The sequence below is a fragment of the Solanum stenotomum genome, chromosome 1 (genome assembly GCF_019186545.1).
Source record: "Solanum stenotomum isolate F172 chromosome 1, ASM1918654v1, whole genome shotgun sequence".
NCBI classification, from domain to species: Eukaryota; Viridiplantae; Streptophyta; class Magnoliopsida; order Solanales; family Solanaceae; genus Solanum; species Solanum stenotomum.
In genome coordinates, this window is record NC_064282.1 from 10433794 (window position 1) to 10503475 (window position 69682).

General features: G+C 30.8%; 5 protein-coding genes across 5 annotated transcripts; 3 read left to right on the plus strand and 2 right to left on the minus strand.

Moving 5' to 3' along the window:
* Nucleotides 1–17496: 17496 nt before the first annotated feature.
* Nucleotides 17497–20780, plus strand: LOC125875861 (probable protein phosphatase 2C 34). The gene is made up of 6 exons (XM_049556908.1): nt 17497–17747; nt 18465–18753; nt 19053–19349; nt 19848–19965; nt 20075–20298; nt 20540–20780. The coding sequence occupies exons 2-6, from the start codon at nt 18502–18504 to the stop codon at nt 20750–20752; spliced, it is 1104 nt and encodes a 367-aa protein (XP_049412865.1). The 5' UTR covers nt 17497–17747; nt 18465–18501; the 3' UTR covers nt 20753–20780.
* Nucleotides 20781–23837: 3057 nt separating this feature from the next.
* Nucleotides 23838–25097, minus strand: LOC125874086 (deoxyuridine 5'-triphosphate nucleotidohydrolase). The gene is made up of 3 exons (XM_049554898.1): nt 24746–25097; nt 24561–24652; nt 23838–24310 (listed from the first exon to the last, which is right to left on the minus strand). The coding sequence occupies exons 1-3, from the start codon at nt 24925–24927 to the stop codon at nt 24066–24068; spliced, it is 519 nt and encodes a 172-aa protein (XP_049410855.1). The 5' UTR covers nt 24928–25097; the 3' UTR covers nt 23838–24065.
* A 765-nt stretch (nt 25098–25862) lies between these two features.
* LOC125874076 (phospholipase D zeta 1-like) lies at nt 25863–43191 on the minus strand. Its single transcript, XM_049554887.1, is given in 21 exon segments — nt 25863–26312; nt 26453–26514; nt 26866–26931; nt 27058–27189; nt 27867–27968; nt 28338–28535; nt 28616–28762; nt 29163–29273; nt 29769–29918; nt 29921–30235; nt 30307–30463; nt 31427–31576; nt 31722–31861; nt 32997–33113; nt 33192–33434; nt 34298–34471; nt 40166–40336; nt 40848–40989; nt 41095–41207; nt 41337–41438; nt 42794–43191. Coding segments are annotated over 21 exon segments (3228 nt in total). The 5' UTR covers nt 42989–43191; the 3' UTR covers nt 25863–26071.
* An 18896-nt stretch (nt 43192–62087) lies between these two features.
* On the plus strand, nt 62088–63623 carry LOC125876595 (F-box protein PP2-B15-like). The gene is made up of 3 exons (XM_049557818.1): nt 62088–62447; nt 62891–63009; nt 63136–63623. The coding sequence occupies exons 1-3, from the start codon at nt 62178–62180 to the stop codon at nt 63593–63595; spliced, it is 849 nt and encodes a 282-aa protein (XP_049413775.1). The 5' UTR covers nt 62088–62177; the 3' UTR covers nt 63596–63623.
* A 1802-nt stretch (nt 63624–65425) lies between these two features.
* Nucleotides 65426–67014, plus strand: LOC125877346 (F-box protein PP2-B15-like). Its single transcript, XM_049558672.1, has 4 exons — nt 65426–65770; nt 65854–65972; nt 66115–66411; nt 66828–67014. Exons 1-4 carry the CDS (start codon nt 65513–65515, stop codon nt 66955–66957), a joined length of 804 nt encoding a protein of 267 aa, XP_049414629.1. The 5' UTR covers nt 65426–65512; the 3' UTR covers nt 66958–67014.
* Nucleotides 67015–69682: the final 2668 nt, after the last annotated feature.

Here is a 69682-nt window from a genome sequence, read left to right on the forward strand (position 1 = left end):
GAGATAATAGATTCGAAATTAAATAATTGAGTGATTGATGTAACATATATGAGAGTGATTTTAGGTGTGAAAATAGGAACAAAATCGTTGGATTGAAAGGGATATGAATAATGTATCCGGAAAAGGAAAGAAAAAGAGGAAAATAGGGATTTTTGAAAGGGAAAATTGTACATAATGGCAAACTATTAATTCAAATTAAATGGTATAACCACACTTTGATTTAATTTTGCCCTGTAGCAAACTGTTTGCCAGTCGCCTCTCTCCCTCAAACTCTCGCTCGCCACTCTCCCTCTGTCGCTCGCCTCTCTCGCTTTATACAAACAGAAATGTATAAATTGTGTTTATGTTTGTATAAAACGAGAGAAAATTATATATACACATGCAAATACATATATATTCGTCCTATACACTTATAATTATACAATACAAATATTCCATGTCCAGTTCTCTTTTGTCTTTCTCTCTTTCTCGCTTTATACAAACACTTGTATAATCTGTGTTTGTATAAAGCGAGAGAGAGAACGATATTTGATATACAGACATTTTATTTCGATTCAATATTATACAAATTCAAATTTAATACAGATATACAAACACATAAAATTAAATTGAGAGACTCTCAACGATTTATACAAACGAGAGGCTGACAACAATTTATACAAATGGCTTGTCTGCGAAATTATACAAATCTGAAGAGGAGCCATCGAATTATACAATTGCTTCTTTTGTATATATGTATAACGAAATAGCCTAGTCATAGCATGTTTGCTATGGAGCGCAATTATGCAAACTTTGCTATAGCATACAACGTAATAGCCTAGTCATAGCAAGTTTGCTATGAAGCGCAATTATGCAAACTTTGCTATAGCATACAAATATGAATTTCGTATTTGCTATATGTAAAAGTTGCTCTTTTGTGTAGTTAGGTAATTTATCCTAATTTTTCCACTATTATATCAGAAGCCTATTCAATAAGGTACACACAATTCTTGGCCCAACAAAGCCCAAAAGCGACACATTAGTTTACTTATTAAGTTCTGCCCTTAAGATACCGCTTCATGGCCCATGCGCAACAGAGGGCCCAAACGCAACATCAGAGATTCATTCATTATGATTATGCATTGATTTGTGAGCCCTCAATGGAAATTGAGAGCTTCCAAAAATTGGCGGGCAAGCCCACCAAAGTAGGGCGGGCCTACTCGCCTAGAAAAGTGTGTTCGTTTCGTGGGTGTTGGCACGATCCGCCGGTCTCTATACGATCATAAGCGAATCGCCTTAGCACCCCCGACAAGACGAGTTAAACATTTTATTTGCATACGCTTCCACTTAAATAGCAGAAGTTCACACTGCCAATTTGGCTTCTTCCCGATGTGGGACATAAAAGGAACTATATATCCAAATATTCATCACTCTTTTGTCGTATAGTAACAAAAAATTAACGGGAGGACCTTAATTACTACTACTATTAATTCAAGAAGAGAAGTTAAGTAGAGCATATCAGAATTTATCAACCAATAATTCTTAGTTGTTGACATGTCTTTAGCTTAACCTAAAAGAGTATTGTTTTTGCATTTTCTCTTCAACAGTTTGTTGTACTTTATTCCAAAAGTATAACTTGACCAAAACAAACCAATTTCACATTTCTTCTTCGACTATTGCTTTTTATCTTTAAGAGTTATTTACTGTATTTCCATACATACTATTGTGCTCCATGCATCTTCCAGTTAGTAACTTAGACGAAATGAAATCATTCCGTGACAAACTATTATTTGCCTGTCAATGGTGTTCGTTTACTATCGAAGGGGAAAGGCTGTGGTGGGATGGATGGGATTTATGGTTTTCCATCATAATATATATCTTGATCAGGGTTGAGCCATAAGAATGAAAATATTATTGCTAGAGAGTACTTATTTTCTCAGTAAGACTTATTCGACATGAATTTAAATCAATCATATTAGTATAATTCAATAATCAAATAATTAGAAAAAAGATAATAATGTATTTTACGGTCTCTCTTTCTTTCCCCTATTAGCAGCCTATACAGTGGCGTACCTACACATAGCTAACACCCTAATGAAATTTTGACTTATACACAAAATTAAATTAAATTAGTTTTTGTTTTTATTTAAACTTCTTTCATGTGTGTATATATAAGTATCGTTATCCTTTACCAACTTTGAATGTCATCTAATATATATACCAGATTAAATAACATCTAGTATTGAATATTTTAGAACACATGAGACTAATATATATCGCTATCCTTTTCTTTGAATATAAACAATATTATATCATCTTAAATAACATCTATTATTTAGATATTTATATAATAATACATGAGACTAATACAAATAAATTAAATTGGTTGTTTTTCTTTTGACTTTCCTTAATGTGTTGTGACTTGTGTACATGTATATGTACCGTTATCATTTTCTTTGAATGTCTTCAATATATCAGATAATATAACATCAATATTATTGAGATGTTTTTTTTATATAATATTATATGAGACTAATACAAATAAATTAAATTTGTACTTTTTGTTTATATTTAACCATCCTTAACATTAATTTATATATCCATGTTTATCCTTGTTTATATTTGACCTTCCTTAATAATTTGGGAGGGCAATCACTTAGCCATACAAGGATGAATTATTATACTTTCATGAGAGTGGACCTGGTCTTGGAATCTCTCGACATATAGCTCCATATTATTTTAAATTTCCAGAATATTTTATGGTAACAAAGTTTGATATGAATATTAATTCGAGTCAACCTCCACATGGTTATTCTTTTTTTAGCATGGTTTTATTTATGCATGTACAAAATATATAATTTCTTTTATTTTTTTTAGCATACCATAAAATGAATTTTGGTCCTTTTCATATCAACTATTTGAAATTTTATATATAATAAGTTGGCCACAAGGTAATTGTTGCAATTAATATTACTTCTAGGCTCTAGCTACTCTCTAGCACAGTGTAGAAAAACGTTAATGAAGAGAAATAATTATTTAATGAGAAAATTACGAAATTACATGAATTAAGATAACATGATTTCTAAAAATTCATATCATTTACATAATTAATTACAAAAATCTCATTTTCCTTCTCTCTTAACATCTGGATACATCACTTCAACTCTATTAGATATGTTACAACTTTGTTTGTATATAATGTATATGATACATGTTGTTCATCAAGTATTCCTAAGATACTTAGAACAAAACTTTGAAGAACTTGGTAAGACACAATAAAGTTTAAGAACATTTTCACAACTAGAAAATTAAAACTAGTAGAGAAACTAGAATCAGAAACAAATTAGATAAAATATACGAAATATTTTTTCCTTAAAGAAGAATTGTTGTCAATCTGTGTTTAAAGAATCTTACTGATTCCAACAAACTTTGCAGAAACAAGAAGTTACCAAAGTTTAATAAACCAGTGAAGAACAGAAGAACACAAATTAATTCACAAATCTAGAATCTGTAACACATATCAGAATCTGGAAAAACAGAAAGAAGATCAATCCCACTGAATGCACAGTGTCCCCTTAAGGAAATTATTCCCCTCTAGTATCCGAGGTTTGATTTGGAATATGTCCTCCCAGGATAGAATGATCTCAATCACCAGTGTATTGATACCCAAAACGCTGGTGTCAGCGAGCCACTCAACGGCAGTAAAGTACACTTAGAATACTAGATTTATTAATAGAAGAAGAAGTCCAGAAATTGGTTCACTTCTAAAATGAGAGAAAATCCCTCAATTTATAGAAAACAAAGGGTAGTGTGAAAAGGTTCTTATTGTGCCTTACCGGAAAGGTCACAAACCTTTGGAAAAGTCACAATCTTTCGGAAAGGTCACCACCTTTCATAAAAGTCACAACTTTTCATAAAAGTCGCTACTCTTCATAAAAGTCGCAACTTTTCATCAAAGTCACAACTCTTCATAAAAGTCGCAACTCTTCATTTTCCATTCACACCTTTTAAAACCCAACAATACAAATGTTAGTGTTGATACATAACCCCAATTATTTCAAACACAAATCGATATGAATATAGTTTATATTTATGTATCTGATACATAACTCATGTATCATTTGCTATATACTGACTGAAGGAGCAATGTATTTGCGAGTTTTAAAAATTTCAATATTATTATAGTTCAAAAAACTTTCATGATATAATGTTATTACCATCCAAATTATTAGAGTTTCGGTACTTTATACTTATTTAATTGCTTCAAATTTTTTCCCATCACCAACAAAGTAGGTCAATAAACTTTAAGGTGAACCATAGGTTATTTTATCTGATCTCATATAATTATTCCCTCTAGCTAATGTGTCTAAGAAAGAAATGATGGATATATGAACTAAAAAGCTTCCACAAAAAGGAAAACATCTCGAACTTTCTTATAATTAATAATAATTAGTATATGTGCCATACATATTAATCTCCACCGCAAATCGTAATTGTTCCGTCAACTAGTCATCATCCAATTAAATACCTTTCTAGAATATATATACTTTGTCTTTGTTTTACGTTTTAGCACTTGTTTGTAATCATTATCTTTCTTCGTTCTGTTGCTATATTAGCCTATTATGTATGTCATTAACAATAGAAAATATTTAAAGTAACTTTTTGAGCCAACGCACAGCCAATGACAAAAAAATTCAGTATTCCGTGACATGTCAAGTGTAAATAAAATAATATGTTACTAAATCCATTTATTTGATTCCCAAGTCCCCACCTATTTATCTCATACAATTTAGTGCTTTAGTACTCATGATGCAAAGTTATTTTACAGAAAAAGAATGGAAACTTTGTTCTCATGTACATAAAATATTTCTGTTCCACATCCAAATTGTAATTTCTAGAAATTAAAGACCATACCAGTCGAGAATTTATGTTGGGGTTCTATTATATTGTCCGCTGTTAATTTCCTCATAATATAAATTTCATCTCTGTGAAGAGTCAAGTTTAATTAGAGTCGATTTACTAAAAATTTCTATCACTTTATAGATCTTTATCTTTTAGTAATTAGTGGGCTAAGAAGCTAAATAGAATTTAATTTATTGAAAAAAATTGAATCATCATCTTTGAACAACATGGCATTCAAAAATATATTAAATCCTACTCACTTGGTTTTAATGAAAGGGTATTAGCTCTTGTTTAATCCAACTAGTACTCATGTTTTAGTATTACCAGCCATTTGGAAGAGAAATTCAATGAGTACAATATTTTTTCTTAATCATTGATTGGATAAATATAAACGTGAATTCAAGATTTAAACATTATAAATTTCAAATGCAATTTATTTAATTTAAAATTTTAAACTTATTATATTTTCTATAGACTAGATTATATATACGATAACTTAATTAAAATAATAAATTTAGATGGACCCAAAAATTTGTTTTTGAGTTTGAGATGACCGTCCAATTTAATTGCATTAATGAAATGCGTATTAAATGGTACGCGATTGGTGGCTAATGCACACAGATAGTGAGGTAGGAATAATGGAATTTTGGAGTCTACTTGGTCCAATATGACCATAATGCATGGTATATGGGTGCACATACGGATAGGGGTGTACATGATCGGGTTGGTTCGAGTTTTTTAATTATTAAATCAAATCATTTGTATAAAAATTTTAAATTTATAAACCAAATCAAATTAATAAAATTTGAATTTTTTCGGGTTTTTCAACCTCGGGTTGGTTCGGGTTTTTCAAATACCAAACCAAATCATTGTGTCAAATTTTCAAATTTATAAATCAAACCAAACTAATAAACCTCGAATTTTTTTTCAGATTTTTGGATTTTTTCGATAAAGTTTGCATACAACCATATAATTAACTTGTGCTCCAAATATTTCTTTAGTCCTACCCAAATACAATTATCTAAGGTGTTTCTTAAGAAAATGACACAAATTATGAGATGAGTACTGATGACACTAAAATATTCAATAAAAAATAATAATGAAATCATCATATAAAATAAATATTGCAAAGTCATAATAAAAATGATCATAATTTAAAAATACTAAATCATGCTAAAATAAATTTAATAAGTATTAGTTACATTACTAAATATTTAAGGAAAATTAAAATTAGATTATGTATTTTAATCGTCTAAATCAATGTAAAACTAAAGAACAAATATTCAATATTATTGTCATTCTTAGTGTTGAATTGATTTTCTTTTTGCATTAATATTAATTTGATTTTGATTTAAGTTTTATTATAATTATCAACATCTATGAACTATAATCTTTATTGGACCATTCTGAATTCTATGTTTTAAACTTGAAATAATATATTAAAAGATAAAAACTATGAAATAGTATAAGAAATATTTTTAAATTACATCAAAGTAAATATTTTTATGTATAAAATAAAATTTAAAATTACATATATCATGTCGGGTTGGTTTGGTCTCGGATTAGTTTTTTTTAGTTAAAATCAAACCAACCCAAATATAGTCGGGTTTTTTTTCCAATACCAAACCAAGTCAAACCAAACCACTAGTCGATTTTTTTTTCCGATTTGACTCAATTTGCGATTTGATTTGGTTTTCGGTTCGGTTTTGTACACCCCTATGTGCACACACGAGGGTCAATTTATGATGATTGAACATTATCAATTTGACCTCACAACTAATTTACTAGCTCAATTTTTTATATATTTAATAGATTTTTAAGTACTCATCTAAAATTCAAAATTCGAATCAAAACTATTAGGATCTGTTTGACCATAGATTTTTCAAGTAAAATTTGACAAATAGTGTTTGTCCATATAATTTACCATTATTTGGCAAATAACCCAAATTCCCATATTTGGGCCAAATCTCATTATTTGGGATCTTTTAAAAATTCAAATTATACACCAAATTTTTATTTTTTACAAAAACACCTTCTATAGTAGTTGTTTGTGCTCTATTACATATATTTTTTACGTGAACACCAAAATAGTGATGAAATATTAAGTGAATATGAAAGTGATGATATGGGGTGATGAAAATGATGAACAATCGGCTCATGGTAACAAAGTTATGTGCTTTGTCTACTTCACGTTGTATGGAATGATTGCACTCACTCCAAACTACATTCCTCCATTGTCATGGACACTACTTGTTATTTGTTGCAACGAAGATCCAATTGACTTATAATACAAACTTATGGTTAGTTTTGATAGTTTTTAAAACTTATGTGTACAAATCATATTTTTCTAAAAAAATGAAATATGTTTCCTAAATACTATAGCTAAACACATGGTGAAATCTCACTTAAATTTTCATGCAAATAATATTTAACAAAAATATTTGAAAATTTATGACCAAACGCTAGCTAATAATTCAACCAATAAGTTGTTACTACCATGAATCGATAATTATCGGAATAAAATAAAATCGATAATTCCAATTATTGAGATTTATGAGTCCTTCACAAAAAAGGGGCTAATGGACAAAATATATTCAAGTGTCATCACCTGATATTTACGTGTCATCATCTCATTTGTCCAAATCCCCAAATTCTATCACTACTTTGCACCGACGTCAATTGTGCCTTATTTTCCGCTTCTGCCTTTCACCTGATGCATCAGCTTATGTAACCCCAATTTTTTTCTTTTGTTTTGGCTAGAATTTTTCTAATATTAACTGAATTATCACTAAATATTTTTATAGCAATAAATATTCTGGCTAAAAAAACTTTTATTACCAGGAAATGTTTTGTTATAGTGAAGAAATCTTCCTTTAATTTGCGACAAGAGGATTAACAAAGTAGGTGCTCATGTGAGTCATTATTAATAGCAATAATAATGATAAACATATAAACACTCTGTTTCTTTTAATAATTGATTAATTGCATGGGAGAAAAAGTGCGTACCATATCATTCACCTTTTTCTTCAGTTGCTTTGACACTGGTCTCCAGCTAAGCAACCATAATATTTGCAAACATAAGATTTGGTTTTAATTAATTAATTTATGAGATATTCGATCAGATCACGTTCGATGGTTACTTTGGGAGGATCTTGTTGACTCTTGTCTTTTCCATAAAAACATTAAAGATGGTGTAGCTTAAAGTCTTGCAAGTGGCTGTTTATTAACAAACTAAATACACATGAGAACATTGCAATTTGCATTGAGTTCTTGTCTAATTTAGGTCCTGATAATAATTCTATGTGCTAAAAGTTAATTAACAATTATATCATCTTTACTTTACGTTTCCACTCTTTTGTCATCAGTCATCACTGACTTTCTTAACTTAATTGTTATTTTTCCTCAAGAAATATTACCTTTTCCATAGCATAGACTAAAAAGCAAAACTTTAGTATTCGAATAGTCAAGTAAATAAAATAAAGGAACAAACAATGGTTGTGGTGGAGTGGTAAATACTCCTTCATTCTTAATCAAAAGGTCTCAGGTTTGAGCCCCTTGGATACGGAGTCGCTTTTGTTAGAGAGTGTTTTACCCCTGAACTTTTCGGCGCGAATTCGTGTCGGACTCTGGTTACTGGACACCGGGTGAAAAACCAAATAAAAAAATAAAGGGGTTTTTATACGAAAGTTGGAAGATTACTGTTTATTTTTTAAAATTGATATACATGGATTATACACGATCATACATTTGCCTAATTATCTTTAGTTTAATCAATTCAATGAACGACTATTTAAATTATTTCTTTAAAAAAAAGATGCGTCACTAGATCTATTTGATTCCCAAATCTCCACTAGCTTGTTCAGTTATTTACCTTGCCCGTAGGGAATTGTTTTAGAAAAAGAGGATGATTTTTTTTTGCCATATAGTACTTAATTATGTGTGTTCCATATAAAATTTGCGTGTGAGTTATACGCAATGATTTCACCCCCAATCTAACCAAATCATTAGGCATTGTAATCAATTATGTAATTGGTGGAGGTGTATAATTTTTAGTATCCACTAGTTCATGATAATAGAATTTTTATCACCGTCAAGACACAAGACCTTAGAGTCAAAATATTCATGATTCCCCTTAAAAATTCTCCTACTTTACTCAAAAGTTATCGAAATTTGTATTTAAGTTTTAGAAGCTAGCTAGGAATTTAATAATTTCAACAACTTTTAGCGTCATCTTTAATTAGCTAGATCAACTTGCAATTTTTTGAAGAAGAATAATCACTTGGTTGTAAATGAGGGGTAGCTTTTTGTTGATTAGTACTACTCTTTTGTAGTCTCATAAGTCATCAATTTCTTGACAATTAGTGTGAGAACTGTGGAGGCGTCTTTGAAATTTTTGAACCATATATAGTGTACCTTAGAAATTTTGGAACCATGTCTATAGACACTTGTAGAAAATATGGAATTAATTACAGAATTTGTTGGTGAATATCCTCTCTTAGTCTATCACTAAATGAAATTAACATAATTTTTTTACTATTTAGCTACAAAATTTTATCTGTCACTAATTTCTTGTTTTCTAATAATAATGCGGTGAATAATGTAAAATAAAAGGGTCAAATTAAATCACACTTGCCATGATTTCACTTGTTGTTTCATGCATGCTCCCTTTACAAGAATTATGATGTGCGCGCATTATCATACTTATAATGTGCTCTATTACATTTTTCGCATTGGCAATGATATTATCATATATATATAATGGACCCTCTTTTGAATAGAATTTCAAAAAGAATCTTTTAATGAATGAACAAATTAATTAAGATGGATCTAAGGTGGGGCTTATAGACTAAATTGATAACACGCATTATATTGCGGTGCTTATAACAACTTCAATTAATCTAGTCAAAATCAAATCAAAGAAGATTGAAAATACAGAGAGAAAAAAAGGGCTGGTCTCCGTGTTGAGTCATATCTATCACCGTCCAAATTTCAGCAAGTTTCCTGTTGTGAATTGAGATCGATGACTAATTGCTGTTGTGACTTGTGTCTAATAAATGGTAATGCATCGGTGGCCCAATTCATGGGACAAGTCCCATCTCCATCGTCTTGGGAAGAAACTAGTGAACGGTAGTTTGTCTGTAAACTTTTATTTGTCCTTAATAAATTTTTATTTTTACTAGTTATTTTTAACATATAAAAGATTTTTTTTTTTCCTATTTTGTCCTCATCAAATTATTTCTCCAAACATAAGACTATACATTAACTAACATGAATATTGTGGTAAAATAGTACTCATACTGATTATTGGTTAAGTGCGTGTAAAATCTAAAGTGGACAAATAAAAGTGACGAAAGAAAGAAGTAACTAGTACTATCTCAAAATAAATTATTATACAATTGAAGTTTAATAGTTTCAATTGTTTTTTTATTTTAGTTTATACTAAAAGAGCGTTGGAATACGTAATTGGCAAAATGTATTTAAGTATATTGTCTTTACATGCACGCGTCGAGGCGCTTCACATATTATTTTGATTATCCAAACACATAGTACGCACAATTAATTGCAACTCCTATCGCCGTGGCAGAAATTAAGTGAGAACTTTTGTCTTGGTCCACTGTGGGTGCAAGGACCACCAAGACACAAAATAAAACTTTTTTGATTTGGAAGGATTCGTAATAATGAAAAAGAAAAAGTTAGTCGATGAAAGTGGAATTATGTATTCGAGTGATAGAGTAACTTATCGTAATTATACTATTTAGATCTAATTAGATAAAATATTGGGGTCTAACTCACATCTCAAAAACTAGCTGAAGTACAAGAGGACTGATCAAGTCTTAAAAGGAGATCACCTATCTCATCAACAATCAACGTGAGACATTTTTTCATTCTTTAACGTACGTGTGTTAGAATCTTTGTACATATACATTTTACATGTGTAGTAAAAGAAAGTATGGGTACCAGATTACGTTGCCATTGTCTCAATTGTCTATGATCCATATTGTGAGTTATTACTGCAGACGCGTGGCCTTAGTATGGATAATATCCTGTAATTTCAATTTTCCTGTGAGTCAAGTTCAACTTATATACTACATTCCGTGTCCATATATTCTTCTTCACTTTATTAATTCCCTTTCATGTGGAAGTGGTTGATGACCAAATAGTGATCATTAATACTCCTATATAACTTGACAAAATTAAAATTGTTGTACATTTTGCATTGGACCAAGTTTTTGCCTTTTCATGAGGGTATCTTTTTGACTAACTTACGTTTTTAGGTCACAATGTTGGAGGTGGTTTAGATATGATTTTTACTTATTTTAGATTTGGTCATCCTAATGTGGACGAATTAAATTGGGAAAGCTAATTAAAATCAAACGGACGACTTAAGTTTACTTTTAGCGCAATTATACTAATTAGAGATATTTTTTTTTGGATACAATGTATTGTCGCACATTTGCGGCAGAGGAAAGCCTAATGTTAGACATGGAATAAATAATCACAAACAAGAGCGGAAGTTTTAGTTGAAAATTAATTTCTACAACTTTGCCCTTATTGCCTACCGTAGTGATTGAAACAGAGAAAAGAAGGTGGCAACCCTAATAGGTGGAGGGAAGATTAATTATTTTTTAGAGGTTGAGACTTAAGTATAAAAGAAAATTATCTCATGAAAGGGCCTAATTAATACACGAAAAGCTTTTTACAATGGGGAGATAGAGGGTAAGAAATTATAGAAGTTGACACTTTCCTCGTATTTTCATGATTCAACATAGTTTCTTCAATTGTCACATGTTAATAACTGCACCAAGAAAAATGAGTCCTTAATAATTCTTAGATACGTGTGACTTTGAAGGAAAAGATGAAAAGGCGGATATATAAGAGGTAACAAAAACATGTCTAGAGATTAGGAAAAAATGTTTTTAGAGAGTATGAAGTCAGTACTTAGTGGGAGAATTGAAGGGTCAATTTTGCAGTATTCCAAAGAGAAAAGTCAATAACTTTACAGTGCCACTGCCGCCCCACATTTGATTGTTGGCAATTTACGTCTCACACTCTTATTTTCCTTTCCAAACTCTATTATCTAGTACATCGACATATTTAACAGTACATTTTATTTATAAATAGCATTATAGCTCTTGCAAAAATTATAACAATCAAATCTGTAAGTGGATATTCAAATAAAGAGGTGCACTTTACTATCATGAAAGCATCACCTATTATCATAATAGTTGCATAAATCGAACTATTAATTTGTTTTGATTCATGATTAATTAATTATTGATAAATTAACTTTATTAAATACTTTCTCTGTCTCTAATTATTTGTCCATTTTTTTAATTATCTCTAATTACTTGTCCATTTTGATAAATCAAGAAAGGATAATTTTTTTTATCTATTATACCCTCGATTAATTACTTTGAAAAAAATAGAACTTTTTGAAAATTTTAAGTTTTTAATTCATCTACTTCATAATTAATAAGGATAAAAATCTCAAATTTGTTCAAATTGAGGCTAATAAATAAAATAAAGGAGGTAATCTAATTTAAGTGATGAACTTATCTATATAACGGTACTTCATAACACAAATAAAAAATCTTTTAAAATTTGAACACAAAGTTATTTAATAGGAACAATTCATCGTGTGTTTATGTGATCAATTGGAACAGATTATTGATTCTTAGGATTATTCTGAAAACACTTCTCATTATGATTTAGTAGAAAGTATATTAATTAGCTAAGTGGGGTAATAATTTGTATTGGATTGTTACCGACCCATCGAATCTAGTGAGCAATTAATTATAGGGTCCACCATAAATAATAAATATCTAACCCAAATAAAATGGAATTAAACTTTCAAGTTAAAAAATCTTTAATTGGTCGTCAAAGGAATATCAATATTTAATTAATAACTACTACTTACATATATTGAAAAATTTAGGTAAAGTAAACACAAAGGGACCCTCACTCCGACATTTCTATTTCCTCCACATATTTCTTAGCTGATTGGCATCACACTTTATATTTTAATTTAGTAATAATGTTTCAATGCCACACATTTTATATTTTCCCATTTGGTAACTAGAGTATATTTGTCCTTTGTAATTATTTTATATTCTTCAAGAAATGATGTATATTGAAGTATCCTATTAAGGAAAGACCTAATTGTGAGTTCTTAGTGCAATTTAGATTAAATGCCATGTCTCATCTTTTTGGCACGCATCTTTCTTCTTCAATTAAAACTACTTATTCATCTTTGATTTATAAATTTGTGGTTCAAAATATTAGGTTCTTTCTTCAATATACAGTATGTTTTGAAGTCATGTGTCAATTTGCATAGTTGTTGTTGTCAATTTACACTCCCGATTGATGAAAGTATTGAAAATTTAAAGACGAAATTTGATTTCAAGTCGTCATTTTCCCTTCTTGTTGTAGTTAGCGAATTTTTGACTTGAGGAATACACATTTTTTAGATTTTATAGGTCATTTATAATATCTTTAATATTGGAGTCTGCTTTCATGAAATTTGAAATTTTGAATAATTGTCAAACATCATATGGTACATCTTCTAACATTATTGCGGTCCAAAACCACATGCTCAAAATAAAAGCACATTGAAAATCAATAGTTACTAGAAAAAGAAAAAGAATAGTAATAATTAAGATGATTCAAGAAGAGGGTCCTATATGTTATTCTTGGATCTTATCCCGACCATATCAGGGTTCAGTCTACACCATGTGGGATTAAATACATTTCAGTCCTTAGACTGCCATTGTCACGTTTTTTTCTGTTTTTTTTTTAATAATTTTTTAAAAATGTTTTACCCTATTTTATTTTCTATTAATTATCTCCGTCTTTCTTGGCAGCCAAATAACTGGGATTTGAGGATAAGATTTTTTTTTTAATCTCTCAGCTGCTGTTTCGGATCCATTTTGAGATTGTCACTAATTTAAATTTATGCCGTGTAAGATCTATTAAAAAGAACAAATATTATTTCTTAATCTATTTTTTTTATCGGTTATCAAGATTTTAAAAGATCTTGTATAAACTGCAATACTACTATATTTAATTAGGAACAATTTGTTTTTGATTTGAGATTATGCATTTACTATCCTTATTTTAAGAATTTTATGTACCGGAACTAATAATATGAAACTTAAGATATTAATGTACGACAACTAAGTATAGTTTGATGCCATTGATTATTGGATGCTACATTTTTTTACAAGTCAAACCTCACTTTATATTATCCTTAGCTATAAAATTGGCATAAAATGCTCAAGTATGCTGGATTATTAAGGTCTTAATCATATTTTATCCTACTTAACATGGAAGTTTATACATGAAGATAATGTATACTATCCTTTTGTCTTTTTGATTAATTAACATAATTCCCTTTTCTTTTCCCTAATTAATATATTTTTCTCATTTTGAATTTCATTCCTACGCTAGTTTGCTTATGTCAGAAACCTATACCAACCAAAGAGTTGACTGGTAACTCAGTTGTAAAAATTACTACTAATTGTTTTACCAGGTTAATTACGGCTCTGTGATTGGACGCAAAGAAATTTACTTCTTATAGTAATAAATACTTCTTAGGTCATAGTTACGTTACTTACGAACTCAATAGCTTTAGTTTAAATTCTTCATTTATTTAAAAATTCAATACAAATTACTTTAATTTAGAACTTAAAAAAAATAAAATTTCGAATGCATAAAACTCAAATTTTACCTCGGCCTCTGGTTACTGGGAGAATTTAGTTCCTACCTATAGTAACTTTTACCTCTAATTCATCAAATAGTGTTTGCCAACACTTCAGTTATCTCTACCGATGGCATCTGGAGACAAAGTGTACGTTTGTGTTTTAAATAATTAAAAGTTATTAAACCAACAACTAATAATTAATCATATCAACATAATTGCGTTATCTAGGAACTATAATATATATATAATATAAAGTTATAAATAATACTTCGCACAGCAATGTGGACCGCCTAGTTATTTAATTAATTAACTCAATCTTGTTCAACCTTCCAAGTTTATCCACGTCTTTAGTTTACTCAAGTATTTTAATCATTAATATATAATTGTTTGTTCGATATTAGTTAGAATTATCATCTCATTTTAATTAAGAGAAAAAAACTGTATTTTGACAGCTTACAATGTTTCAAGGAAATTGTATTTCAGACCTTAACTCACATGGTTAGTTGAATAACACATTAAATATTTAGATAAATAATTCATATTCAATAACTCTCTGAACACAAAATATTTGACAACCTACATGATTCGATCATGTTATTAATTTAAAAATGAGATTTCCATTATTGTAAATGAGAATGTTAAGTAAAACACAATAAAACATACTTAATCTTCCAAAAGGCATCAGCTGTTCATACATGCACGATGCATATCATATTTTGTTGTTAAATTTATTTAAGGAAATAAATTATTTTACTAATGATTGCACCAGTTATTTTTAGTATTCTCACATAATTATGAACTCAACCATACCGTTCAATTATATGACATTATTCTTTGAAATTTAAATAACTCTCAAGAATTTAAATTCATTAAACTCTTCAAATTTAAACTTTCTATATATATATATATATATATATATATATATATAACTATTTTTAATCTAAAACTCCATATTAAATCAAATATATACCATGATAAAAAGGGGGTAAATAAGTTCTTTAGTACGTTAAAAAAAGGTTCTTTATTACGTAACCTTTTGGAAAATGAACTAGAAACGTATAGTTTGTAATAAGTTGTAACCATAATCAGGATTAATCTTACTTTTTCAGTCATTATGCTTTTTTAACATATACATTTGAAAATCCATTTTAGCTAATAACAAAAGTTTCAAGTTTCTAATGACGTAAAAAAATGAAATTTCATACCTCTACGAATGCATGATATGAGTATCTCCTTTTTCTATTTACAGGAGATTCTTCCTTTTTGTTTGTTTAATTGAGAAGATCCACAACTTTATATATATATATATATATATATATATATATATATATATATATAAAGTTTTTTCTATTTAACATTTTTGCTTTATTCTTGAATATGTGTTCCAATACGAATTAATACGACATGTCGAAAACCACTAAATACTAAAGTTATTTTTTATATGTAGTTTCATGTATATGCCCCTATTCAGTTTATGCGTTAAAAGTATATTTTTTTCAAAAAAAATATCATACATTTAAATACCATATTTTATAAAATAAGATATAGGGAATAATGATTTTTGGAAACTTAATACTCTCATCATTTCAATTAGTTTGTCAGATTTTGATTTGACACGGAGTTTGAGAAAGTAGAATATTTTTAAATTGGCCAAACATATACACAACCCCTCAAACTTGGCCCAATTTTTCATTTTGGCACTCCAACTTAGCCTTGTTCCATTTTAATCCTTGAACTCCATTTTTTCTATTCCATTTTAACACAAAATACTATTTTTATGATTCTTTATTTTATATATATTCTTCAAATGTAACTTCTTATTTTAAATCGACACGTGTCAATTAATTTTAGTTAAAAAAATTAAAAATTAATAAAAAAATTTAAAAAATAGACGTGTGCCTGTTAATTTTCATAAAAAAATTAAACAATCGCAAACGAATATAAAAATTTTCAAATAATAATATTATTTTTTGAGATTTCTCTGTATTTTTGCATGAAAATAAATTGACGAAAGTTCTTTGATTTTCTTTCTTAAACATTCAATTAAATTAAATAACACTACTTATTTATTTTTTCTTATCATCTAGGCTATCTAAATTTAACGCAAATACTCACTTTTAATTTTTAATATAAATCAATACGAATAAAAAAACTCATCTTCAATACGAGTAAAAAAAGACTCTTGTTCATTGCTAATAACACTACTAAAAAATGTTACCAACACAATTTCGTCGGTTATTTTTTACACAAAAATACATAACACTCTTAAAAAGAAATTATTATTTTTTAAAATGAATTATTTTTTGTTAATTTTTAATTTTTTTAACTAAAATTAACTGACACGTGTCGATTTAAAATAAGAAGTTGCATTTGAAGAATATATATAAAATAAAGAAATCATAAAAATAGTATTTCGTGTTAAAATGGAACAGAAAAAATGGAGTTCAAGGGTTAAAATGGAACAAGGCTAAGTTGGAGTGCCAAAATGAAAAATTGGGCCAAGTTTGAGGGGCTGTGTATGTGTTTGGCCTTTTAAATTTTATGATCTTAAACTACATTGTATATGTAAAGTATACCAAGATGGCTTTTAATCTTGTATCTTAAACATGTAGGTGAAAAGTTAAAATAAAAAATTACAAAAAAAAAAAAAACTACTTCAATTTTTTTAAAAGTTATTGACTTTCCTTATCAGTACATGCAATTGTACTATTTCGTTTGAGTATCAACAAAATTTCCAGCTAAAAGATTCGAATTTAGAACTTGGTTGTTAAAAAAATAATAATTGCAAATTAATGCATGGCCAAAAAAATATCTCGACGAAATCAAGGGTAATATAGACATTTCGTTAATTGAGGAAAATAATTAATACAGGTACAAAGGAAGTTGCACACCACATGTTGATTAATGTACGCACCGTGTATGTTAGTAAAATAATGTCACTGTACAAAAATAAAACCAAACTCTGTTTTGTCTCCTTTTCTCTTTCCCTTTAAAGGATCATAAACCAACGTAATCTTTTAATGGATTCTCTTCTTTTCTCTCGATTTCTCAGCTAACCCACTTCGAATTTCGTCATTTTCCGGCAATCTTTTTTCTGATTTTCCGACCTGTTAATAACTCTCCGGCCATTTCTCCGACCATATTCCACCGGAAAGTTAAACCAAAGGTGGCTCACATGGTCTTTTCCTTTTTGCCCTGTTTCAGTAACATAAGGGTGTTATTTGGTTAAGCAAGTTGTTTTCTTTTTTTGGGACTTTTTTTTTTACCAAGAAAACGAAGAAAAAGAGATTTGGAGTAGTAAAGTTTTAAACTTTTTAGTGAATCTTGATAGGTTGGTTGACTATCCAAACTTTCACCTTGTGGACGAGGTTCAATTTTCAATAATCTGTTGCAAAAGTTATTTGGGGTTTTTTCTTGTTTTTATGTTCTCAGCTAATTAAACTGTGTTTGGTAATTGAGGAAAATGGTAAAAAAGGGACAAGGTTTTTCAAGTGTAAAGGGTCTATGTTTATGTTAAAAAATACATGGTGGGAATTGTCTAGTGTTAATGGATTAATGGGTATCTGTTCATTCTTCTGACATTTTTATGTTGTTGGAATTCCGAGTTGGAGTTTGTATATTCTCTGCTTTTCTTGCATAGTTAAAAGGTTCTTTAATCCTTCCTCAGATTCATCATTTTTGGATATTTCTGAATTTCAAAACCTGTAGATTCTTAACTTTCTGACTCGGATCACATCCCTTTTTACCTCAGCTAAGTATATCTAATTACTTGATTCATGTCATGGGGTGTGTGTATTTTTCAGTTTTTTACTAAATATGATATGCATATTTTTGGGGTTGTTGTACCTATAAATCTCAAGATTTTCTTGCCTTTCTTCTGCAGGAGGGTATTTGGGTAGTTAAATTAAAGAAAGGTTGAAATGGGGCATTTTTCTTCAATGTTTAATGGATTAGCAAGGTCTTTTTCCTTGAAGAAAAGAAACAAGAGTTCTGGAAATGGGAAATATGATGGTAGAGATGCTGTTGAGGCTATGGCTAAAGAAGCCAAGAGAAATGACTTGATATTAAGGTCTTCAGGGACTGTAAATGTTGATGGTTCTAAGAATTTTGCTTCATTATTCTCAAGGAGGGGTGAAAAAGGCGTAAATCAAGATTGCTTCATTGTTTGGGAGGTATATTTCAATTACTTCCCTATTTGTGATCAATACTAAGTCACTAGTCTCAGTTGTGGTATCTATAAATTTGTAAGAGTTTCTTTTGGTTTGAGCTATATGATTAGTGGCAGATCTAGAGGGGCGGGAGGGTATTCACCTGAGCCCCCCTCGGCAAAAATTTACACTGTATATATAGGGTAGATTTGGATGATTCATAGGGACTGCATTGTTTTTATAATTTTTATTTTTCGAACCCCATGAGTGAAAATCCTAGATTCAGCATTGTATATGATGATGGATTCTTTGTACCATTGCAGGAATTTGGATGCCAACAAGACATGACATTCTGTGGTATATTTGATGGGCATGGTCCTTGGGGTCATTTTGTGTCAAAGCAGGTTCGGGAATCGATAGTATCATCGTTGCTTTGCATTTGGCAGGAGAGTCTAGCTGAGGCTTCAGCTGATCCAGATTTGGATAAAAAGGTTCAAAGGTTTAACATATGGAAAGAGTCCTTCTTAAAGGCATGTGCAACTGTGGATCAGGAGCTGGAACACCATCCCAAAATTGATACATTTTACAGTGGAACCACTGCTTTGACAATAGTCAGACAGGTAATTGCTTCAGCTATCTGGTAATTCTTGTCTTGTCCTCCAATTTTTGCCAACTTAGCTTTGTAAAAAGTACTCCATCCGTTTCAATTTGTTTGTCAGGTTTAGACTTTTCACTTGACACAGAGTTTATGAAAGTAATTTTTTTTTGAATCTGTGATTTTAAACTAAAAATATGTAGAATGTATAAAAATGCACCGTAAGATAAACAAATTAAAATGGAGTAGTAAACTAAACCTTGTTGTGTAGAGCCATGTTGTGCTTTTGAGTGTCCCCTTCAGTTAAATATTTAGCAGATTATAAGTAAAACTCAATGTAAGAAAAGTATGCTGAATTATTGAATGTTTAAAATGGAGGGAGTAAACTAAACCTTGGGTGAGGTAGTAGTTTGAAGCCTAACACTTTTTAAGTTTATGTGTTATATCTCTACAGAAATATGAACTTCATAGTTCCCTGATCAGCAAAATTTGCTTAATTATCTTAATGTTAAGTGTGTTGCAGGGTGAGGTTTTATTTGTAGCAAATGTTGGCGACTCACGTGCAGTATTAGCTACCACTTGCGATGATGGCAACTTGGTACCAGTTCAGCTCACTGTTGATTTCAAGCCTAATCTACCTCGTGAGTCCTATATATACCTCTATCTTCCTCTCTATGCTCCCCGCTGTACTTGACACTCCAATATAATGGATATATGTGTATTTTAGTTTGATGTTTCTTTTTCTTGCAGAGGAAACTGAGAGAATACTGCAATGTAATGGTAGAGTATTTTGCTTAAATGATGAATCTGGGGTGCACCGATTATGGCTGCCCGATGAATCCTCCCCTGGATTGGCAATGTCTAGAGCCTTCGGGGACTATTGCGTGAAAGATTTTGGTCTAATTTCAGTGCCTGACGTGACTCAAAGGCATATCACAAGCAAAGACCAATTTGTTGTGCTGGCAACAGATGGGGTATGTTTGGCCTTCTGGATTGTCCCCAAATATACTACTCTTATCATATTTCATAATTATGCACATAAGAACAAAAGTATGTATATCTAAAATGATAAGCATATGTATTTGATCAAAGATTCATCAGTTCAACAGAAGGGCATGGCCACGATAACAACATTGTATTACATAGACTTTGAGAAATCTTCGTTTTAAGTGTAACTTCCTTGATGACTACTAAAGTGTAGTTTCTTAAATGCAGGTATGGGATGTTATATCGAATGAAGAGGCTGTAGAAATTGTATCTGAAACTCCAGATAGAGCAAAAGCAGCCAAGCATCTTGTTCAATGTGCTGTTCGTGCTTGGAAACGTAAGAGGAGAGGGATAGCTGTAGATGATATTTCAGCAATTGTACTCTTCTTTCATTCTAAGCATTTCTGTCAGCATATTTACCCTGTAACTACTCCAAAATAACACTTGATAGAAAACGCAAGTTTCTGTCTCTCATGTTCTCCATCTACCTGCCTTTGGTTAGTATTTTTTTTTCACAGTTTATTCACGAAATGGATTGGTATTAGTCTAGATACAAAAAAATCATTCTATTAGATCAAACAAGTCTTCGAACTAGGTGCTCTTTAAGTAAACCTCAGTCCCAAACAAGTTGGAATTGACTATATGAATAGTTATTGACAATATTTCTCCATTAGAGGATACTTCCAAGTGGTGCAAGAATGATAAATTACAGAAGTAGGTATCTTAGATGATGAAGTTAACGTTCAATGAAGCCTAGCTGCAATTGAAGGAAAAGTGTTGAATTTTCTACTCCATAAATTCTGGGAAGTTTCCCTAACATAGGACCGGACTAAACAATGAGTTAAATGTACGTGTAGCTAAAGTCAGCCCAAGAAAATAAGAAAGCAAAAGCCACTTTGCTGCACCATATCAACAAGGAAATTAAGATCTATAATTGTACAACTCAAGCAATTTTCAAACGGCTATGAAAATGATAGTATTTGACTTGCCCCATTAACATAGCCATTACTATATCGATGCATATTACTGTAAGACTGGGCACCAGACCCAGTACCATTCCGGTCCGATAGTATTCGGGACAGAATGGGATACATTGAATCGGTACACGAAATGGAACGGTATCATGATTTGGTACCGGTACCAATTCATCCCGGTTCCGTTCCGATCCCAATAAATCATTTTTAATTAAAATTTATAAACTTCGAAAGATTCAAATCTTGAAAACTTATAACATAAGCTCAAAAACATAAAATTTTTTTTATTAAACTTAACTTACAAACTTATAAGTAAAAAATTTTAAAAATAAACTTAAGTAAAATTACATTATAAATTTTCAAAGTTAAATACTATAAACTATTAAACTTAGAAAAATAAAAAAATATTCATATTTTCATAATTCAAAATAACTCAAAAAAATAAAAAATAAATTGAAATAGCTATATGTGCCGTCCAATTTATCCCATCCCGTTTCATTAGGTCCATTCCGGTCCATCGCGATTCTATCCCGATATTTAATGGGACGGGATGAAACCGAGCCTCCATCCCAGTAATTGCGGTCATGTTCATTCCAATACCGATCAACAACCCGATCAAACTATTTGTTTCGGTCAAATACCAATTCATTCCGATCCGGTGCCTAACCTTACATATTATTTGTGAATTTAGAAAACTGAGACTTAACCATCACTAGAATGAAAAATGCAAATAAAACATATTGTTAATGAATAACACAATAATCATTAAATAACATACGGAAAAGGGTCAAAATTGCCTCCGAACTATATGAAATAGATCATTTATATCCTTCGTTACATTTTGGGATAAAAAATGCCCCTGCTGTTAGTCTAAGAGACCACAAATACCCTCAAGAGTTAACACTCCAATTTTTTGTTGACGTGACAAGCCACGTAGGACTAATCCTTCCACCTAAGCGTTGCCAACTAAGATTCACTTCAAAAGAACTAGACCTTTAGCGGGAACAACAGTCGCCACAAAAGCCCAGAAAATCGTCACTAAAAGTTTTTAACATTAAATTCTAATTTTGTGTTTTTTTCTTCATTGTTTTTAAAAAACCAAATATGATATCGATTAAGTAAGAGTTTGAAGACACTATATGTTTTATTTTTATGTCATATGTAAATGTATAAAATGTACAATGATGCGTTATATATATATATAGTAGGAGATTTGAATCGAGAAGTAATTTTGATTATTATTCGTAATAATATTGGATGTTTTTAATATGGATATTGCAAGTTATTTATTTTAGAAAATTAGATCGCAATCAAAAATTAAATATCATTTTTTTTTTTGAAAATATAGGTTTTACTAGCAAATGATTGTTGAAGCCTTAGTCGCAACTAAAAATCACTCATAACCTTTAGTGGCAATATTTTGGGATTTTGTGGCGACTTTGTCGCGCCACTAAAAGTCAAGTTTTTTTGTAGTGAATCTTAGTTGACAATGCTTAGGTAGAGGGATTAATCCCATGTGGCTTGCCACGTCACTAAAAAATTGGGTGTTAACTCTTGAGGGTATTTGTGGTCTCCTGCGATAATTGCAGAGGTATTTTTTATCCCAAAATGTAATGAAAGGTATAAGTGGTCTATTTCACATAGTTCAGAGGCAATTTTGACCATTTTCCGAATAACATAATACTCCCTCCATCTCATTTTATGTGACAACATTTGACCAAACACAGAGTTCAAAAAATAAATGAAAACTTTGAAATATTTACCAAATTACCCTTTAAAAAGTAGATTTTTTTTTCTCTCTCCTCATAAATGTATTAGAGTATTATTTTAAAATTATAAGATTAAGTGGAACCAACAAAAATAAAAAAGAAATTGTACCTTTATAAATTTACCATATAAGGAAATATGACATTTTTTTTTAAATTGACCAAAAAAAAAATGGTGCCACATAAAATGAAACAAAGGGAGTATAAATTATACTAGTTGGTTAAATCCATTAAATAACATAATACTTTACAAAATTATAACAATAACTTAGTACTAGTAGGTTGATTACAAATCCATCATCCTCATCAAATTAGAGTTGTGTTGGAGCATGGGACTGACTGCTATGGTTGTGCTAGATGACATTGTTGACTTCTTTTAGCTATTATTCGTTTTTGTTCTTGTCGAATGTATTCACGAACATTTGGTTTACTAATAGAATCTAAATTACATAATAACATTCTATTTTCTTCTTTAACTTCCACTAATTTCAAAACTCTTTTATCTTTTCTCTCCATATCTAGTTGCCTCTCAGCAATTGACTTTGCTAACAACTCAAGAAGCCGTTTTCGTTCAGATAGAAGTTCTCATAACAGATAAAAAACCTTCATTGATTTTTCTCTTCGCTTTAGGTTTTTTCATCCCTATAGATCGTTCCGATGATGACATGGCATCACCTGCAACATCCTCAATTCATGAAAATGAGACAAGTTAGGAGATGAAACACGATGGATATGCCCTCATAAGATATGAAGTTAGTAACAGATAAACACATATTGCTGCTTGCATTAAGTCAGAACAATATACTCATTAAGTACTTAATAATATAGATCAATATGCACTGAGGCAATTTAAGATCAGTGAGACATACATTTGATCCAAACATACAATTTCCAAAATCTCCCACTGCTTAATCTCTAAACCAACTACTGGGATTTTAGTATTACCCAGAATTCGAACATTAGTCAAAACCTACCAAACTAGATACTTTAATATTTTAATACTGACCACTTTTTTTACACTCCGGTGGATCCAAAGCCACCAGAGCCTCTCACAGTTGAGTCGAGATCATCAACTTCATCAACCTCTGGTGTGACAATTTTCTGAATAATAAGCTGAGCTATCCTATCACCAGCCTTGACTTCAAAATCAACTTCAGAGTGGTTGAACAACACTACCCCAACAGGCCCTCTATAATCAGCATCTATGACTCCAGCTCCAACATCTATAGAATACTTCCATGCCAAACCAGATCGAGGCGCTATAACCAAACGAAAAAACACCCCAAAAATATAAATCGTGAGCAATCATAGGGGTGTGGTAGGAATGGAGATAAGTTGTGTTGAAAGGTAGAACTGACATAATTAACACTTGCTTTTGCTTACCCTAAAGAATTATCCCCAAAAAAATATTGTCCACCAAACATGAGGGAACAGGGAACATACACTAAGAAAACTGGAAAAAATCTATCACGAATATTTTTAGATTTCAAAAAGTAAGAAAGAAATTACCAATACGAGCATAGGTTCCTTGAGGAACAGCGATGCTCAGATCTGTGGGTACTAGAGCCTTGCCTCTGGCGGGAACTTTAGTCTCTGCAGCACTGTACACCAAGAAAACAAACAATTTAGAAAAACATTTCGAACTACCAAATGGATTTAACGAAAAAAAACTTAGTGAAAGTCTGAGAGCAAACCTGGATAGATCGTAACCAGCAGAAAGAGAAGAGGCTCTTGAGGGCAAAACAGCGTTTTCAGAGAGCTTCTTCACTCGGAAAAAGGGGATTTCAGGGACATTGCCATTTTCGGGGTGGTCCAGTTTTTGAATCTTGGGAGAAGGTTCTGTGATCTCAGGAGAGTTGATTTGATTTTCTGCCATTTTTGGAAGAAGGAATATTGAAGACAAGTTTCTGAGAATGTTAGGGTTTGTAGAGTGAGTGGGAGGTTTATGTAGAGGAATTTTCACTATCAAAAATGAAATGGCGCCAAAAATTCCCGCCTTGTTCTCTATTGGGAAATGGGATATAGAAAATTCTCATTCGTTCGGAGGTTGCATTAAACTCTATTAAATTGCTAAGTACTACTCCTATGTCTCTAATTATTTGTCGATTTTTTCTCTTTTTAGTTGTCCTTAATTACTTATCCATTTTGACAAATAAAAAAAGGATAATTTTTTTTACTTATTATACCATCAATCAATTACTTTGAAAAAAATAGAACTTCTTGAAAATCTCAATTTTTTAATTCATATACTTCATAATAATAGAAGTAAAATGATAAACTCACTATGTCAATCATTATTTTCTTAATAGGTGTGACAATTCGAAAGTAGACAAGTAATTAGGGACAGAGGAAATATTTAATTTGACACGAAATTAAAGAAAATTTTGTAGTGTAAAACTAAAAAAACGTCAAATATATTAAAATATCTTTGAATATTATTGTTTGAGTATGTCATGTCAAAAAATAAAAAAAAAGAAGAAAATGATCATTCTTTTAAAAAGCAGATCAAACAAATTAAAACAGAAAAAGTAATAAGATATGCTCAAGTCACTTATTATATAGAGTGTAACATAAATTGTAAATAGAAGATTTGAACAGCAATTAACACATATATATATATACTACTATATATTATTTTCAGGAAACACAAGGATATATTTGGATGGACAAAGTCGGGTAGTTCCTAAAAGAATAAGGTTGGTTTCTAAAATACCCAGGGGAAGAATTGCGGTTTGGTATCTTGAAACACAAGAAATTTCAGTCCTAAAAATATATATACATAAAATAAGAACATATGTACACNATATTATTTTCAGGAAACACTAGGATATATTTGGATGGACAAAGTCAGGTAGTTCCTAAAAGAATAAGGTTGGTTTCTAAAATACCCAGGGGAAGAATTGCGGTTTGGTATCTTGAAACACAAGAAATTTCAGTCCTAAAAATATATATACATAAAATAAGAACATATGTACACGTTCTCAAACACAGAGCCTACATATCACAACTTAATTTGTAGCTTAATGGAACACTTGAGGAGAAGTATAAAACTCGGTCTCCATAAACACCGGTCTCAAATCTTCCTCGCGCATGAACTCCAAGGGAAAAGTAACAAGATGTCCTTTGACTGACTTTAACTTCTCTTTCGTATTCACTTCCCCATCAACGTGAGATTCAAGTTTATCAGGAGCAACACCTAGATCAATAGTTGTGTGCCCAAGCTTATCTTTCCAATGGTTCATACATTGTCGAAGTTCAGACCTGCATTCCAGGATGACATTAGATAACATAAGCAACTGAGCATGATCAAAGACTTTGCACTACTAACTACTCTGCCCCCGCCTCCATAAATTAAAAGAGAAAAAGATGGTGGAAAGTCGATGTGGTAGTCAGTCACGTACCTTGAGTGAATAAGATCATTTGGGATGCAAGAGAATACACCTTGGTAAATTGTGGCATTTGACTGAAATATAAGAGATACAAAGAGTTATTGATTCTCTGAGATGAAAATCTAAGTGACCAGATTGTGCAGTTTGAACAAGATTTCAGGCATGGCTACTACATAGAAATGATATTTCTGTCAATGGGCATTACATAAAGGCAATTAAATAACTAAAACAAGCATATGGAGTGATAATGGAGCTGCTGTCATACCCGGAAGCTTTCTTTCTATGTTAGTGTATCCATGTATCATTACCAAAAGATAGGCATATGGCAGAATTATTTTGTGCTTCTTTCAAGAATTAGTATTATCATATTTTTGTATTGCTTTTCTTTAAAAGGCAATCAACTAAAGTAAGAACACCAGTCTCACCTCTGCAGTTGCCATCCATATATCTTTGTAAGTATAGTCAGCCACGGGATCTTTAATTTGACAAGTCTGGGAAAGAAAGGATGGCCTTTAGTTGCTGTATTTAAAACGTATGTATAAAAGTATTGCATGTCAAGACATGTGACATCCATGAGAGGAAATCTTATGCCATTGGAAGTTTGAAGCATCACTGACCTCTTCAGCACGTAAACCAAGGTGCTCTGCCCACAAAGAAACCCGAAGGCTAAAAGCAAACTTTCCAGCCTTCCAAGGTTTTCCGTCCATGGTTGAATCAATGAAATCTTTATCTTCCATGACTACACAAATCTGGAACAACCAATTTTCTGTCAGAAGCTCCTTTTTTGTAAATATTTTTTTTAATCAATTGTTTGAAAGTATCTACAGAACAAGATACTGCTTTTGGAGATGCGTAGCTGAAAGAATTCAATTGCAGATATCCAAGGTAGAAATTGAAATGTGAAGCCTCATGAAGCTTAAAAGCTAGAAAGTGATACATTTATCTTTCGACTGGGGACAGCTCTCATTCACAAGCAGCATGTGTGGTATAAGCAAGGTATACATGATCCAACTATATGAATCGACAGACAGAAATTCAAGGTGAAAATGGTATGAATCTACAGTTTCCTGTGGTAGATGAACCAATTAACTGACAAAAGCGAGATTTATCCAGATAAAAGCTGGATGTGTTTCGTTTTCTAATTTTTGTGCAGTGTTTAGGGTTTTGCTTCTACTAATATGTTTCCTTAAAAGAAGAAAAAAGTCTACAGACTCTCAAGTGACAGTTCTAGCAATACGACATTAGAATGTTTGCAAAACAGAAGTCCACAATGGTTCTAATATTTATTTGTATTACCATGTGAACGTAGATGAGCTATTCCCAGGAAGTAATGGCTGTTTCTCTTCTTCTCCGAAGAGAAATAGACTTTCTTATAGGGAGTAAGATTTCATGTTCTTCATATGCTAATAGCCTAGAACAGATTTACCTCAGAGTCGCGAGATCCAAGCAAACTTCTGTCATTTATATTAGATGATCCAACCATGGCTATACGGTCATCAACTATCATCACTTTACTGTGTACATAGACCTGTGTTAAAATTGGAGAACTTTTAGTGCAATAGAACACCAAATTTTCGAACAATCAAAATCAAGTAAACTTGAATAGATACAGGTTGCATGTTAAAGAAAGAAGAGCAAACATTGACAGAAGATGATAAACATTACATACTAAACAGTAGAATGAGTTAACCCTTCAGGCATGGTTAAAGAATTTTCATTTTCAAACTTCCGCCTAGTATATACATCAATTTTCTTGGAGGCTAAAGTTGATCATACAAATATTAGATTGACTGGTTCTTAGCAATTCAAAGACAGTCCATGCCAATGTATGGACCTATCTTACTATATAAGTGAGTTCAGTTAATTGATTTATACTGTTAGATCTTCAAGAAATTACCTGACTCGTGAACATAGGGCCAACATCAGAAAGCTGGCCATACGTCCTGAGACCATAAAAAGATATGTAATCACAAGTTTTTGGACCCAATAGAGCATTAAGATTGTGCAGTATTGAAGTGTTGCCCTTGCTAATAGTCCGATATTGCCAGTGCATTAAGGCCCTCACAGTTGCTGCCCCAATGTCATCCAGGCCTCCCTGTAATTTTGAAGCTAGATATGAAACGTGAAAACTCAAAAACCAACTTACAGTCTCCAACGTGAAGAGAAGATGCCTACCTGAAAACCAGGTAATAGTGGGATGACTATTATAACCCTGAAACACTTATTTTCTTTGTGTGCTCGCCTTATACGTCTGTATATAGCATCAGCTACACGATTGTGTATAATTTCATCTCCAGCAAGACCCGAAATGAAAAATTGATTCTGAAAGTTTTGCAAATAAAAGCATGAGTTTTCATTTGATAAGTGAGCTTCTTTACTATATTTTTGCTCATAACCATCATAAAACAAATCAGAAACAGAAAACATTCAGAGATTCAGAACAAGAAGAGTACACTTGTAACTGGACATTAACAACAATAAACCCACTGAGCCACTGGTGGCAGTCAACTTAAGGTTGACAAGATGGATATTAGCATTCCATAGTGTAGAGATTGGATCAGAAGACAGCACTTACTAAACTCCATATAGCTGAAAATAATGTGTGTTTTCCAGTATTACCTCAAAGCAGAAAAGTTTTGACAATCAGTATCGTCTTTGTGGTTAATCAGTGCATAACTCAATGAACACAAAGCTCTGATAATCAATGGTAATTAGTGCATACCTCAATGAACACAAAATGTTCTGCTTCCTCAATAAGAGAACAATAAGCTTTGTGAATGCTGTCTTCAGTTTGAGTTGTTCCAGCAGACCACTGGCTGACACTTCTAATGACCTATGACAAGTTAACCATAAGAAATGTCAATGGCAGTAGAGAATTAACTGAAACATATGCGAAACTGAGTAAACAAGAAAATGAATTAAATTTCAGGTCATCTAGGAAGTAGTTTAAAGGATTATTATGAACCTAAACATTATCAGCAGAAAGTAAAAAATATTTTAAGTAATGTTTGACTAAGTGGCTGCAACTAATCCCTACCTTCATTTGTTCAATATCTTTATCCTCTAATGGTGCACCCAAAGGGGGAGGGAGTCCAGCCGATACTTTCTCCGCCAGACTTATATTTAGAATTTCTTCAAGTTGTCTACTTTCAAGGTTCTAATACTAGCTCAAGTTAACCTTAATTTTCTCCTTGTTTTTATCCTTGAGCAATAAAAACTAGATACTAAACAATGTCAATAATCATTATACCTTTATAAGCAGAATGTAAAAACTACCCAATACACCACCAAATGACATCCTCATTGTACTATATAATGTTAAGCTAACCTGACAGTGACAACGGGTTCGAGGACCAACATCTTCTATTTTATCAGTTGAAACCACTTCTGCTACTCGCTCTTGTGTCTCCCACCAATTATCTAGTTGATGAGTTTTCATTTGGCTTTGGAGATCTAGGTGATGAAGATCATCTGAAAATATATCTTCAGACCTAATGACAAAGTGTTAACTAAAAATAAATCAAACTTAAGTAATAGACTAGAGACCAGACCAGTCAACTTCTCGTCAGCACAGGAAACCTCATCACAATCAGCTTCCTGGGGTAAAAGTAACGGGATATCTTCCGGTGGTGACCCAGACGGAAATGGATCTTGTCCATTCAGATCTTTCGAGTTCAGCTCAGCTGTCTTACTTTCGATCTCAATTTCTCTGCTTCTGCCCATGTAGTGTGGAAGAACCATATGATGCTGTGGCATAAGGAGTGGTATAGTCTGTTCATTTGGAGCTTTGCTTCTCTGCATCAATGGGCAGAAATATTAGCAACTTGAAATTTCGTCTAGAAGTACACTGAGGAGTAGAAAAGAACCTTAGCATGATTCCAGCGTTGAACGAAGTGTCTGGCAACATCTCGGCAAGGTGGTCCCCAAAGAGCACAGTGGACATCATGCCATGGCATTCGGGGATATTTCTCCCGCTCTAGTTCATCTTTCATGGCATCTTCCCAAGAATTTGGCTCGGACTCTCTGGATAATAATGACAATTTAGATAATTAAATATTACATTTGCTGCATATGGGTTTGAGTGACTTCTACAACCAGTCAACTTAGCTCTAATTCTTTTTCATTCTCCATCTACAAAATTGATATCAACTTGAATCATCTCAAGCTAAATTAGATATTCGTTTGCAATAAGTTGGACAAATATGAGTCTAATAGAACACCCACCAAACAAGAAACTTTTATTGAATCAAACTAAATAATCTAATAGAGGCCTAGAACATTGCTCTTACATGGTACTCTTAACATTTGAGACAACTATTAATGATACTATTAATATGAGTTTCACTAGTTTCAAGAATAGAAATTCATTTAATCAATCAAATTTAAATTTTAATAAGATGCCTTCTCTCTCTCTCTCTCTTTCTGTGTAAGTCAAGGAAAATTGAAGACAAAATGAAGGAAAGTTGTTTGCTTCTTTTCTTTTAGTTTGACATACAAGAGGAAATGAATAGAAAATTTAACCTCCTCCTTCCACATTAAACTATGCGAATACTAGATAAGTAACATGCAAACCAAAGAAGGGAGACAAATTGTGTAACTTTCCATTAGTTTCCCTTCTTTTGCCTCAAATTGTCACATTTCTGGGACAAAGCAGAAAAATAGATAACTAAATTTGATTTAAATCCGTCGGCACAATTTCAACATGGAGAGCAATAGCTCTTTCAACTATGTTACTTATGGTGGAATCTTTTCAAAATCTACATATTCCATTTCTAACTTCAACAGGTTACAAATATATTTATTTCATCATCTGAATGCTAATGAAGACCTATTCTCAAACACATACTAACTAAAGGAGTTTGAAAAGAACTCCTGTTAAGAAATATAATGGCGCCCATATCTATTTGCTTTAAGTTATAAATACAAACTTGACAAAGGAAATTTCAAGTTCATGAGTAGGTCACATACATATCATAGCTAGCTTACCTTGGGTTATAGTAGTCCTTCCCAGGCCAAATAAAAGGAGGCTGATCAGCCAACTTGTGTTCTCTTGTGTCATACCGGCCAAAACATAAATCTAAACCTCCAATGTAACAAATCTTGTTGTCCACAATGACAAGCTTTTCATGGTGCGACCTGCATGTAGAAACCACGTTTTAGTTTTAATAAACTTATAAAATAGAAGGAATTAATATACATAGAGTGTAGATACAGATGGGAAATCTATTCTAAATCATGACTACATCAGAGTCTATGCTGTATTAAATTCTTAACTGCATACCACAAGTAGATCCCTGCGGAGAAATGGTTCGGATATCGCAGGACTTTAACATTTTTGTGAATTTTCAGAAGCCTTCTTTTGCTGTATAAACTGTTAATCTTTAAAGCAATAGAAACCTCCTTGTAGAGAAGAACATAAATCTGCATCAACATATATTTTTAGAAGTTAGACTGGATCTTAAAAATCACAATGGAAGAATTGTATAGAAAACAGTTCTTTATAGAAAACACTTCTTTTTGTATCCTTGATTCCTTTCTAACTTTAAAAAGTCTTGTAGTGAACAATGAAAAAGAACAATGAGATGTAAGCATGATCCCTTCTTTTACAGAATAAAATAATTTTAAGATAAAGATACCAAGAACCAATATGAATAATGAAGTGGTATTATCAAGCGAACCATGGTCAACCATTTAATGCACCTATTACCATCTACATTTTCAATGGACAAATAACACATACATTACTCATTTGTTTTTTGAATGTAGAATCTAATAACAGCTACTTTCTTTAAATAAAGATGGATAAACAAATAAAGTACACAGACATTTGTACATAACTACTTGATATACCATCTAATCAAAATTCAGCAAATGCTCAGGCATATTCGTTTTCACTTCAGAAAGCAAGTAAAGCACTAAAAATTCTTAGTATGAGCAGAATGCACATCAAAATTGCTGGATACACTTAGTATGTAAACACTCTAGTTTCATTGTGTCTCTGTTAAACACAATGTGTCTAGATGCAAGACAAATGCCTAGTTCCTAATCTTTATCACAAGTGACTTGAGTAAATGTCTTTCAACAAATGTGTGACTTATTACTGTTGGCAGGCATTAAAGCATAAGAATAATTATACATGCAAATTATAAATTTTTTTTTTGAGGTAAAGGTTGTTAAGAAGTCCCACATCGTATAGACTTGGACAAACCTCCCCTCATGAGCTAGCTTTTGGGGTTGAGTTAGGCTCAGGTGTCATATCTTTACATGGTATCAGTGTCAGGCCCATCCCAATTTGTTGTTCACCGATGTTGGGCCTCCATTTTAGAAGTGTTCACGCTCCAGTTGAGGTCTGGGCGTGCGGGGGAGTGTTAAGAAGACCCACATCGGTAGAGGAATGGGAATTTGGTCTCCTTATATGGACTTGGACAAACCTCCCCTCATGAGCTAGCTTTTGGGGTTGAGTTAGGTTTAGGTGTCATATCTTTACAAAGGGAACTAATTTACTCAATTATTTACAAAGTTAAACATGTTAGGTAGAGATCAGTCGCATATGCACCTGGACCCCTTCTTTAGCTTTAGTCTCAAGTAATGCATCAAGTCTAGAGGAGCTATGGCTGTGAAATGGACGTCTCAAGTACAGCTCTGGGCAAAGCCACCATCCGGTTATATAGATCTGCATAAGATTAAATTAGGTGGAACTATCTGCAGTAAGAAAATTTATGATTGCGATGTAAAAAGTTGGTAGATCAACCTCAGATTTTGCACTCTCTATTGAAGAAGCAATTGCCTCAAATGCTGCTTTCCCATCTACAAACCACTGAGCTTGAGTGGCATCATCAGTTGTCCCCCTCAATGGAGCAAAAGAACCAAAGCGGTGAGGGTTACACCAACCTTCTGGAGGTTTAAGAACAGCATCATTAATTGCACATATCCAATCATCGACTTTGGCATGGCTCGTGGTTCTAATCCTTATGCTACGGTTCCCACAACAAACCTTTCAGCCATTACAACTGTCAGTTTTAAGCAAAAGCAAGCAAAACAAGATGCACTCTTTGAGAAGTAAATCCAGCAATAATGAGATAACTTACTAAATAAAGAAAAAAGAGGTTAGTTATATTTGCGACATACAACTCCATATCATGTCACACTGAACAACTATTTGATTAAGGGGGGAAGAAACAGAAAATGGATTTCCCGAAAGACTGCAATATTACGTTGAGGAAAAAAGTGACTTCCCCACATATCTTGGTTGACCAAGAAGTTGCTGGATAGTTAAAAAGAAAATTCATTAGTTTGACTAAATTATTTGGTCAGTTTCTACTTTTTCCTGAATTAAACTTCCTAAGATTAGTAGAATCTATCAACGCTACTTGAATGGTGAATATATGGGAAAAAGAAGTAAACAGTGTAAACTAAAACAAGCTCAATCATTACTTAATGTTATAGGGCAGACATGATTGGTTTAGGTTAAATCATCTCCTCTATTCCAGCAGCTAAAATCATTTACAAGCCATCATACAGGTTTAAGAATAGAACATCTAATTGATTAAACTTTAACTACTACTTCAGTATGTGCACAAAATCTCTTGTTTGTACCCAGTCTTGCTTTCAAAACAAGATAATTTTCAGGTTCAGGCACATTCAGGTGAGTGTGCATGATAAGCAACTAAAATACACAACTTTATTTGACATATATATCCTGAGTAATAAAATTAGCACTCTGTAGTAGTAGAGCACTAACAAAATGAACATGTAACCAAGAAATAAGAAATCATAACGGTCAAAAATTGAGTTCAAGTTCCAGCAATGCTAAAACACCATAAAAGAATTTTCTGTAGTGTTTGACTGGAAGCAGACCTTAAATGCATATTGCAAAGGATTTCTTTCTCTTATTTCCTTTGCTAAGTATACCGCATTCTCTCCCTTCCCATTAGAAGTTGGAAGCACATCGAAAACAATTATGTCCAGTAGTTTTGCATCAAAAGGATTGTTTAGTAAGGCCAAGTAACCGGGTTTTAGAACAGCCCAAACCTGCACGACATAGTATAAGTAGTTAAGACAAGGAAGACAAAAACATTTAATAGGGTCAACCATTGTGGAGGACAGGTCATAATCAGACTGTTAGTATGATGGAAAACTAAATGATTGTATATATTAATGTAATTATATAGTGATATAAATTAGCATGATCATATACATTTGTTGTAGAATCAAAGAAATAAATATTGTGATAGAATAGCTAATTTGAAGGGATAGCAAGGCAGATTTAGAGGGATTGAATAGCAGATTTGTAGAGATGGAATACCTGATCTTTAGAGATAGAATGACGGATCTTTAGGGATGTGTAATCTTTATTTTCTCTATATAATGGAAAGACTCTCACTTTGAGAGGCATTCAGTAGAAAATTGACATGGTATTAGAGCCTTCTCTTGGTTGTCTTGTTTCATAGAGTCATCTGTGGTTCCTTCTAAGTTTTTTTTTTGAAAATCTTGGTTTTTGGTTGACTGTTCATCGACAATCAGTCCTATCACTTGGGAATTTTGTTCTTGGTCATTCTAGTTGCTTTCTTGAGTCTTTGTAGTTTCATAGCTATTCAAAAACATGAATTCACATCACTTTGAATCCTTCAGTGTTCGTTTCACTGGAAAAAATAATTCTTCTTGGGAGTTTTAGTTTCAGTTATTTGTTACCGGCAAAGAACTATGGGGCCATAAAGATGGAAGCGATCCTGCTCCTATTGATGCAACAAAGCTAGGTGAATGGAAGATTAAAGATGCTCGGGTGATGACATGGATTCTAGGGTCAATTGACCCTCTTATTGTTCTTAATCTCAGGCCATACAAGACAGCTAAGGCCATGTGGGATTACTTACAAAAGGTTTACAACCAAGATAATAGCGCAAGACGCTTTCAGTTAGAGTATGAAATTGCTAATTACTCTCAAGGAGGTCTTTCTGTTCAGAATTATTTTTCTGGATTTCAAAACTTATGGGCTAAATTTACAGATATTGTCTATGCCAAAATACCTACTGAATCTCTATCAGTGATTTAGGCAGTTCATGAGCAAAGCAAGCGAGACCAATTTTTGATGAAATTACGCTCCGACTTTGAGAGTGTTCGCTCTAACTTGATGAATCGTGACCCATCTCCCTCTTTGGATGTTTGCTTTAGGGAATTACTTCGTGAAGAGCAACGTCTTGTCACACAAAATGCTTTCAAGAAAGAAAATGATGTCACTGTTGCATTTGCTACTCAAGGTAAAGGAAAGGGTAGGGATATGAGTAGAACTCAATGCTACAGTTGCAAGGAATATGGTCATATTGCTAGCAATTGTAGCAAGAAGTTTTGTAATTATTGTAAACAACAAGGACACATTATCAAAGAGTGTCCCACGCGCCCTCAAAATCGTAGGATCAATGCTTTTCAAGCTGGGATAAATGGTTCCACTAATGTTAACTCATCTTCAGGACAAGTTCTTACTCCTGAAATGGTATAACAAATGATTGTGTCAGCCTTTTCAGCATTGGGATTACAAAGTAATGATGTTACATCTAATTTTTGGATTGTTAATTCAGGTGTTTCCAATCATATGACCAACTCAACGAGCATCCTAAAAAATGTTCGGAACTATCAAGGTCCTTCACAAATACAGATTGCCAATGGTAGTAATTTACCCATTACCAAGGTTGGGGACATTACTCCAACTTTCAAGAATGTTTTTGTTTCACCAAAGCTCTCAACTAGTCTTATTTCAGTTGGACAATAGGTGGATAACAATTGTGATGTGAATTTTTCTCGTAATGGTTGTCTTGTGCAGGATCAGGTGTAAGGACGATAATCGTGAAAGGGCCTAAAGTTGGACGATTGTTTCCTATACACTTTTCCATTCCTCATGTTCAATCTTTTGCTTGTACTTCTACTGCTAGTAAGACTGAGGTTTGGCATAAGCGTCTAGGACGTCCAAATTCTGTTGTGTTGTCTCATTTATCAAATTCTGGTTTATTGGGAAATAAAAATCAATTTTCAGTTGCTTTCATTGATTGTTCTACTTGTAAATTAAGCCTTTTCCTAATTTTGGTAGTCGTACTACAAAGTGTTTTGATGTCTTTCATAGTGATGTTTGGGGCATTTCACCAATTATTTCTCATGCTCATTTCAAATACTTTGTGACATTCATAGATGATTATAGTCGGTTTACATAGGTGTATTTTCTTCGATCCAAATCTGAGGTATTTTCCATATTCAAGACATTTTTGGCTTACATTGAGACTCAATTTTCTACATGCATCAAATTATTAAGATCTGATTTTGGTGGAGAATATATGTTTTATGAATTCAAAAAATTCTTGCTTGACAAAGGAATTGTCTCACAACACTCTTGCCCATATACACCACAACAAAATGAAGTTGTTGAACGAAAAAATCGTCATCTTTTAGATGTCACTCGTACTTTATTGATTGAGTCCTCTGTACCATCTAAATATTGGGTGGAAGCTTTGTCTACTGCTGTCTATTTAATTAATAGATTGCCATTTAAAGTGCTAAATCTTGAGTCTCCATATTTTCGTCTTTATCACCAAAATCCTAACTATAGTGATTTTCATACATTTGGTTATGTTTGTTTTGTGCATTTGCCTCATTCGTAGCGCAATAAACTTTCTGTACAGTCTACTAAATGTGCTTTTATGGGTTATAGTACTTCACAAAAAGGTTTTATTTGCTATGATCCATGTTCTCACAAATTTTGTATTTCTAGAAATGTTGTTTTCTTTGGGAATCAGTATTTCTTTCCTACGATTGTAGATTCATCTTCTGCTTCTCCTTTTCTTCCTATTTTTGAGGATTTATCATCTTCTTTTAAGATGTTCAAACCTGGATTTGTGTATGAACGACGTCGGCCAACTTTATCATATTCCGACACTGATCCGCTACCTAAAACTGTACCACAACTAGAATCTGAGAATTCTTCAAGATCTGGTCCGTTTGAGCCTACTCGGTGATCTACCATAGTATCTCGTACTCCCAATTGGTATGGCTTTTCCTCTACTGTATCCAACATATTTGTTCCATCTTGTTACTCACAAGTTTCCAAGCATGAATGTTGGCAGAAAGCAATGGAGGAAGAACTTTTGGCTCTTAAAGAAAATGACACATGGGACATTGTTTCATGTCCTTCAAATGTCCGCCCTATTGGATGTATATGGGTTTATTCAATCAAACTTCATTCTGATGGAACTCTTGATCGTTACAAAGCTCGATTGGTTGTTCTTGGTAACAAACAAGAGTATGGGGTGGACTATGATGAGACTTTTGCACCCGTAGCCAAAATGACGACGGTGAGAACTATTATTACCATTGCTGCTTCACAAAACTGGTCTCTTTATTAAATGGATGTCAAAAATGTTTTTCTCCATAGTAATAAAGAAGATATTTATATGAAACCTCCACCTCATTTGTTCTCATCGCCTACATCAGATGTATGCAAGTTGAAGTGGTCTTTGTATGGATTAAAACAAGCTCCAAGAGCTTGGTTTGATAAGTTCCGGTCTACTTTGCTACAATTTTCTTTTGAGCAGAGCAAATATGATTCATTTTTGTTTCTTCGGAAAACATCTACAGGTTGTGTTCTTTTTTTGGTGTATGTAGATGACATTATTATCACAGGAACTGATTCTTCACTAATCACTAGCCTACAACAACAGCTTAAAAATTCTTTTCATATGAAAGATCTTGGTACTCTTCCTTATTTTTTGGGTTTGGAAGTTCATAATGTTGCTTCAGGTGTGTTTCTAAACCAACACAAATATACTCAGGATCTGATTTCTTTGGCTGGTCTTCAAGATTCCTCCTCCGTAGATACTCCATTGGAATTGAATGAGAAGTATAGTCGTGAGGAAGGCGATCTTCTTCCTGATCCAACTATATTTCGACAATTAGTTGGGAGTCTAAATTACCTTACTATTACTCGGCCTGATATCTCTTTTGCAGTTCAATAAGTTAGTCAATTTATGCAAGCTCTCTGTCATCTCCACTTGGTGGCTGTTCGTCGCATCATTCGATATCTTCTAGGAACATCTACTCATGGATTGTTCTTTCCAAGTGGTTCTCCTATTCGTCTTAATGCTTTTAGTGATTCTGATTGGGCGGTATGTCCTGATACTCATCGTTCAGTCTTTGGTTGGTGCATGTTTCTTGGAGAGTCATTGATATCTTGGAAGAGTAAAAAGCAAGATTGTGTGTCAAAATCTTCAACAGAGGCTGAATATCGATCCATGTCTATTGCTTGTTCCGAGGTTGTATGGCTTCGTGGATTACTTGCTGAGATTGGATTTCCTCAATCTCATCCTACTCCTCTTTCCTCAATCTCATCCTACTCCTCTCTACGCTGACAATACAAGTGCTATCAGATTGCTACTAATCCAGTTTTCATGAGAGGACCAAACACATCGAAGTGTCATTATATCTGAGAAGTTGTAGATAAAGGAGTCATTACTCTTCCACATGTGTCCAGTGATCTTCAAATAGCTGATGCGTTTACAAAATCCATGGCCCGGCAACGCCATCAGTTTCTAGTAGGCAAATTGATGCTTCTTAATCCACCAGCATCAATCTGAGAAGGGATGTTAGCATGATGAAAAACTAAATGATTGTATATATTAATGTAATTATATAGTGATATAAATTAGCATGATCATATACATTTGTTGTAGAATCAAAGGAATAAATATTATGATAGAATAGCTGATTTGGAGGGATAGCAAGGCAGATTTAGAGGGATTGAATAGTAGATTTGTAGAGATAGAATAACTGATCTGTAGGGATTGAATGATGGATCTTTAGGGATGTGTAATCTTTATTTTCTCTATATAATGGAAAGACTCTCACTTTGAGAGGCATTCAGCAGAAAATTGACACAGACAACACTTATTCCATAGACAAGTTGATTGTTCAGGATAGCAGAAAAGCTAAAAGATAATCTTAGCCTTAGATCTACATTTACCTAATAGGTGTCTGCTATGGTTGCAATTGTTTTCATCAAAACTATAACTCCCACTTTCCTGTTAAAAAATGTTCATTCATGTGGCATTAATAACTGGGTAAATCCAACTAATGGCATTTTCTCGATTGGGCATGGACAAACTGGTATTGAAAGTGGACAATGTTAGAAGATGCAGAATCCTAGATAATAAATGATAACAACCACGGAAGTAGGAACCATGGAAACTCAGGACCTGAGGGTTCCCAAGATGAGTTCTCAAAATGCATATGTGGCTATCTATCTCGTAGTGTCTGACCACCTCTACTCATCCATAACATGCCTCATTCACTATGTTTCTTTGAGTTCAAAAGTAACAAGAGTGATTTTCAGTTTTGTTCATAACAAATGAACTGTCCATTCATCTTGTCATTAAAGAGGAAAAATGCTTTTCAGGTTTCCATATTTATGTCTGTCTCGAAGGAAACTGAGGAAGGAATGCATATTCTGCATGTAATAACATTTCTCTAATCTGAATGCACCATAAAAAAGGCATATCAGTCTTCATGTAAGAACAAAATCAGTTCTCATACCATATCTCTGTAAGATAGTATTTGTCAAGTAATAGAAGAATCAACCAAGCTTTCCAGCTTTCAGAAAGATAAAAGACCTTATGTGCAGAAAAGTTTGTGCATACAAATATCTCCACAAATGTTGTCAGCAGACAATGCACTATGTTGATCATTTACCTTTTGCCACTTACTCTTGCAACAGCCAGACCAATAACATATGCAGCATCCCACATTCTCCTCCTCTATGGGAACTGTAGACAAATGCTTAACCATTACATAATTTTCTTTGAGCTTTGGGCCATATTCTGGTAAGAATGATAACTTGGAGACCTCCAAAAACTTGCACACCTGAAGTTATAAATTCTCTATTTGTTACAACCAAGGAAAAGAAACAATAGCAGAAAAAAGTCCCAAAGAATCAAATATACTGTTTCATGACTATTAAAACCAGAAATTGCTCCCCTGACTGGGGTATCTAAGGAACTATTGTTTGGAGGAAAGGTAGAATATCATCAGAAACAAGAATATCCAACAGTACAAGTCTAAAGAGAAAAGTAACAGTACTTGTAGGAGCACAGAAGCTAATTGCCTAATCGGAAGGAAGTATATGTTTTGCATACTTCCTAAACTGGAAAAATATTGAGCTACAACAGATGTTACAAGCACTTTTCCCATGCTTAATTCAAGATTCAGGAGAAATTTCAGTGATTAACTAGTCTATGACCTCCAAGACGTCAGTGAATACCCCTGCCAACTGTTAACTTCTGCAACAACTGTCCACCCCATACAAACTTTTCTAGTCAAAAGGTATCTGTCTAAGAACAAACTGCTGGAGATTGAAACAGAATAATATACACACCTCTCGAGAATTTACAATGTCCAAATTCCCCAAAAAATGATTCAGATACTCTTGCATAGCAATTTTTGCTTTTCTTGTGATGGTTTGCTGCATGCCCAATGATGGACGAATGATTGATAAAGCAGCCCGGGATGGAACACACCTGCAAATATACCCACAGGTAAGAATCATGTCTGGTATTTGCAGAACTCTATGCAAGATCCAGCCTGCTAAGCATAACAAGATTCAAACAGAAACATCTTGACACCTATTTCTAATACTATCTTCATTGTAAATTGGCACAGCTCCATCATCTTCATCATCATCATGTGTGACAGCTGTTTGTTCTCCTATACCAATGTGGTGAAGCCATTCTTTAACCTTTTGACAAGTATTTGAGAATGAGATTAGGAAGACTTTTAGACAGTGGCCATTATCAAATTCGTGGAATGAAGAAATAACAAAGGCGTAGATTTGTCTCATTTATGTGAAGCAAAGAGAGAGATATACCTGCTCTTGTTTCTCGTGGAGTTCCTCAATTATTGCACGTTTCCTCAATGCAAAGTGTAAATAAATAACTTGTGAGGCCTTCTTCAGTAAGCACCACTTGAACTGCTAATTGGAAAAGTAAAGAGGAGATGGTCATGAATTTGAACACAAGAACTTTTTATAGAAACTAAAGTTCACTGACTAGCTTCTATCAGAATGGAAGCAAAAACAAATTCAACATTTCTTTACCCGAGAAAAAGAGGCTAAAATAAATAAAGACTTCAAAAATCGATTTCCAAATTGCTAAATGCTCAATCTTACCATTATTTTAGCATAAAAGAGTGAAGGGGAAAAGGCTTAGCTAGCAGAAAAGGCATTCTTGATAGGGTCACCTGAAACTGTATTATCGAAAGGAAAAGTTGATAGTAACTTTAGTTTAAACCAGGTAGAAGAGCCAAGTGCATGATATGGAATAGCCGGAATATAAAATATGATCTACTAATGACCAGGTAAAGAGAAACTATAGCAGATTCCATCACAATTGTCAAAAGTAGGGAAATCCAAAACCTAAAAAGCAATACTCAGATATTAAATAGAAAATGATGGCCTAAGATTAGTATCAAGAAACCCTGCATACATGCTCTTTTTTACCCGGTCAACTGTACCAGAAATAAAAAGGTGTTGTGTGTGAAGGTTGTACTTCTTTTATCAAATGAACTGTGCTGTTCATAATCACCTGTTGAACTTCAATACACCCAGTATCATAGGCTTCATGACTTTCTACATCCATACATGCCATAGCATATCCAGTTGGACATTCTCACCTCAGTGACCTCAGTGAGTTCTTTGATGACTCTATATATATACTCGTGGTCCCTTCTACATAAAAGATCTATAGCCTTGCTGTCACCTTTCATCCTAACCACAACGGCCAATCATAACAGTATTTATGAGGCCCATTCCAATAATTACATCATTACAAAATGATCTGAAAGCTAATCACATGTTGCCCTTGATCGCTATACAGAATACTGTTCCAATGTGCCTCCTTAAACATGGGGACAGATATGTAGCATAAACCATCGGGTCAAAAGCATATTAAATATGTACAAAAATTAAATTCTGAACCCAGTAACTCAAATGGCTCAGTTTAATTTCAAACTCATAAAGTTCAAATCCGGAATCACCTCAATTGAATAATAAATACAAATTCTGAAACGCAATTCCCAACTTATACCATAATGATAGAATTTTCATAATCCAATTAAACCTCTTCTGCTTCATACACGATATTATAAGACCAATATAAATCATGTAGTATAGCAACTATTACCAAATGAAAAGAGAAGTAGAAACACAACAAATTAAATCACAACATCCAAAGCTACTACTCATAGGAGTATTTAAAGTTAAAGTTGTGATTAAGAAAAATGCACTCCGCATAGAAATTAATTTGATTACTTAAAAAGAATTTTCACCTGCTTGTACTGGACTTCAATGGTGTATGACAAAAGCAAAGGGCTTATATCACTAGCATCTGGTCTTGACACGCCAATAATAGTCGCCTTCGGCAATTCCTCGAAGATAGTCGCTGGTTCGGTGCAGTATCGGAGCGAATGCGTCGATGACATTGCCGACGCCGGCGCGTTTTCTATCAGCTTCTCCGTCGACATTGCTGCCTGCTGCTACTTAATTCCCACTTGAATTAAGTCGACTTATCTTCTTCTACAGTCGAAACAATCTCCAATTATGAAAATCTCGTTTTGCATTCCCGGGAATCAGAGAAAAATGTACGAATATTCTGTTATGAAATATAGTTTATGGAAAAATTCAAGTTGGTGTGATTTGGAAGTAATTATGGTTTTTCGTTTTTTCTATAGTGGCAGAGAAAGTGTGTGTTTGATAGGGCTGTGTATTGGTCGGTTTAGTTCGATTTTGAAGTATATCGATTTGATTTATTAGTTATCGATTTATAGAGATGTTAAACAGTTATAAAATTATTAAGATATTGACATATCGGTTATTGATCGTTATTGGTTCGGCTATCGGTTTAACCATTAAGATTTGACACAAAAATAAATTAATGAAAATCACTTAGAAATGTGACAAATTGAATGAATCATGTACGTGAGTTCACAACTTGCATCTTGCTCAAAAGCAAATACTTTTATATGGTAGAATAACCGATAATTTGAGATAGCCAGAAATAAAAGTAGGAAAGTAAACTCTAAGTCAAAAACTTTATATACAAAATGATATAAATATAATTATTTAATTTACTATCGGATTATCGATTAACCCATTAAGAAAAAACCTCAAACCGTTAAGAACCGATAACTTAATAATAAAAAAAATCAAAACTGTTATCTGAATTGCTAAATCAATAATCTATTATTGAAAAACTAATAAAAAAATTCAATTTAAATTATTAATTTTGATTTGATTTTGAACAGCCCTAGTATTTGACCTATTGTTACGTATAGTATTATTTTTTATGGTTATATAATGTCACATATTATATCATCTCAATAAAAATTTTATAAAATAAGTAAAGATAACAATGTAATCAAAACAACTTTTTAATAATAAAATTTAAATAACAATGTGAGATCATGTATTTCGCGTGAAGATCTCTTGAAATGGTAACACGTATATGTAGGTTATGGTGACGTGGGTCAGTTGTTTTGGTGCTGTGGTGCAATTCAGAAACGGATGGTGTCACGAAAAAAAGAAAAAAAAAGGTTGGTCCTAACTCCTAAATAAGAGTTATCTATCGGTGGCCTTTATGGTAGACTTACGAGGCGATAATTTACCCTACTTAAACAAATAAACCAGAGGACATAATTGTCATTTCATAGCCCATTAACTCTTGTATGTCCCATAAGAGAATAAATATTGGAATATCCAAGTTATAATTGAGTATATGCTAAATTAGCCACAAACACTTGTCAGAGGTATCATGATCATATTCCACAGATTATTCCTAATATAACAATGATAATCAAGACCCAATTGTTAGAACCAATATTATTTATTTATTTATTTATTGTTTATTTCGTACTCCCTCCGTCCCTATTTACTTGTCCATATTTCTTCTTTTAGATGTCCCTATTTACTTGTCCATTTTGACAAATCAAGAAAGGACAAAAAAAATTTCCTATTATACCCTCATTTAAACTTCTTGAAAATTTAAACTTCCTCTAACATTGATTAGTTATCTTGAATAAATTTGTTTTGGAATCATAATTAATAAGGGCAAAATTGTAACTTCACTATGCTAATCATTGTTGCCTTAGTATGTGTGTCATTTCTAAAGTGGACAACTAAATATGGACGGAGGGAGTATAGTGTTGCTTAGCTGGGAAACCCGGATGGTCGCAGTCAAGTACAGTGATAACCTTGAAATACACAAGATTAAAAGATTTGATAGTAATAAGTTTTGTATCTCATCTGTATAAGCAATTATAGTTACGTATGATATCAAAGTCATTTGAAAAATATTACAAGTAAGTCTTTTCTAAAATATGAAATTTTAAATTATATGAATAAGATATATTATTTACCATAACAAGTAAAGATTACTTAATAGTATAAAAAATGTTGACGTTAATGTTTGATGGTTCACTGATTAAAATTATTCCTGAATTATAGTCCTTAAATTAATCTATCCCTTTTGTAAGGTCGATAAAAAAAATATAGTAACTTTTAATTTGATAAAATGGGATATCACATGATTAAATTTAAGGGAAAATTACCTACTTAAGCAAACATGTACTACTTTATTATTGGTTATAGCTATAGTTTATGAAAATTACAGCTCGCCTCTAACATTAAGTTGCAATTACGTGGCGTGACTTTTCAATTTTGTATAAACATGTACGTTATCTCTCTTCCTATATACAAACTCATTCCTTCTCTCTCTTCATAATCCATTACCTTATTTTCTCCTTTAATCACTCAAAACAAATTGATTTCAAAATTTAAAATTTTCATCCTCAAATCGTGCTACAAGATTTTTAGGGTTACTATTATGTAGGGGTGTTCATGGTTTGGATAAAAACCAATCCGAATCGAAAAATCAAATCAAACCGATTTAATTTGGGTTTTGGTTTGGTTTGGTTTTAGATTGTTAAGAACCGGTATTATTTGGTTTGGTTGTGGTTTCGTTCAAAAAAAATCGAAGAAACAACCGAACCAAACCAACAAGTTATATACATAAATTTTATTATTATGCATACATAATATATTAGATTCATAAACCATTTTAAAGATTTTATATATGTTTCATCAAAATTTATTTATAATTTACTTATGCAAGAAAAAATGTCCAAGGTGAGAACATTTTTCTTATTGGTTTCATGTATACGAGTGTATATGGAAATTCTTTGTGGGACTGAAAATGTCATTGTCTCTTCCTTCTATGCCAAAATAGTGAATTTTGAAGTTTTATTCAGTAAATTCAATGATCAAAAGTTATGTAATGTCAGTCATTCTAACTATTTTTTTTGTTTGAATGGATTGTTGTCACTTTTTTTACGTTTTGAATGAATTGTTTCTTTTATTTTTATGTATGGTTAATAACCGAATAACCGAACCAAACTAAACCAAATCGATAAATGTATATTATATTTGGTTTGGTTTGATTTTGATAATTTTAAAATCGATTAAGTTGGTTTGGTTTTGATTTTGACCAATAACCGGCCCAAACCAAACCATGAACACCCCTAAATTTATGCGATTTTACTTTCTTCCTGCATTTTTAAAAAATAATATGTATATTATAATTTGTATAAACTCTTAAAGTTTGGATCTCCATGTGTACTCATTTTTTGTATAAATGCATTTTCGTATATATGCTTTTTCAAACTGTATATTTTTTATGTTTATGTTTGCATACATTATAACAAATTGTCTAGTATTACTATAATTATACAATTTTAGAATTTATATTATATCGGAAAGGAAATCCGATTTTAGGTATTCAAATTGTATATTTGTATATTTTTTGTCCTTGTTTTGGAATTTCTTTCTCAGTTGTACTCGAAATTGTATATAGTTATTTGAATGGTATATTTATGATGTTTTGTGTTTTGTATAAACTATATTGACTTGTTTAGTTTTATAATAGTTATACAATTTCAGAATTTACATTACTTAGGAAAATAAGGCTGATTTTATGTAGGGGCCCTTTTATGTATCCAAATTATATATTTGTAAATATTTTTGTCATTGATTTGGGATTTTTGTTACAGTGTATATATCAAATTTGTATAAATTCATAATTGTATTTTGTAATTCAAATTGTATATTTCTATATTTGTTGTCACTGTATTAAGATTGTATCTTGTATAATTCATTTTTATACAATTTATTAGGAAGTACAGTTTATTGTCAAACAAGCTTAAATGGAGGTAGACCAGGTATACATTAATAATGCTACCCTTAAAGTGTGTAATGGAGGAATATGCAATTGCACAACAATTCCAGTTTAAAATAATTTCAAAGTACGTATAACATTGTATAAGTTTGTATAACAAAGTGTGATTACTGGGTTGCTACTACGAAGGAAATGTGGTGTATTTGATATGAAGTCTAACGATTTAATATTCCGCAAATTACGACATTGTATGCATTTTCTCACTCGAGATTACCGCCATTACCTTAAGAAAAATTGAATTCAGTTTTGTATACAACTTTGAAAAGAAGCGAATTATACAAACGATCATTCCTACAGGCTACAACAACTAAACATATAGCTACGGTCAGTAATTATTAAAATTGTAATTAAGGAGAATAATTATTTTAATTATGGTAGCTATTTCCGCAAGTTGCCCTAAATTTAAATAGATATTTTAAAATTTGATGCTAATTCTTAACTATGACAAAAGTGTTAGCGATTTCCTTACAACAAAGCGCATCGTTATAATATTTAGATGATCTTAATTTTTTGCACAATGGCGTTGTAGTTCCTTTTTACACTCAAATTTAGTACTTATAAACATTCACTTATTATATAAGAGACAATTAGTGCTGAAGCAGACACGTCTCCATCGACGTGCCTATTTCAGAGTATTTTTGGGGAAAAAAATATAAAAAATATTTCTTTTGTTTTACTTTAATTTAATTGGTGTATAATTTTTTCGAAATTATGAAATCTTTTTTAGCAGTCTTTTAAAATCGTCGTTCTTGTTTCAGCGTGTTTCGGAAAAAAATTCAAATTTTTTTTTGTTCTACTTTAATTTAATTAGTGTCTATTTTTTTTCTCTTTTATATAAGAGACAGTTAGTGCTGAAGCAGGCACGTCGATGGAGACGTGCCTGCTTCAGCATATTTTTGGAAAAAAAGATCAAAATTTTTCTTTTGTTCGACTTTAATTTAATTAGTGTATAATTTTTTCGAAATTATGGAATCTTTTTTAGCAAACTTTTAAAATCGTCGTGCCTGCTTCAGCGTGTTTAGGAAAAAAATTCAAAAATTAATTTTTTTGTTCTACTTTAATTTAAGGAAAAATCACACCATATACACATTTAAGAGACAATATTACGAGTTTTAAACCTACTCTTAAAAAATTCTTACTTATAACAGTTTAATTACGAGTTATGACATATCAATTAAATTAAATTTAATTCAAAATTTTATTTCAATTTATTTAATAAATGATTGATCTATTTATATTTTTATATTACTAATTAATAATATTTAATTAATTTGATTTTAGTTCCTTTTTTAAAACTGAAATTATCAGTTACATATATTTATGGATTTTACATTGATTACACTTCCTTATTTAATGCTACACTCATAACCTCCCATTAGTCAATCCCACCACCCTTCCCCCACACCTATCCAACTATACACGCTATCACCCCACTTTCACCTTCTTCTCTCTTTTTTTTCTCACCAGCCAACTACACCAACATTCAATCTTTCGTCCAATTTTTTTTCCAACAAAATTATGTCTAAGAAACCCTTTGAAACGCCGCGAAAGAGTCCAAGATTGGATGAAGGAACTTCTAATGATGTTGTTCATGTTTCAAATTTTAATATATTAACTCAACACCCCCCCCCCCCCTCCCCCGCCTAAAATTGTTGAAAATTCGGCGAATATTCAAAATCCGACGACGGATGGTTCATCTAAGTTGAAAGAGCGACAAAGAGAGAAAAAATGAAGAAAAAAAAAGGTCACTCCCGCAAATCAAAAGGGTAAGAAGAGCATCTTCAAAACCATCAACAAGAAGAACAACAAAAAGTTATTTTTTTAACTTTTGGGCAATTTTTTTGTGTTTAAGTATTTGATTATATATAATATCATATGTTTTCTTTCAGCCAGATACCGTTTACATATGAATTACTGATTGCCTATTACAATTTCAAGATACTATTTTGAAAATATCAGTGTGGTTTCAAACTGTACATATATTAGATGAAATCTGTATGAAATCTGATTAATATGTGTATTGACTACGCTTTAATGTTTTTATTTTGAAAATTTTATGAATTGTGATATAATAATGGTATATAAATGGTATGAATTGTATTTTAACATTGGTGTGATTGTCTATTAACTGTGTTTATGGTATAAATTATTAAATTGGTATGAAAATGGTATGATTTGTCAAGCTACTGATTTTTTCTAAAAAAAATCACATTATGCTTACTTTCTATTCTAAACATGTTTTTGGATGAAACGTGTATGAAATCTGATTAATACGTGTATGCCTATGAGTTTAATGTTTTATTATTGGACACTGTATGAATTGTGATATAATATTGATATACAAATGGTATAAATTGTGTGATTATATGAATTTATCAATTTTTATACATGTTGTTTGGATAAAACGTGTATGAAATTTTGATTAATATGTGTATGACACTAATTGAAGTTAGTGTGGGGATGAAACACTAACTGCAATTTGTTTTAACTTTATTTATAGTAGGACACCAGTTGAAAACCAAATTAATATTCATGTAAACTTACATTAAATTAAATACTCAGGATATCATAATTACCTTTTATAATTATCACTAATATTTACACTATTTTATGTATTAAACTAGAATAAATTTTATTTTTAACAGTATGCAATCTGTATGATTAATGAATGAACGGTATATTAAACACTAAGTTTATAATGCACTTCTAACCAATTATGTTTCATATCAAAACAAAACATTAATCTAAACGACAAAATAAAATATAAATTATATATAGTCTAAACAAATAAACAGTCATTAGTTTTGCACAGGATAATTTGAACATGCTTCATGTTGTGGCCAACTTGACAACTTCTATTGCAAGTAACTTTGGACCTTTTGAATTTCACATCAGCAACTCTCTTTCATATATAATTCATTTCATTTGAAAATCAACATAATTCTCTGTTTCATTAAAAAAAAAATAACAATTAGTCTAACATCATACAAATCAATTAGAAATATGTTAAATAATATTAACTTTTTCATGCCAAAGACAAAAAAAATTTCATCCATAAAAATCATTATAATAACAACAAAATTATACACTTCGTCAAGAATTTCAATTTTTTTTTTTTTTACATATTTCTTAACATACTTTTCATACATAATTCATTCGATTTATACTATCAAATTCATTATCAAATAAAATAAATTTTCATAAATTCGTCAACATTATAATTAAATTATTTGTACAGAATAATTAGCACACTTTCATACAAATTTCATTTAATTTATTCTATCAAATTTATTCATAAAATCACATTAAATTTATAATTTCACAAAACAACAACCGTATACAAAATAAACAAAAAAACACTATTTTTTTTTACATTTCACAACAGTAAACATAATATGATACCAATAGTTAACAAAATATGACTCCACCTTTAATTAATCGATAGTTTGATCATTTTTGTTTCATTTCGCTATCATTCTAAAACAAACGTTAAACAATAATAAATACTAACCCAAAGGATCCCATCTTTCACCATGTTTGATTAAAATTGATACGTAGTTGTCCATCACAACAAAATCAAGAATTTTCAAAGATGAAAAAAACTTCAATTACTCGAATGTGGAATTTTTTTTTTGGTGAAAATTGAAGAGGGAAACGTTGAATTTTTTTTGTTGCAAATTGAAGAGAGAGAAAAGTTGAAAAAAAAGAAGATAGAATCTGAATTTTTATTTGATTTTAACTGATTTGAGTGAATTAAGGATACTCAATAATCTTAATTAGTTTAAAACCCTTAATTCGTGCTATTTATTAATTATCTACAATAAATTCAAATTAAATTAACACCACAATTTCAGTTTATTACCTGTTTTCATTAAAAACATTTTTTTTCATTTTTCTTTTATCTCTTTATTTTATTTAAACAACTTTTTTCAATTATTGAAAACAATTTTTTTAAAATATTATTTGTTAGAACCTGAAATTTTTAATGTTATAACTTGAAAGTCTAAATCTACTACTATAGCTTGAAAATATTACTATAATATATGACATATATAAAATTTACACTTAATTTAATTAGTGTATAATTTTTTTGAAATTATGGAATCTTTTTTAGCAGACTTTTAAAATCGTTGTGCATGCTTCAACGTGTTTAGGAAAAAAATTCAAAAATTTATTTTTTTTGTTCTACTTTAATTTAATTAGTGTCTAATTTTTTTTGAAATTATAGAGTCCTTTTTAGCTTTGACTTTTAGTTCTCCGTCGACGTGCCTGCTTCAGTATGTTTCTGAAAAAAATTTAAAATTTATTTCTTTTTTTCTACTTTAATCTAATTAGTGTATAATTTTTTCGAAATTATGGAACCTTTTTAGCTATGACTTTTAATATCGACGTGCCTCCTTCAGTGTGTTTTGGAATTTTTTTTAAAAAAAAATTATTTCTTTTGTTCTACTTTAATTTAATTAGTGTATGATTTTTCTGACACTATGGAATCCTTTTTAGTTATGACTTTTAGTTTTAAATTCAAGATTTAGTGTATAATTTTTTCGAAATTATGAAATCCGTTTTAGCTATTACTTTTATTTTTAAATTCATATTCTTTATTTATTGCTTTATTATTTTGAATGTTTGTAATATTTGTTTATATCTTGTAACTACTTTGCGTAAGAAATTGATGGTTGATGACAAAAAATACATTAATTATGAACATCTTAATGAACCTTTTCATAATAAATTTATGCAAACAAAAAGTAATTAACCATTTATATATATATAAAAATGATATTAAATTTAATCAACTTTCTAAATTTTACTTGTATCACATAAATTAAAATAAAAAAATACCAAAATATTGGGCCCATGATAGCACGGGCCACCTGTATCTGGTATACATAAAAGGGTAAATTACATAAATCTCATAGTTTTAATATGAAATTACAATATATCCCTAAAAACTTTCTAATTATATTAATCTCTTAAAAATTAAAAAAATTGGATACAACAATTGAAGCTCGGATACATTAAATACTGTCTTAGATACATTAATATGTAGTTCAGATACATTAAAAACTAGCTTGAATACATTAAATACTAGCTCGGATACATTAATATGTAGCTCGGATACATAATATGTAGCTCAGATACATTAATATGCAGTTAGGATACATTAAAGAAATAAGGGATTTTGGAGGATTTTTTTTTTAAAATAATAGGGGATAATGGAAATAAGTGAAACAAAAGGTGTGTATTTCTATAATTTGCGCTACATAAAAAGCTAGGTTTTAATCTTGAATATTGTTCGTTCTCGTTTCTTCTTTCACTATTGTTCTTAACTTCAGTTAATTATAACATCTCTAGGTGTACTCTTTCTATCTCAAATTGAAAATCTTAAATTCACANCATCCATTCCTTCTCAAATCATGCTACAAGATTTTTAGGGTTACTATTATGCGTAGGAGTGTTCATGGTTTGGATAAAAACCGATCCGAATCGAAAAATCAAATCAAACCGATTAAATGAATCAATTTAATTTGGGTTTTGGTTTGGTTTGGTTTTAGATTGTTAAGAACCGATAGTATTTGGTTTGGTTATGGTTTTGTTAAAAAAAAATCGAAGAAACAACCGAACCAAACCAACAAGTTATATACATAAATTTTATTATTATACATACATAATATATTAGATTCATAAACCATTTTAAAGATTTTATATATGTTTCATCAAAATTTATTTATAATTTACTTATGAAAGAAAAAATGTCCAAGGTGAGAACATTTTTCTTATTGGTTTCATGTATATGAGTGTATATGGCAATTCTTTGTGGGACTGAAAATGTCATTGTCTCTTCCTTCTATGCCAAAATAGTGAATTTTGAAGTTTTATTCAGTAAATTCTATGATCAAAAGTTATGTAATGTCAGTCATTCTAACTATTTTTTTGTTTGAATGGATTGTTGTCACTTTTTTTACGTTTTGAATGAATTGTTTCTTTTATTTTTATATATGGTTAATAACCGAATAACCGAACCAAACCAAACCAAAACCGAAAACAACCAAACCGATAAATGTATATTATATTTGGTTTGGTTTGCTTTTGATAATTTTAAAACCGATTAAGTTGGTTTGGTTTTGGTTTTGACCAATAATCGGCCCAAACCAAACCGTGAACACCCCTAAATTTATGCGATTTTACTTTCTTCCTGCATTTTTTAAAAATAATATGTATATTATAATTTGTATAAACTCTTAAAGTTCGGATCTCCATGTGTACTCATTTTTTGTATAAATGCATTTTTGTATATATGCTTTTTTCAAATTGTATATTTTTTATGCTTATGTTTGCATACATTATAACGAATTGTCTAGTATTACTATAATTATACAATTTTAGAATTTATATTATATCGGAAAGGAAATCCGATTTTAGGTATTCAAATTGTATATTTGTATATTTTTTGTCCTAGTTTTGGAATTTCTTTCTCAGTTGTACTCGAAATTGTATATTGTTATTTGAATGGTATATTTATGATGTTTTGTGTTCTGTATAAACTACATTGACTTGTTTAGTTTTATAATAGTTATACAATTTCAGAATTTACATTACTTAGGAAAATAAGGCTGATTTTATGTAGGGGCCCTTTTATGTATTCAAATTATTTGTAAATATTTTTGTCATTGATTTGAGATTTTTGTTACAATGTATCAAATTTGTATAAATTCATAATTGTATTTTGTAATTCAAATTGTATGTTTCTATATTTGTTGTCACTGTATTCAGATTGTATCTTGTATAATTCATTTATATACAATTTATTAGGAAGTACAATTTATTGTCAAACAAGCTTAAATGGAGGTAGACCAGGTATACATTAATAATGCTACCCTTGAAGTGTGTAATGGAGGAATATGCAATTGCACAACGATTTCAGTTTAAAACAATTTCAAAGTACGTATAACATTGTATAAGTTTGTATAACAAAGTGTGATTACTAGGTTGCTACTACGAAGGAAATGTGGTTTATTTGATATGAAGTCTAACGATTTAATATTCCGCGAATTACGACATTGTATGCATTTTCTCACCCGAGATTAACGCCATTACCTTAAGAAAAATTGAATTCAGTTTTGTATACAACTTTGAAAAGAAGCGAATTATACAAACGATCATTCCTACAGGCTACAACAACTAAAAATATAGCTACGGTCAGTAATTATTAAAATTGTAGTTAAGGAGAATAATTATTTTAATTATGGTAGCTATTTCCGTAAGTTGCCCTAAATTTAAATAGATATTTTAAAATTTGATGCTAACTCTTAACTATGACAAAAGTGTTAGCGATTTCCTTACGACAATGCACATCGATATAATATTTAGATGAGCTTAATTTTTTGCACAATGACGTTGTAGTTCCTTTTTACACTATCAAATTTAGTACTTATAAACATTCACTTATTATATAAGAGACAGTTAGTGCTGAAGCAGACACGTCTCCATCGACGTGCCTATTTTAGCGTATTTCTGGGGAAAAAAATATAAAAAATATTTCTTTTGTTTTACTTTAATTTAATTGGTGTATAATTTTTTCGAAATTATGAAATCTTTTTTAGCAGTCTTTTAAAATCGTCGTTCTTGCTTCAGCGTGTTTCGGAAAGAAATTCATTTTTTTTTGTTCTACTTTACTTTAATTAGTGTCTATTTTTTTTTCTCTTATTATATAAGAGACAGTTAGTGCTGAACTAGGCACGTCTCCGTCAACGTGCCTGCTTCAGTATATTTCTGAAAAAAAAGATCAAAAATTTTCTTTTGTTCTACTTTAATTTAATCAGTGTATAATTTTTTTGAAATTATGGAATCTTTTTTAGCAGACTTTCAAAATCGTCATGCCTGCTTCAGCGTGTTTAGAAAAAAAATTCAAAAATTTATTTTTTTGTTCTACTTTAATTTAAGGAAAAATCACATCATATACACATTTAAGAGACAATATTACAAGTTTTAAACCTACTCTTAAAAAATTCTTACTTATAACAGTTTAATTACAGGTTATGACCTATCAATTAAATTTAATTTAATTCAAAATTTTATTTCAATTTATTTAATAAATGATTAATCTATTTATATTTTTATATTATTAATTAATAATATTTAATTAATTTGATTTTAGTTCCTTTTTTAAAAATGAAATTATCAGTTACATATATTTATGGATTTTACATTGATTACACTTCCTTATTTAATGCTACACTCATAACCTCCCATTAGTCAATCCCACCACCCTTCCCCCACACCTATCCAACTATACACGTTATCATCCCACTTTCACCTTCTTCTCTCCTATTTTTCTCACCTGCCAACTACACCAACATTCAATTTTTCGTCCAATTTTTTTCCGATAAAATTATGTCTAAGAAACCCTTTGAAACGCCGCGAAAGAGTCCAAGATTGGATGAAGGAACTTCTAATGATGATGTTCATGTTTCAAATTTTAATATATTAACTCAACACCCCCCTCCCCCGCCTAAAATTGTTGAAAATCCGGCGAATATTCAAAATCCGGCAACGGATGGTTCATCTAAGTTAAAGGAGCGACAAAGAGAGAAAAAATGAAGAAAAAAAAGGTCACCCCTGCAAATCAAAAGGGGAAGAAGAGCATCTTCAAAACCATCAACAAGAAGAACAACAAAAAGTTATTTTTTTAATTTTTGGGCAATTTTTTTGTGTTTAAGTATTTGATGATATATAATATCATATGTTTTCTTTCAGGCAGATACTGTTTACATATGAATTACTGATTGCCTATTACAATTTCAAGATACTATTTTGAAAATATCAGTGTGTTTTCAAACTGTACATTTATTGGATGAAATCTGTATAAAATCTGATTAATATATGTATTGACTACGCTTTAATGTTTTGATTTTGAAAATTTATGAATTGTGATATAATAATGGTATACAAATGGTATGAATTGTGTTTTAACATTGGTGTGATTGTCTATTAACTGTAATTATGGTATAAATTATTAAATTGATATGAAAATGGTATGATTTGTCAAACTACTGATTTTTTCTAAAAAAAATCACATTATGCTTACTTTCTATTCTAAACATGTTTTTGGATGAAACGTGTATGAAATCTGATTAATACGTGTATGCCTATGAGTTTAATATTTTATTGTTGGATACTGTATGAATTGTGACATAATATTGATATACAAATGGTATAAATTGTGTGATTATATGAATTTATCAATTTTTAAAAATGTTGTTTGGATGAAACGTGTATGAAATTTTGATTAATATGTGTATGAAGTTAGTGTGGGGATGAAACACTAACTGCAATTTGTTTTAAATTTGTTTATAGTAGGATACCAGTTGAAAACCAAATTAATATTCATGTAAACTTACATTAAATTAAATACTCAGGATACCATAATTACCTTTTATAATTATCACTAATATTTACACTATCTTATGTATTAAGCTGGAATAAATTTTATTTTTAACAATATGCAATCTGTAAGATTAATGAATGAACAGTGTAGAAAGAATGAACGGTATATTAAACACTAAGTTTATAATGCACTTCAAACCAATTATGTTTCATATCAAAACAAAACATTAATCTAAATGACAAAATAAAATAAAAATTATATATAGTTTAAACAAATAAACAGTCATTAGTTTTGCACAAGATAATTTGAACATGCTTCATGTTGTGGCCAATTTGACAACTTCTACTACAAGTAACTTTAGACCTTTTGAATTTCACATCATCAACCCTCTTTCATATATAATTCATTTCATTTGAAAATCAACATAATTCTCTATTTCATTAAAAAAAAATAACAATTACTCTAATATTATAAAAATCAATTAGAAATATGTTAAATAATATTAACTTTTCATTCCAAAGACAATACAAATTTCATCCATAAAAATCATTATAATAACAACAAAATTATACACTTCGTCAAGAATTTCAATTTTTTTTTACATATTTCTTAACACACTTTTCATACATAATTCATTCGGCTTATACTATCAAATTCATTATCAAATAAAATAAATTTTCATAAATTCGTCAACATTATAATTAAATTATTTTTACAGAATAATTAGCACACTTTCATACAAATTTCATTTAATTTATTCTATCAAATTTATTCATAAAATCACATTAAATTTATAATTTCACAAAACAACAACCGTATACAAAATAAACAAATAAACAAAAAAAACACTATTTTTTTTACATTTCACAACAGTAAACATAATATGATATCATCAGTTAACAAAATATGACTCCACCTTTAATTAATCGACAGTTTGATCATTTTTGTTTCATTTCGCTATCATTCTAAAACAAACGTTAAACAATAATAAATACTAACCCTAAGGATCCCATCTTTCGCCATGTTTGATTAAAATTGATACGTAGTTGTCCATCACAACAAAATCAAGAATTTTCAAAGATGAAAGAAACTTCAATTACTCAAATTGTTGAAAATTGAAGAGGGAAAAGTTGAATTTTTTTTGTTGCAAATTGAAGAGAGAGAAATGTTGAAAAAAAGAAGATAAAATCTGACTTTTTATTTGATTTTAACTGATTTGAGTGAATTAAGGATACTCAATAATTTTAATTAGCTTAAAACCCTTAATTCGTGCTATTTATTAATTATCTACAATAAATTCAAATTAAATTAACACCACAATTTCAGTTTATTACTTGTTTTCATTAAAAAAAAAAAAATTCATTTTTCTTTTATCTCTTTATTTTATTTAAACAACTTTTTTCAATTATTGAAAACAATTTTTTTAAAAAAATTATTTGTTAGAACCTGAAATTTTTAATGTTATAACTTGAAAGTCTAAATCTACTGATATAGCTTGAAAATATTACTATAATATATGACATATATAAAATTTACACTTAATTTAATTAGTGTATAATTTTTTCTAAATTATGGAATCTTTTTTAGCAGACTTTTAAAATCGTCGTGCATGCTTCAACGTGTTTAGGAAAAAAATTCAAAAATTTATTTTTTTTGTTCTACTTTAATTTAATTAGTGTCTAATTTTTTTTGAAATTATAGAGTCCTTTTTAGCTTTGACTTTTAGTTCTCCGTCGACGTGCCTGCTTCAGTATGTTTCTGAAAAAAATTTAAAATTTATTTCTTTTTTTCTACTTTAATCTAATTAGTGTATAATTTTTTCGAAATTATGGAACCTTTTTAGCTATGACTTTTAATATCGACGTGCCTCCTTCAGTGTGTTTTGGAATTTTTTTTAAAAAAAAATTATTTCTTTTGTTCTACTTTAATTTAATTAGTGTATGATTTTTCTGACACTATGGAATCCTTTTTAGTTATGACTTTTAGTTTTAAATTCAAGATTTAGTGTATAATTTTTTCGAAATTATGAAATCCGTTTTAGCTATTACTTTTATTTTTAAATTCATATTCTTTATTTATTGCTTTATTATTTTGAATGTTTGTAATATTTGTTTATATCTTGTAACTACTTTGCGTAAGAAATTGATGGTTGATGACAAAAAATACATTAATTATGAACATCTTAATGAACCTTTTCATAATAAATTTATGCAAACAAAAAGTAATTAACCATTTATATATATATAAAAATGATATTAAATTTAATCAACTTTCTAAATTTTACTTGTATCACATAAATTAAAATAAAAAAATACCAAAATATTGGGCCCATGATAGCACGGGCCACCTGTATCTGGTATACATAAAAGGGTAAATTACATAAATCTCATAGTTTTAATATGAAATTACAATATATCCCTAAAAACTTTCTAATTATATTAATCTCTTAAAAATTAAAAAAATTGGATACAACAATTGAAGCTCGGATACATTAAATACTGTCTTAGATACATTAATATGTAGTTCAGATACATTAAAAACTAGCTTGAATACATTAAATACTAGCTCGGATACATTAATATGTAGCTCGGATACATAATATGTAGCTCAGATACATTAATATGCAGTTAGGATACATTAAAGAAATAAGGGATTTTGGAGGATTTTTTTTTTAAAATAATAGGGGATAATGGAAATAAGTGAAACAAAAGGTGTGTATTTCTATAATTTGCGCTACATAAAAAGCTAGGTTTTAATCTTGAATATTGTTCGTTCTCTTTTCTTCTTTCACTATTGTTCTTAACTTCAGTTAATTATAACATCTCTAGGTGTACTCTTTCTATCTCAAATTGAAAATCTTAAATTCACATTTTTAAATCTTAACTGTTAATTCGAATATAGAAGCCTTAGATGTTTTAAAATGAAAATTATATGTTTGGAAACTACTTTAAAAGTACTCTAAATCATAAACCTAGCTAAAATATTAAAAAAGAAAAACATAAAAAGAAATTTCGATGAAAGAAAAATTTGATTGAGTCTCAAAATTTCAATTGTGTCATATTAATTGAGACGTAGAGTATAATGAATAACTATTGCATGCATTTTTTCGAGTTTATCTTCGCAGTTTCCTTCGACTAAAAAAAATTGTATGTTTTTAAACCACGATAGTGCGTGCGTGAACTATTGTCATATAACATATTTCTCGTCGTGTCGGTGCCATGTATAACAACTATTCAGATCGGATACTTTTACCACCATCAATGACCCAATACATCAATTTAATTACTTAATTCGTCTAAACATGTTTGTATTTAATTACTTGAACAAAAAAATGGTTTCTAGATACTATAATTAGCTTTTCTAGGCTAAAATTAAAGACAAGGAAGGATCACGTTAAATAAAGACGACCTGATATGTCGAATTGACTCCATACTCTCTATTCATAACAAGATCATCCAAGTAAAAAATGAAAAGAATGATTATTTTGGTAGACAAAAATGTGAAAAGGCACCTTTTGAATTGTTTTTTTTCATCTCACTCTTTATCGTTTAGATACTGATATATAGAAAATATTTTTCTTCTTCCCCTCATTTCTGTATTGGATTTTGAAAACAAAATAAGTGTCATGTGATCTGCTTTGTTTATATATTGAGTTAATTGCCGGAGTTCTATAATTTGCGTTGCCGCTATTTTAAGGTCTCCTTTTTTTGTTTGTTTCTTTTGGTAGCTAGTGAATAGTTCCTTTCTAAAGAGGACATGGAAGAGATTGCTTGCTCATGGGCTAGAGATAAGTGGATTGTTAGGGTTTCCAAGGGATGAAAAACTCAAACTCGAACAAGCATGGTGGTGCATGGAGGACTGAGCAGGTACCACAAGCTAAAATATTAATATTGGAAAAGTCTCGAGTAATTTTGGATGGTAATTTGTGATGAAAAGTAAAAAATCGGCATCCAATAATTGTTGACCAGCCAGTCAATACTACACTTGTCGAAGAAATTGTTGGAAACAAAGATGGCAAACTTGATAGAGAACAAATTACATAGCTCAAGTAATCAGCATGGGTTGAAGGGGAAAAAAATTGTCAAGTTGATTAATATGAAGTGGCTGCTAAACATTAAATACTTTATATTATGGCTATATCTTAAATAGTGATCCTCTAAGCAGATATGTGTGCACTTGGACCAATTATACAGTAGATTTACTTTTTTACTCACATTATTGAGCCAATGTGAAGTGTAAAAATGAGTAGATTTTACACAAATTTTATAGTGTTAAGAGCTAATTACATCATATTTCTACTCTTTTTCAAATTACAAAAAATCCTTAAATTTGGGGAAATCCATATACATCCAAAACGCCCCGATACATCATATCCCGATTTCGGATACATCCCTCTATGTCCTGATACATCGCGTCTTGGTTTCAGATACATCACTTAACGTCCCGATACATCGCGTCTTGATTTCGGATACATCACTCAACGTCCCGATACATAGCATAAAGTGGTGTATCCGATCGATAGATCGCGTAAAGTGATGTATCCGACTAATATATCGCGTAAAGTAACGTCTTGACGCATCACATACGTCCCTATACATCGCGTAAAGTGATGCATCCGACCGAAACATCGCATAAAGTAGGAATTTTTGTAATTTTTTCAAACGGTAGGAAATTTTAGAGAATATAGTAAAATAAGTTGTGTGTTTAGGTAATTTTTCCTAAAAAGTAACTAATTCAAAACTCATCGAAGATATAAAAAAAAAAACACTAGTAATTCTTTCCATATGTCCTAGCTTTGGTGGACAAAATTATATGTTACATGTTGCAGCTATCCCGTAGAATTAATCGAAATGTGTGAAAATTGGCCTAGACACCATAATCTTTAAAAAGAAAAATGCCTCTATCAAATTGAACATTTCCTTTTTCTTTCGTTTTCAGTGGTAGTATAAGATTGAACCAAGTAATTGTCCAAGTGGTTCAAGTGGGAGTCCTATAGCGCACACCAAATAAGTCTGCCAAGTTGAGTTTGCATTAAATAGGTTTGTCTTCGTTCTAAAATCCGATAGAGAAGAGGCCTTTTGCCAAAGGCCAAGTCAATTTGGGATCATCAAACCCTCCCACTGATAAAAAGGCTCCATAGAATATGTGTCTTTTTCTCCTGTCATGGTTCCGTGCTCTTGGATTATGATTCAGCTAACTACCAAGTTGTAATTGATTTTTAATTCGTCCAAAAAATAATAATATGAAATACTGGCACTATTATAATATCACACTTTTTTCAGTTAGTTAAAATTTTGAAGATTTTGAAAAGTCCTATAACAAACCAAATTGAACACCTTTTCCAGATGTGGATTAAAGAAAGACTAGTTGATGTGTGTATACACGTGATTCTATTTTTACCAGTAGTAATGAACAAATTGAGATTCCCAATTGTGACACTGTGTTTACATAAAATTGAATAGTTGTTAATTTCCGGTCAAAAGAAAATTGTTGATAACACAGATTTTGACCAAAATTTGCAATGTGAAGCCATCGGTGTATTTATTTAAAAATATACCCCAAAGATTTGACCAGTTTGGACATGTCATGCCTATGGCCTTTTCTATGACTACCGATAGTGGACCAGCTTTCTCAGTTCTAATCTCCCTAATTTTTTTTGAAACATCGCAAGTTTAAGATTACAAGATTTAAAAAATTATATACATGTTTAATTTAAGATTATAAAATTTAATTTAATTTTTTTTTAAATTTCGTACTCAATCAAACTAAGACACATAAATTGAGACGCACGGAGTATATTGATAAAGCAAAGACCAAAACCATGTGACTTACCAGGTGAATTATATAAGGAAACTTCTCCATAAGTACTCGCTCAATCATTACGTGCCCCCTATTATCTCTATATATATTAATAGAGTGTATGTCATTCAAACTGCTATATACTTGTGAAATATCTATATTTATTTGATTGGGATCTTGTTTCCTGTCATTCTGATTTCCTCAAAAAAAAAAAAAGTAAACGTTACAAGTTACAACAATGGTAGCAACAGGGGAGCACTTATATGATCTGCCAGAAGATTGTATTAGTAGCATAATATGTCTCACTTCTCCTCGTGATGCACTAAAATTGTCACTGGTTTCTTCAATTTTCCGGTCAGTGGCAGAGTTGGATTGTGTTTGGGATGCTTTCTTGCCTTCTGATTGGCAACATATTGCTACAAAATCAGTCACACCTTCGAAGTTTTCTTCAAAAAGAGAACTTTTTTTCTGCTTATGCAATTCCATTCTAATAGACGATGGCAACAAGGTAACACTATGTGTGAATCATATGTTGGAAAAAATTCTTACATCTTTATATGTCCGTGTACAAAACTTAAATCATATCCTATATATATAGTCTTGACTCTTAATCGTGATTAACTAATAAAACGAATATCTAGCTGATGTGTATTTATTAATTTGATATAAACACTGAAATAAGCATTTTTCAAATATTGGTATCCAAATTCTTCATTTTTGGGGACTAGCTCTCCATATGTGTGGCAGAGGTGGAGCCAAGGTTAGGACTTAGGAGTTTGGGGTTCATATGTTAATATACATATATTTATTTAATTTTCTAATATAAATATAAAGTCTACGAAAAAATTAGTGAATTCATCTTAACCATAAACCCCACCTAGCTCCGCTTCTGTGTGTGGGAGACAATTTTAAGGCATATTGTCACTCATTTGTTTTATTTTCATGTTTCAGAGCTTTGCTTTGGATAAAGTAACCGGGAAAAATTCATATGTCATGTCTGCAAAAGAGCTCTCTATTTTATATGGAGATGAACCAGCTCATTGGAACTGGAAAGCTATTCCAGAATCAAGGTAAATTCCCTTCTTTTTAAAGCATGGATAGAGAATCAGAGTAAAATATTAGTCTCTAATTTTGCTTATCAATGGTATTATTTTATTACTTGTAAATGCGAATTTTTAATCCTAATCGCTTTCCAGGTTTGCAGAGGTAGCTGAACTGAAAACAATATGCAGACTAGAAATACAGGGGAAGATGAAAACAGGGGATCTATCTCCAAACACAACATACGGAGCTTATCTACTCATGAAGATTTCGGATCGATCATTCGGGTTGGATTCTATTCCGTCGGAGATCAGTATTTCAGTGGGAGATCAAGAATCCGTCACCAGTACTGCTTATCTACGGCACCCAAAGAGCAAGAAGCTGGAGTCTCTGTTTTACAGGAACAGAGTGGAAATGTTAAAAGCTAGAGTGAACAAAGGGGAGGAAAAAATGGTTCGTGAAAGAGAAGATGGATGGTTGGAAATAGAGATTGGAGAGTTTTTCAATGGAGGAAATGGTGATGAAGAGATCATAATGAAGTTAATGGAGGTGAAGGGCTATCATATTAAGGGTGGCCTTATCATTGAAGGCATTGAGTTAAGGCCTAAACACTAGCCAAACATGAGACTTTTTTTTTCTTTTTTTCTTTTTTGAAAAAAAAAAAAGAGTGGGATGTCCTTTTTTTTTTTCTTTTTTTTTTATGTAAACTAATTTTGTGGTTTTAAATGCTTTTTGTCGTGTGAAGAGATTAAAATTATTATTTTTAAATATATATTTTTTTGTATGTAAACGAACATATTCTTTTATTTATTTTCTTCGTTTTCTACTAAAAAGATGTTATTTAAGAGTCTAACAACTATGCAGTGCTAGTGAAAGAAAAAAAATGTTACCACCAAATCATTTAAACAATAGTTATTTATAACTATTCAAAATAAGTGAAACTAGTCATAGTAAATTAAAGCAAATAATTTACTGTAATAGATTAGAATAAATTGATGATGTAAAAATAAAATAAAAAATGTGAGTATATAAGTTAAATAAAATTGGCAGAATGTGGTTGATGATAAATTTGCTCCGTCTTATATTTTTAATGATGTTTTAAAATTTTAAATTTATATACTAATATTATTTTAAGTAATTATTTAATATTGTAAATAAGAAGAAAAAAATGATATCTCTTATAGATTAAGCAAAGTAAATTAAAAATAATTATTTTTAATATGAAACAAAGAAAGTACACAATTATAATTTATAATAATTTATAAAAGTTAAACTCGTTAGCGAATAAGATCCAAGATATTAGTTGTTACATTGACTGAGATCCTAACAACTTACCTTTATTCAAAACTAATAACACGTGTAAATTTAATCCTTTGAAATTGTTACTAGTATTTGTGGACATCCTGGAATACTAGGAGTCAAATAAAAATGATGAAAACTAAAGAAGAAACCAAAATTGACTGACAACTAATTAAAGATTTTCACACGCTTTCTTTTCACAGAAATTTCCCTTCTCTTTTGTGCTATTTTGCTCTTTGGTTAATAATTATACCTATGCTCTTAATTTGTCGGTCATACTTCAAAGGAAAGTTCCTCTGATTTTAATGTTATATACTCTTTACTGAGACCTTATGAAAGAAAGTGAAAATGAACTTCGCTTCGGCCTTTGGCAATGGGGCAGGGTAGATTTAAAGCCGTGTTGAGTGGGGTGGATTTAAGGTAGTGTGGGGCAGGAGGGATACGGGGCAAGTTGAAGTGAAACTTTTCAAAATTAATGTGAGGCAGGATGAATTACGAATATATATGATTTTATGTAAATTCAAATTTAATTTTTACTTTTTACCTCCCTACCTTCAAGTGTCAAATTTCAATTCCACCAATAACCTTTCCTATAGATTCACAATCATTCAATGAATTCCACCAGAAATCTTTAATTAAATGACCTTCTTCTTTAAAAGCAAACAAATGATGATAAATAAGTTAGTACTTCGACTACTTATGAGCCAACTTATATGACAATTTTTTAAAAAAAAATTCTAAGAAAAGTAATACTTCTTATCTTTCAATTTATTTCTTTTGTCATTTTTTAGTCCATTTTAAAAAAATATATTTCTTTTCGGACAGCTCTTTAATTTTAAATTTTCACATACAAAATTAAAGAATATATTGATACATTTTACATCTCTTTAATTTAAAATTATTAATTTAAACTCTTTACTTAATCAAAACCAAAAAAATAAATTGAAACAATAGAACATTCTAAATGTAAAAGTTGCTCAATTTAAAACTATCTTAAATGTATATCCACACAAACATTTTCTAAATATAGAACGGATAAAGTTTGAAATATCAGCTCGTAGATATTTTATCAAAAAAAAAGTATCCAACGAGGTTGAGAGAGACAAATGATTCTCCTTTACATATTACTTAGACCATTCCACTATATATACATTAATCAAATAATCTCTCTCTAATTTCAACAAAAATTAGCCCAAATCAACAAAAAGGCAAACAATTAGTTCACCTAAGATAATGGATGTATTCAATGAATTACCAGAAGATTGCATTTCTTCAATTCTTTCTCTTACTTCACCTAAGGATACAATTAGTTTCTCTCTGGTTTCATCCTTTCTCCGATTAGTGGCAGCATCTGATTTTGTCTGGCAAACATTATTGCCTTCTGATTGTGATAAAATTATTGACAAATCTGTCATTCCATTGAATTATTCTTCTAAAAAAGAGCTTTTTATTCGTCTCTGCAATTCAATTCTCATTGATGGTGGTAACAAGGTATGTATACAAATGAATTCATCTTACAATCTTCCATTTTAAAAGGCTTCATTTTTATATAATTGTTAATGTTATAATTGTAGAGCTTTGCGATAGAGAAATCAAGTGGGAAAAAATCATATATAATCTCAGCTGAAGAATTGTCCCTTTTATATGGGGAAGAACCAGATCATTGGACTTGGAAATCTGTGCCAGAATCAAGGTTTGATCGCTCGATTCCCTTTAATTTTAGCTTATAAATAATGGGTATTCAATAATTCAAGTAATTATATTGAAAAAATTCAATCTTTTCCTACATTCTTGAAAATTCTAACATGCTCTGTTTTTTTTTCTTTCTCCCACAGGTTCTCAAAAGTGGCTGAACTGAAAGTGATATGCAAATTAGTAGTAAAAGCAAAGCTAAGGACAAGTATGCTTTCTGCAAACACGAATTATGGAATTTATTTCATAATGAAAATCTCAGATCGTGCATTTGGTCTGAGTTCAGTGCCGGTTGAGACTAGTGTGGAAATCGGCAATCGGAAAGATGTTCACACGGCGACTCTGGATCAACGGAAGGGCGAAAAAGATCTGCCGAATGAAAAACAGAGGTATGAAAGAGTGCTGTATAAAAGGGAAGATGGATGGATGGAAATTGAGTTAGGAGAATCAGAGGCGTATCCAGAATTTCGGGATGATGGGTGCATTATTACAAAAAGGTTGATCTAAAATATAAATTTGATCGGTTGGACATTTAGGTTCTTATTACTGAAAACCGTTAAAATTAATATTATAGGTCCAAAACTAATTAAAATGTCAAAAGTGTTACCAATAACCATTTAGAGAGGTGTTATCTAATTTTACAAAGAAAAATAAAACAAGATGAATATAAAATTTAAATTTCTAACCTCACGTAGAGAGGTGCACCCATTCATCATCACATTATATGATACTCCGAATATGGGTTCACACATTTATATTTCAATATTTTTCAAAAATATAACACTACTATATATGATCTCGGGAGGGGAGCATGGGTTCACGTGAACCCGGTGACCCCTCCTTGGATACGCCTCTGAGGAGAATTATTCAATGGTGGAGATGAAGATGAAGATGAGGAATTTACAGTGAGTTTAAAGGAGGTGAAGGGATTCCATGTAAAAGGTGGACTTGTCATTGAAGGCATTGAAGTTAGGCCTAAACACTAGGACTCAGGAAAATTCAAATATTGTTATCATAAATTTCATTGATCTTTTTTTCTGTCACTTTAATGATTTATTTATTTGGTTCGTGTAAAAGTTGGTGAGAAAAAAAAATAAAAATTGATAATGAAATATTACAATATACTGGTTTTCTTTGAGGGGTGACTAATGTTTGATACTAAAAGATCGTCAGGTTCTTGTAGTATTTAACACTGAAATTCCACCGCTTCATCAAAGATTAATTAGCTAAACTTCTTATAATCATAATAACTTATTGTATAGAAATTTTAGCAATCCAAATTACTTCAAATTTATTATTCACTCTTCTGATGTTAATCCGGAGTAGATTCAACTCAATTCTTCCAATAAACCCACTTTATCCTCTTTTACAAACAAGTCCAAAACTTGTATGCATTAGGCCCAATAAAAAAAGTAAAAATTAGGCAAATAACATAGTATAAGAAAGAAATTACTTCATTTCCCTACTCTTTCATTAATTACCAAAAATCCCTTTTTNAAAGTTTAAAAATACTGCTCATAATATTACTTTTTAATAATTATATCATATATTTTAAAAAGTTAAATCTAATACACAAATCTATAAGCTTTCAATGTCATGTATCTGCTTATGGTTAATGTATCTAAGTTGTCAATGTCTTGTATCTGATTTTCATGTTAATGTATAATGGTATGTGTATGAATATGGCTATCGTGAAAATAGCTTCACCATCACAGTTTTGATCAGGAATAAAAATGGTTATTGTGAAAAAAAACATAAATCAAGATTTGAAGAAATAAAATTGAATTAATGTTTCTAGAAAAAAGAATGAATGATATTCCATATTTTTGGATTTTTTTTTGAAGTTGTTATGTTGTAGATCCTCAAAAATTGTTAACAATGGTAAATTACTCTACAAATTGAGCAAATCAGTTATAATCATTTAATTCAAACGCTTTAAAATAAGTATCTCGCTTCAATTGTATCTCAAATTTATGTATCTGAAGCAATTCAATACATGTATCCGACCACTGAAATCTGATACATAATGTAATATACTAAACTATCATGAATATAAGTAATTAGGTCCTAAACTAATGAGATTTCTGTAAGTTATTCATAAAATTACAAAGTGATTTATATATATCCGTTGTGATCAGTTGAATATTTGATATGCAGGCCAAACGGGCAAGGGTGTTAGTGTAGCTGCAATGTGGGCTATCGACAATGCATTGATGAAGTAGCAAAATATATGTGGTGCTCGACAGACACCACCCGTCGATCTAAAAGTTGAATGGATTCAATTTAACGTTATGATCTCCGCTTGATTTGGTTGAACAAACAAAATCAGCAGAGAGTAAGCTTATTTGGCACATATATCGATCACAATTTGGTTCTTGCACTTTTGCTTTAAAACTCCTTTTGATCCTTAACCACATATATACTTGGCGGGAAGACAATTAAGATCATAATTGCATTGAACAAACAATTAGGCATCTCAATAATTGCTTGCAGTCAACTACAGTTAGGCAATTATATATGCATCACACACCACCATATATAGTTGGACCATCTGAGCCGTATTTGACGAAAATGATTTCATTTCTAAAACATGAGTGCACCACTAAAAAAAAATGGAAAAATGTATTTAATGGGATTTGATCTCAAGTCCTCAAGGTGAATAACTCAATCTTCAATAAAATGCACCATTTAGTCTTGTATAACATGAGTGTCAACAAATAATATTACACGTACCCGATCAATTTCAGAAAATATATTCATAAAATACTTAATTTTACGGAGAGACCAAAGATTCACATGTCCCAATTTTTGCCAATAAATTCACCCCTAAAAACAACAGACAAAAAGTATGTGTGGTTTAGTGATATAAAATTGTTTAATGTCACAGTAAATGTTTGAGTTCAAATGCAAGTTGCTACATTTTTTTATAACTATGTTTCTGAAAAGATCAAGGGGTTTTTACCCTTGTTTTTCTTAATAAATATTTTTAAAAAAGAACGTCACCGTCACAGACTCACCATTTTCCAACATTATCGAGTTCATCAATTTTGGGTCGATTTTAACCCTAGGTTTTCGACATGTTTTTAGTAGTGATTTAACAAGGCTCTCCAAAATTTTCTTTTATAAATATGCTAGTGCCTAAAGACTCAGGTAGACCACTCTGTGCCTAATTAGTAATTACTGCCTACTCATTAGCTTTGCCAACCCGATTTCCTTCTTGTTAAAGTAATAGGAGTAGTATCTCAATTTTTTAAAATTACGTCATCTATACAATAATCAGGGGTATTCTTGGTGCGGTTTGACTTGCTTAAAAATAAATTAAATCAATTAAGTTAATTTTTTAAAGGGAAAAGGGTCTGATATACCCATCAACTTTATTATTTAGAACTGATATATCCCTCATTTTGAAAGTGGCTCATATATGCCCCTATTGTTGTACAAATGACTCACATATACCCTTTTCCTCTAACGGAAGTGAAAAAATTAATTTTAATATAATATTTAAATTATTATTATTTAAAAAATATATATAATTCCATATGGGTATATTTAATTCTCCTCACACATAATTTTTTTTGACTTTTTTTGTTTCAACGACTAATTTAAAGTTATTATTTTGATGGTCAAATTTATTTATGTTTCACTAATTTTCTTGTAAACTTTATTATAGATGACCCAATTTTTTTTCAATACAAAAACTAAATAACAATA

What these genes read in the sequence shown, in the direction of transcription:
- LOC125875861 (XM_049556908.1), top strand. Translation starts at nt 18,502, where the DNA reads ATGGGGCATTTTTCTTCAATGTTTAATGGATTAGCAAGGTCTTTTTCC. An exon ending in ATTGCTTCATTGTTTGGGAG is followed by an intron (nt 18,754 to 19,052) that starts GTATATTTCAAT and finishes GTACCATTGCAG; the next exon opens with GAATTTGGATGCCAACAAGA. An exon ending in TTTCAAGCCTAATCTACCTC is followed by an intron (nt 19,966 to 20,074) that starts GTGAGTCCTATA and finishes TTTTTCTTGCAG; the next exon opens with AGGAAACTGAGAGAATACTG.
- LOC125874086 (XM_049554898.1), bottom strand. Translation starts at nt 24,927, where the DNA reads ATGGCAGAAAATCAAATCAACTCTCCTGAGATCACAGAACCTTCTCCC. An exon ending in GCTGGTTACGATCTATCCAG is followed by an intron (nt 24,653 to 24,745) that starts GTTTGCTCTCAG and finishes CTTGGTGTACAG; the next exon opens with TGCTGCAGAGACTAAAGTTC. An exon ending in AGGAACCTATGCTCGTATTG is followed by an intron (nt 24,311 to 24,560) that starts GTAATTTCTTTC and finishes GTTTGGTTATAG; the next exon opens with CGCCTCGATCTGGTTTGGCA.
- LOC125876595 (XM_049557818.1), top strand. Translation starts at nt 62,178, where the DNA reads ATGGTAGCAACAGGGGAGCACTTATATGATCTGCCAGAAGATTGTATT. An exon ending in TAATAGACGATGGCAACAAG is followed by an intron (nt 62,448 to 62,890) that starts GTAACACTATGT and finishes TTCATGTTTCAG; the next exon opens with AGCTTTGCTTTGGATAAAGT. An exon ending in AAAGCTATTCCAGAATCAAG is followed by an intron (nt 63,010 to 63,135) that starts GTAAATTCCCTT and finishes ATCGCTTTCCAG; the next exon opens with GTTTGCAGAGGTAGCTGAAC.
- LOC125877346 (XM_049558672.1), top strand. Translation starts at nt 65,513, where the DNA reads ATGGATGTATTCAATGAATTACCAGAAGATTGCATTTCTTCAATTCTT. An exon ending in AAATCTGTGCCAGAATCAAG is followed by an intron (nt 65,973 to 66,114) that starts GTTTGATCGCTC and finishes TTTCTCCCACAG; the next exon opens with GTTCTCAAAAGTGGCTGAAC. An exon ending in GGATGGATGGAAATTGAGTT is followed by an intron (nt 66,412 to 66,827) that starts AGGAGAATCAGA and finishes GATACGCCTCTG; the next exon opens with AGGAGAATTATTCAATGGTG.